The sequence below is a fragment of the Pezoporus flaviventris genome, unplaced genomic scaffold, assembly GCF_033815535.1.
Source record: "Pezoporus flaviventris isolate CSIRO_AGI_PZ_B2104156 unplaced genomic scaffold, CSIRO_AGI_Pfla_v1 ptg000292l, whole genome shotgun sequence".
In the NCBI taxonomy this organism is placed as follows: Eukaryota; Metazoa; Chordata; class Aves; order Psittaciformes; family Psittacidae; genus Pezoporus; species Pezoporus flaviventris.
Window position 1 is genome coordinate 26255 of NW_026892839.1, and position 60948 is coordinate 87202.

Below are 60948 nucleotides of genomic sequence, written 5' to 3' on the forward strand. Positions count from 1 at the left end.
GCCCAGTTTAGCTCAGTCCAGCCATATTTAATACACTCCAGCTCAGTATAATCCAGTCCAGCCTAGTTTATCTTAGTCCAGACGAGTTAAATCCGGTCCATCTTAGTTCAGTCCAGCCCAGCCGAGTTTAACCCAGTCCAGCCCAGTCTGATACAGCCCAGCCCAGTTTAACCCAGTCCAGTCATATTTAATACACTCCATCTCAGTATAATCCAGTCCACCCCAATTTAACCCAGCCCAGCCCAGTTTAACCCAGTCCAGCTCAGTTTCATCCAGCCCAGCCCAGTTCAGTTCACTCTAGCACAGTTTAATCCTGTCCAGTCCAGTTTGATCCAGCCCAGCCCAGTTTAACCCAGTCCAGCCACATTTAATACACTCCACCTCAGTATAATCCAGTCCAGCCTAGTTTAACTTACTCCAGACCAGTTTAATCTGGTCCATCTCAGTTCATTCCACTCCAGGCCAGTTTCACCCTGTCCAGCCCACTTTAAACACAGTCCAGCTCAATTTGATCCAGCCCAGCCCAGTTTAACCTAGTCCAGCTCAGTTTGATCCAGCCCAGCCCAGTTTAACCTAGTCCAGCTCACTTTAATCCTGCCCAGCCCACTTCAGTTCACACTAGCACTGTTTAACACAGTCCAGCCCAAATTAATTCAGTCCAGCTCAGTTCAATCTAGCCCAGCCCAGTTTAACCCAGTCCAGCCATATTTAATACACTCCACCTCAGTATAATCCAGTTCAGCCCAGTTTAATCCAGTCCAGCCCCCTTTAAACACAGTCCAGCTCAGTTTGATCCAGCCCGATTCACTTTAACCCAGTCCAGCTCACTTTAATCCAGCCCAGCCCAGTGCAGTTCACTCTAGCCCAGTTTAACCCTGTCCAGCCCAGTTTGATGCAGCCCAGCCCAGTTTAACCCAGTCCAGACATATTTAATGCACTCGAGCACAGTACAATCCATTCCAGCCCAGTTTAACCCTGTCCAGCCCAGTTTGATCCAGCCCAGCCCAGTTTAACCCAGTCCAGTTCACTTTCATAATGCCCAGCCCACTTCAGTTCACTCTAGCACTGTTTAACCCAGACAAGCCCAGTTTAACCCACTCCAGCTGAGTTTGATCCACCCCAGCCCTGTGCAGCTCACTCTAGCACAGTTTAACCCAGTCCAGCCCAGTTTAACCCAGTACAGCTAAGTTTAAACAGTCCAGCTCAGTTTGATCCAGCCCGGTCCACTTGAACCCAGTCCAGCTCACTTTAATCCAGCCCAGCCCAGTTCAGTTCACTCTAGCACAGTTTAACCCTGTCCAGCGCAGTTTGATCCAGCCCAGCCCAGGTTAACCCAGTCCAGCCCAGTTTAACGCAGGCCAGCCCAGTTTGATACAGCCCAACACAGTTTAACACAGGCTAGCCTAGTTTGATCCAGCCCAGCCCAGTTTAACCCAGTCCAGCCATATTTAATACACTCCAGCCCAGTTTAACACAGGCCAGCCCAGTTTAACCCAGACCAGCCCAGTTTGATACAGCCCAACCCAGTTTAACTCAGTCCAGCCATTTTTAATACACTCCAGCTCAGTATAATCCACTCCAGCCTAGTTTAACTTAGTCCAGACCAGTTTAATACGGTCCATCTCACTTCAATCTAGCCCAGCCCACTTTAAACCAGTCCAACCAAGTCTGATACAGCCCAGCCCAGTTTAACCCAGTCCAACCACATTTAATACACACCAGCTCAGTATAATCCAGTCCACCACACTTTAACACAGCCCAACCCAGTTTAACCCAGTCCAGCTCAGTTTGATCCAGCCCAGCCCAGTTCAGTTCACTCTAGCACAGTTTAACCCTGTCCAGCCCAGTTTAATCCACTCCAGATAAGTTCAATCCATCCCAGCCCAGTTTAACCCAGTCCAGCCGAGTTTAACCCAGTCCAGCCCAGTCTGATACACCCCAGCCCAGTTTAACCCAGTCCAACAATATTTAATACACACCAGCTCAGTATAATCCACTCCAGCCCAGTTTAACCCTGTCCAGCCCAGTTTGATACAGCCCAGCCCAGTTTAACCCAGTCCAGCTCTGTTTAACCCAGGCTAGCCCAGTTTGATACAGCCCAGCCCAGTTTAACCCAGTCCAGCCAAGTTTAACCCAGGCCAGCCCAGTTTAACCCAGTCCAGCCATATTTAATACACTCCAGCTCAGTATAATCCACTCCAGCCCAGTTTAACACTGTCCAGCCCAGTTTGATACAGCCCACCCCAGTTTAACCCAGTCCAGCTCTGTTTAACCCAGGCCAGCCCAGTTTGATACAGCCCAGCCCAGCCCAGTTTAACCCAGGCCAGCCCAGTTTGATACAGCCCAGCCCAGTTTAACCCAGTCCAGCCAAGTTTAACCCAGGCCAGCCCAGTTTAACCCAGTCCAGCCATATTTAATACACTCCAGCTCAGTATAATCCACTCTAGTCCAGTTTAACCCAGCCCAGCCCAATTTGATAAAGCCCACCCCAGTTCAATCCATCCCAGCCCAGTTTAACCCAGTGCAGCCCAGTTTTACCCCAGTCCAGCCCAGTTTAACCCAGGCCAGCCCAGTTTGATACAACCCAGCCCACTTTAACCCAGTCCAGCTCACTTTCATCCTGCCCAGCCCACTTCAGCTCACTCTAGCACTGTATAAACCAGTCAAGCCCACTTTAACCCAGTCCGCCTCAGTTCAATCCAGCCAAGCCCAATTTAACCCAGTCCAGCCCAGTTTAACCCAGTCCAGCTCAATTTAACCCAGTCCAGCCCAGTTTAACCCAGTCCAGTTCAGTTTAATCCAGGCCAGCCCACTTTAGTCCAGTCCAGCCAAGTTTAATACACTCCATCTCAGTTTAATCCAGTCCAGCTCAGCTTCACCCAGTCCAGCTCAGTTTAATCCAGCCCAACTCAGTTTGACACACTCCAGCCCAGTTTAATCCAGCCACGCCCAGTTTAACCTAGTCCAGCTCAGTTTAACCCAGTCCAGCCCAGTTTAATCCAGTCCAGCTAAATTTAAGCAAACCCAGCGCGGTTTAACACAGTCCACCCCAGTTTAGTTCACAGCAGCAGAGTTTAACACAGCCCAGTCATGTTTAAGCCAGTCCGGCTGTGTTTAATCCAGGACAGCTCAGTTTGATCCAGTCCAGATCAATTCAATCAAGCTCAACCCAGTTTAATCCAGTCCAGCTCAATTCAATCCAGCCCAGCCCACTTTAACCAAGTCCAACCCAGTTGGATCCAGCCCAGCCCACTTTAACCCAGTCCAGCCATATTTAATACACCCCCACTCAGTATAATACAATCCACCCCAGTTTAACCCAGCCCAGCCCCGTTTCATCCAGCCCAGCCCAGTTCAGATTACTCTAGCACAGTTTAACACTGTCCAGCCTAGTTTAATCCACTCCAGATCAGTTCAATCCATCCCAGCCCTGTTTAACACACTCCAGCCAAGTTTAACCCAGTCCAGCCACATTTAATACACTCCAGCCCAGTTTAACCCTGTCCAGCCCAGTTTAACCCAGGCCAACCCACTTTGATACAGCCCAGCTCAGTTTGATACTCCCCAGCCCAGTTCAGTTTACTCCAGCACAGTTTAACCCAGTCCAGCTCACTTTGATCCAGCCCAGCCCACTTCAGGTCACTCTAGCACAGTTTAAGCCAGTCCAGCCCAGTTTAACACAGTCCAGCTCAGTTTAAACACAGTCCAGCTCAGTTTGATCGAGCCCAGCCCACTTTATCCCAGTCTAGCTCACTTCCATCCTGCCCAGCCCACTTCAGTTCACTCTAGCACAGTTTAACCCTGTCCAGACGAATTTAATTCAGTCCAGCTCAGTTCAATCCATCCCAGCCCAGTTTAACCCAGGCCCGCCTAGTTTGATACAGCCCAGCCCAGTTTAACCCAGTCCAGCCATGTTTAACCCAGTCCAGCCTCGTTTGTTACAGCCCAGCCCACTTTAACCCAGTCCAGCCATATTTAATACACTCCAGCTCAGTATAATCCAGTCCACCCAAGTTAACCCAGTCTAGCCCAGTTTTCATCCAGCCCAGCCAAGTTTAACACAGTCCAGACCATTCTGATCCAGCCCAGGCCAGTTTAACCCAGTCCAGCCAAGTTTAACCCATTCCAGCCGTATTTAATACACTCCAACTCAGTATAATCCAGTCCAGCCCAGTTTAACCCAGTCCAGCCCTGTTTAACCCGGGACAGCCCAGTCTGATACAGCCCAGCCCAGTTTAACCCAGTCCAGCAATATTTAATACACTCCAGCTCAGTATAATCCACTCCAGCCCAGTTTAACCCTGTCCAGCCCACTTGAAACACTTTCCAGCTCAGTTTGATCCACCCCAGCCCAGTTTAACCCAGAGCAGCTCACTTTGATCCAGCCCAGCCTAGTTCAGTTCACCCTAGCACAGTTTAACCCTGTCCAGCCCAATTTAATCCAGTCCAGCTCAGTTCAATCCAGCCGAGTTCAGTTCACTCCAGCACACTTTAACCCAGTCCAGCTCAGTTTGAGTCAGTCCGGCTCAATTTAACCCAGTCCAACACACTTTAACCCAGTCCAGCCCAGTTTAATCCAGTCCAGCTCAGTTCAATCCAGCCCAGTTCAGTTCACTCCAGCACACTTTAACCCAGTCCAGCCCAGTTTAACCCAGTCCAGCCCAGTTTAACCCAGTCCAGCTCATTTCCATCCAGCCCAGCCCAGTTTCACCCTGTCCAGCCCACTTTAAACACAGTCCAGCTCAGTTTGATCCAGCCTAGCAAAGTTTAACCCAGTCCTGCTCAGTTTCATCTAGCCCACCCCAGTTCAGTTCACTCTAGCACAGTTTAACCCAGTCCAGCCCACTTTAACACAGTCCAGCCGAGTTTAAACACAGTAAAGCTCAGTTTGATCCAGCCCAACCCAGTTTAACCCAGTCCAGCTCACTTTGATCCAGCCCACCCCAGTTCAGTTCACCCCAGCATAGTTTAAACCTGTCCAGCCCAGTTTAATCCAGTTCAGCTCAATTTAACCCAGTCCAGCCCACTTTAACCCTGCCCAGCCCAGTTTATCCCATTCCAGCTCACTTTGGTCCAGCCCAGCCCACTTCAGTTCACTCTGGCACACTTTAACCCTGTCCAGCCTAGTTTAATCCACTCCAGATCAGTTCAATACATCCCAGCCCAGTTTAACCCAGTCCAGCCATATTCAATACACTCCAGGTCAGGATAATCCAGTCCAGCCTAGTTTAACTTAGTCCAGACGAGTTTAATGTGGTCCACCTCAGTTCAATCCAGACAAGCCGTGTTTAACCCAGTCCAGCCCAGTCTGATACAGCCCAGCCCAGTTTAACCCAGTCCAGCCATATTTAATACACACCAGCTCAGTATAATACAGCCCACCCCAGTTTAACACAGCCCAGCCCAGTTTGATCCAGCCCAGCCCAGTTCAGTTCACTCTAACACAGTTTAACCCTGTCCAGCCCAGCTTAATCCACTCCAGATCAGTTCAAACCATATTTATACACAACAGCTCAGTAGAATCCAGTCCACCCCAGTTTAACCCAGTCCAGGCCAGTTTAACCCATTCCAGCTCAGTTTGATCCACTCCAACCCAGTTTAACCCACTCCAGCCATATTTAATACACAACAGCACAGTAGAATCCAGTCCACCCCAGTTTAACACAGTCCAACCCAGTTTAACCCAGTCCAGCTCAGTTTGATCCAGCCCAGCCCGGTTCAGTTCACTCTAGCCCAGTTTAATTCAGTCCAGCTCAGTTCAATCCAGCCCAGACCTGTTTAACCCAGTCCAGCCCAGTTTGATACAGCCCAGCCCAGTTTAACCCAGTCCAGACCTGTTTAATCCAGTTCATCTCAGATCAAATTAGCCCAGCCGAGTTTAGCCCAGTCCAGCCGAGTTTAACCCAGTAAAGCCATATTTAATACACACCAGATCAGTATAATCCAGTACACCCCAGTTTAACCCAGTCCAGACCAGTTTAACCCATTCCAGCTCAGTTGGATCCAGCCCAGCCCAGTTTAACCCAGTCCAGCTCAGTTTAACCCAGTCAAGCCCTGTTTAACCCAGTCCAGCTGAATTTAACCCAGCGCAGCCAAGTTTAACCCAGTCCAGTTCAGTTAAATCCAGGCCAGCGCAGTTTAGTCCAGTCCAGCCCAGCTTCACCCAGTCCAGCTCAGTTTAATCCAGTCCAACTCAGTTTAAACCAGCCCAGCCCAGTTTAATCCAGTCCAGCTAAATTTAATCAAACCCAGCGCAGTTTAACACAGTCCAGGCCAGTTTAGTTTACAGCAGCAGAGTTTAACCCAGCCCAGTCATTTTTAACCCTGTCCAGCCTTGTTTAATCCACTCCAGATCAGTTCAATCCATCTCAGCCCAGTTTAACCCAGTTCAGCCAAGTTTAACCCAGTCCAACCCAGTTTCATCCAGCCCAGTTTAACCCACTCCAGCCATATTTAATACACTCCAGCTCAGTATAATCCACTCCAGCCCAGTTTAACCCAGCCCAGCCCAGTTTAACCCAGTCCAACCCAGTTTAACCCAGTCCAGCCACAATTAATACACACCAGCACAGTTTAACCCAGTCCAGGCAAGTTTAACCCAGTCCAGCCATATTTAATCCACTCCAGCCCAGTTTAACCCAGTCCACCCCAGTTTAACCCAGCCCAGCACAGTTTAACTCAGTCCAGCCATATTTAATACACTCCAGCTCAGTATAATCCATTCCAGCCCAGTTTAACCTATTCCAGCTGAGTTTCATCTAGCCCAGCACAGTTTAGTTCACTCCAGCCCATTTTAACCCAGTCCAGCCAGTTTGATCCACCCCACCCCAGTTTAACCTAGTCCAGCTCAGTTTGATCCAGCCCATCCCAGTTTAACCCAGTCCAGCTCACTTTAATCCTGCCCAGCCCACTTCAGTTCACTCTAGCACTGTTTAACCCAGTCCAGCCCAATTTAATTTAGTCCACCTCAGTTCAATCTAGCCCAGCCCAGTTTAACCCAGTCCAACCATTTTTAATACACTCCAACTCAGAATAACCCAGTCCAGCTCAGTTTGATCCAGCCCAGTACACTTTAACCCAGTCCAGATCACTTTAACCCAGCCCAGCCCAGTTCAGTTCACTCTAGCACATTTTAACCCTGTCCAGCCCTGTTTAACCCAGTCCAGCTCAGTTCAATGCAGCCCAACCCAGTTTAACCCAGTCAAGCCCAGTTTAACCCAGTCCAGCTCAGTTCAATCCAGCCCAGCCCAGTTTAACCCAGTCAAGCCCAATTTAACACAGGCCAGCCCAGTTTAAACACAGTCCAGCTCAGTTTGATCCAGCCCAGCAAAGTTTAACCCAGTCCTGCTCAGTTTCATCTAGCCCACCCCAGTTCAGTTCACTCTAGCACACTTGAACCCTGTCTAGCACAGTTTGATCCAGCCCAGCACAGTTTGATCCAGCCCAGCCGAGTTAAACCCACTCCAGCCATAGTTAATATACTCCAGCCCAGTTTAACCCACTCCAGCCCAGTTTAACCCAGTCCAGCCCAGTTTAAACACAGTCCAGCCCAGTTTGATCCAGCCCAGCCCAGTTTAACCCAGCCCAGCCCAGTTTGATACAGCTCAACCCAGTTCAGTTCACTCTAGCACAGTTTATCCCTGTCCAGCCCAGTTTTATCCACTCCAGATCAATTCAATCCATCCCAGGAAAGTTTAACCCAGCCCAGCCCTGTTTAACCCAGTCCAGCCATATTTAATACACTCCAGCTCAGTATATATCCAGTCCAGCCCAGTTTAACCCAGTCCAGCCCAGTTTAACCCAATCCAGCCATATTTAATATACACCAGCTCAGTATAATGCAGTCCACCCCAGTTTAACCCAGCCAAGCCCAGTTTAACCCAGTCCAGCCATATTTAATACACACCAGCTCAGTATAATCCACTCCATCCCAGTTTAACCCAGTCCAGCCCAGTTTAACCCAGGCCAACCAAGTTTGATACAGCCCAGCCCAGTTTAACCCAGTCCAGCCCAGTTTAACCTAGGCCAGCCAAATTTGATACAGCCCAACCCAGTTTAACCCCGTCCAGCCCAGTTTAACCCAGGCCAACCACACTTAATACACTCCACCTCAGTATAATCCACTCCAGCCTAGTTTAACTTAGTCCAGACCAGTTTAATCCGGTCCATCTCAGTTCAATCCAGCCCAGCCAAGTTTAACCCAGTCCAGCCAACTTTAAACACAGTCCAGCTCAGTTTCATCTAGCCCAGCCCAGTTTAACCCAGTCCAGCTCACTTTGACCCAGCCCAGCCCAGCCCACTTCAGTTCACTCGAGCACAGTTTAACCCAGTCCAGCCCAGTTTAACCCAACCCAGCCCAGCCCACTTTAACTTAGTCCAGCTCACTTTAATCCTGCCCAGCCCACTTCAGTTCACTCTAGCACTGTTTAACCCACTCCAGCCCAATTGAATTCACTCCAGCTCAATTCAATCGAGCCCAGCCCAGTTTAGCCAGTACAGCCATATTTAATACACTCCAACTCAGAATAATCCAGTTCAGACCAGTTTAACCCAGTCCAGCCCCCTTTAAACACAATCCAGCTCAGTTTGATCCAACCCAGCCCAGGTTAACCCAGTCCAGCTCACTTTAATCCAGCCCAGCACAGTTCAGTTCACTCTAGCACAGTTTAACCCTGTCCTGCCCAGTTTGATCCAGCCCAGCCAAGTTTAACCCAGTCCAGCCATATTTAACCCACTCCAGGCCAGTTTAATCCAGCCCAGCCCAGTTCAGTTCACTCTAGCACAGTTTAACCCTGTCCAGCCCAGTTCGATCCAGCCCAGCCAAGTTTAACCCAGTCCAGCCCATTTTAACCCCATCCAGCCCAGTTTAAACCAGTCCAGCCAAGTTTGGTACAGCCCAGCCCAGTTTAGCTCAGTCCAGCCATATTTAATACACTCCAGCTCAGTATAATCCAGTCCAGCCTAGTTTATCTTAGTCCAGACGAGTTAAATCCGGTCCATCTTAGTTCAGTCCAGCCCAGCCGAGTTTAACCCAGTCCAGCCCAGTCTGATACAGCCCAGCCCAGTTTAACCCAGTCCAGTCATATTTAATACACTCCATCTCAGTATAATCCAGTCCACCCCAATTTAACCCAGCCCAGCCCAGTTTAACCCAGTCCAGCTCAGTTTCATCCAGCCCAGCCCAGTTCAGTTCACTCTAGCACAGTTTAATCCTGTCCAGTCCAGTTTGATCCAGCCCAGTTTAACCCAGTCCAGCCATATTTAATACACTCCACATCTGTATAATCCAGTCCAGCCTAGTTTAATTTACTCCAGACCAGTTTAATCCGGTCCATCTCAGTTCATTCCACTCCAAGCCAGTTTCACCCTTTCCAGCCCAGTTTAAACACAGTCCAGCTCAGATTGATCCAGCCCAGCCCAGTTTAACCTAGTCCAGCTCAGTTTGATCCAGCCCAGCCCACTTTAACCCAGTCCAGCTCACTTTAATCCTGCCCAGCCCACTTCAGTTCACACGAGCACTGTTTAACACAGTCCAGCCCAAATTAATTCAGTCCAGCTCAGTTCAATCCAGCCCAGCCCAGCTTAACCCAGTCCAGCCATATTTAATACACTCCACCTCAGTATAATCCAGTTCAGCCCAGTTTAATCCAGTCCAGCCCCCTTTAAACACAGTCCAGCTCAGTTTGATCCAGCCCAATCCACTTTAACCCAGTCCAGCTCACTTGAATCCAGCCCAGCCCAGTGCAGTTCACTCTAGCCCAGTTTAACCCTGTCCAGCCCAGTTTGATCCAGCCCAGCACAGTTTAACCCAGTCCAGCCCAGTTGGATCCAGCCCAGCCCACTTTAACCCAGTCCAGCTCAGTTTAATCCAGCCCAACTCAGTTTGACACAGTCCAGCCCAGTTTAATCCAGCCACGCCCAGTTTAACCCAGGCCAGCCCTGTTTAATCCAGTCCAGACCTGTTTAATCCAGTCCAGCTAAATTTGATCAAACCCAGCGCGGTTTAACACAGTTCAGCCCAGTTTAGTTCACAGCAGCAGAGTTTAACCCAGCCCAGTCATGTTTAACCCAGCCCAGTCATGTTTAATCCAGGACAGCTCAGTTTGATCCAGTCCAGCTCAATGCAATCCAGCTCAACCCAGTTTAATCCAGTCCAGCTCAATTCAATCCAGCCCAGCCCACTTTAACCAAGTCCAACCCAGTTGGATCCAGCCCAGCCCACTTTAACCCAGTCCAGCCATATTTAATACACACCAGCTCAGTATAATACAATCCACCCCAGTTTAACCCAGACCAGCCCCGTTTCATCCAGCCCAGCCCAGTTCAGTTTACTCTAGCACAGTTTAACCCTGTCCAGCCTAGTTTAATCCACTCCAGATCAGTTCAATCCATCCCAGCCCAGTTTAACCCAGTCCAGCTCAATTTAACCCAGCGCAGCCAAGTTTAACCCAGCCCAGTTCAATTTAATCCAGGCCAGCCCAGTTTACTCCAGTCCAGCCGAGTTTAATACACTCCATCTCAGTTTAAACCAGTCCAGCCCAGCTTCACCCAGTCCACCCCAGGTTAACCCAGCCCAGCCCAGTTTAACTCAGTCCAGCCGTATTTAATACACTCCAGCTCAGTATACTTCATTCCAGCCCAGTTTAACCTATTCCAGCTCAGTTTCATCCAGCCCAGCCCAGTTTAACCTAGTCCAGCTCAGTTTGATCCAGCCCAGCCCACTTTAATCCTGCCCAGCCCACTTCAGTTCACTCTAGCACTGTTTAACCCAGTCCAACCCAATTTAACTTAGTCCAGCTCAGTTCAATCTAGCCCAGCCCAGTTTAACCCAGTCCAACCATTTTTAATACACTCCAACTCAGAATAATCCAGTTCAGCCCAGTTTAACCCAGTCCAGCCCCTTTTAAACACAGTCCAGCTCAGTTTGATCCAGCCCAGTACACTTTAACCCAGTCCAGCCCAGTACAGTTCACTCTAGCACAATTTAACCCTGTCCAGCCCTGTTTAACCCAGTCCAGCTCCGTTTAACCCAGTCAAGCCCAGTTTAACCCAGTCCAGCTCAGTTCAATCCAGCCCAGCCCTGTTTAACCCAGTCCAGCTCAGTTTAACCCAGTCAAGCCCAGTTTAACCCAGTCCAGCTCAGTTCAATCCAGCCCAGCCCAGTTTAACCCATTCCAGCTCAGTTCCATCCAGCCCAGCCCAGTTTAACCCAGTCAAGCCCAGTTTCACCCTGTCCAGCCCACTTTAAACACAGTCCAGCTCAGTTTGATCCAGCCCAGCAAAGTTTAACCCAGTCCTGCTCAGTTTCATCTAGCCCACCCCAGTTCAGGTCACTCTAGCACACTCGAACCCTGTCCAGCCCAGTTTGATCCAGCCCAGCCCCGTTTAACCCAGGCCAGCCCAGTTTGATCCAGCCCAGCCGAGTTAAACCCACTCCAGCCATAGTTAATATACTCCAGCCCAGTTTAACTCACTCCAGCCCAGTTTAACCCAGTCCAGCCCACTTTAAACACAGTCCAGCCCAATATGATCCAGCCCAGCCCAGTTTAACCCAGCCCAGCCCAGTTTGATACAGTCCAACCCAGTTCAGTTCACTCTAGCACAGTTTATCCCTGTCCAGCCCAGTTTTATCCACTCCAGATCAATTCAATCCATCCCAGGAAAGTTTAACCCAGTCCAGCCCAGTTTAACCCAGTCCAGCCCGTTTAACCCAGTCCAGCCAAGTCTGATCCAGCCCAGCCCAGTTTAACCCAATCCAGCCATATTTAATACACACCAGCTCAGTATAATACACTCCAGCCCGGTTTAACCCAGCCCAGCCCAGGTTAACCCAGGCCTGCCATATTTAATGCACTCCAGCTCAGTATAATCCAGTCCAGCCCAGTTTAACCCAGTCCAGCCCGTTTAACCCAGTCCAGCCAAGTCTGATCCAGCCCAGCCCAGTTTAACCCAATCCAGCTATATTTAATACACACCAGCTCAGTATAATCCACTCCAGACCAGTTTAACCCAGTCCAGCCCAGGTTAACCCAGGCCAGCCAAGTTTGATACAGCCCAACCCAGTTTAACACTGTCCAGCCCAGTTTAACCCCGTCCAGCCCAGTTTAACCCAGGCCAGCCACATTTAATACACTCCACCTCAGTATAATCCAGTCCAGCCTAGTTTAACTTAGTCCAGACCAGTTTAATCCGGTCCATCTCAGTTCAATCCAGCCCAGCCAAGTTTAACCCAGTCCAGCCAACTTTAAACACAGTCCAGCTCAGTTTCATCCAGCCCAGCCCAGTTTAACCCAGTCCAGCTCACTTTGACCCAGCCCAGCCCACTTCAGTTCACTCGAGCACAGTTTAACCCAGTCCAGCCCAGTTTAATCCAACCCAGCCCACCCCAGTTTAACTTAGTCCAGCTCACTTTAATCCTGCCCAGCCCACTTCAGTTCACTCTAGCACTGTTTAACCCACTCCAGCCCAATTGAATTCACTCCAGCTCAGTTCAATCGAGCCCAGCCTAGCTTAGCCAGTACAGCCATATTTAATACACTCCAACTCAGAATAATCCAGTTCAGACCCATTAAACCCAGTCGAGCCCCCTTTAAACACAATCCAGCTCAGTTTGATCCAACCCAGCCCAGTTTAACCCAGTTCAGCCCCGTTTAACCCAGTCCAGCTCACTTTAATCCAGCCCAGCACAGTTCAGTTCACTCTAGCACAGTTTAAACCTGTCCAGCCCAGTTTGATCCAGCCAAGCCCAGTTTAACCCTGTCCAGCTATATTTAACCCACTCCAGCCCAGTTTAATCCAGCCCAGCACAGTTCAGTTCATTCTAGCACAGTTTAACCCTATCCAGCCCACTTCAATCCAGTCCAGCTCAGTTCAATCCAGCCCAGGCTAGTTTAACCCAGTCCAGCCGAGTTTAACACAGTCCAGCCCAGTTTGATACAGCCCAGCCCAGTTTAACCCTGTCCAGACAACTTTAAACCAGTCCAGCCCACTTTGATCCAGCCCAGCCCAGTTTAATCCAGTCCAGCCATATTTAATACATTCCAGCTCAGTATAATAAACTCCAGCACAGTTTAACCCAGTCCAGCCCAGTTTAATCCAGTCCAGATCAGTTCAATCCAGTCCAGCCCTGTTTAACCCAGTCCTGCCCAGTTTGATACAGCCCTGGCCAGTTTAACCCAGTCCAGACATATTTAATACACTCCAGCTAAGTATAATCCACTCCAGCTCAGTTTAACCCAGGCCAGAGCAGTTTAACCCAGTCCAGCTCAGATTGATCCAACACAGCCCAGTTTAACCTAGTCCATCTCACTTTGATCCTAGTTCACTCTAGCACAGGTTAACCCAGTCCAGCCCAGTTTAATCCAGTCTGGCTCAATTTAACCCAGTCCAGCCCAGTTTAACTCAGTCCAGCCCAGTTTAACCTAGTCCAGCTCACTTTGATCCAGCCCAGCCCCGTTTAATCCAGTCCAGCTCAGTTTAATGCAGCCCAGCCCACTTCAGTTCACTCTAGCACTTTTTACCACAGCCCAGCCCAATTTAATTCAGTCCAGCTCAGTTCAATCCAGCACAGCCGAGTTTAACCTAGTCCAGCCATATTTAATACACTCCAACTCAATATAATCCAGTCCAGCCCAGTTTAACCCAGTCCAGCTCACTTTAATCCTGCCCAGCCCAGTTCAGTTTACTCTAGCACAGTTTAACCCAGTCCAGCCCCGTTTAATCCAGTCCAGCCCAGTTTAATCCCATCCAGCTCAGCTCAGTTCACTCTAGCACAGTTTAACCCTGTCCAGCCCTGTTTAATCCAGTCCAGACCAGTTCAATCCAGCCCAGCCCACTTTAACCCAGTCCAGCCCAGTTTAAACACAGTCCAGCTCAGTTTGATCCAGCCCAGCCCAGTTTAACACAGTCCAGCTCAGTTTAACCCAGTCCAGCCCACATTAACAAAGTCCAGCTCAGTTTGATCCAGCCCAGCCCAGTTTAATCCAGTCCAGCTCACTTCAATCCAGCCCAGCCCTCTTTAACCCAGTCCAGCCCAGTTTGATACAGCCCAGCCCAGTTTAACACAGTCCAGCCATATTTAATACACTCCAGCTCAGTATAATCCCCTCCAGCCCAGCTTAACCCAGTCCAGTCCAGTTTAATCCACTCCGGCTCAATTTAACCCAATCCAGCCCAGTTTAACCCAATCCAGCCCAGTCTGATACAGCCCAGCCCAGTTTAATCCACTCCAGCCATATTTAATACCCCCCAGCTCAGTATAATCTACTCCAGCCCAGTTTAATCCAGGCCAGCCCAGTTTAATCCAGGCCAGCTCTGTTCAATCCAGCCCAGCCCAGTTTAACCCAGTCCAGCCAACTTTAACCCAGTCCAGCCCAGTCTGATACAGCCCAGCCCAATTTAACGCAGTCCAGCCCGTTTTAATCCAGTCCAGCTCACTTCAATCCAGCCCAGACCACTTTAACCAAGTCCAGCCCAGTTTGATACAGCCCAGCCCACTTTAACCCAGTCCAGCCATATTTAATACACACCAGCTCAGTATAATCCAATCCACCCCAGTTTAACCCAGTCCAGCTCAGTTTGATCCAGCCCAGCCCAGTTTAGTTCACTCTAGCACAGTTTAACCCTGTCCAGCCCAGTTTAATCCAGTCCAGCTCTCTTCAATCCAGCCCAGCCCAGTTTAACCCAGTCAAGCCCACTTTAAACACAGTCCAGCTCAGTTTGATCCAGGCCAGCCCACTTCAACGCCTTCCAGCTCAGTTTAATCCAGTCCAGCTCAGTTAGATCCAGCCCAGCGCATTTTAACCCAGTCCAGCTCAGTTTAATGCAGTCCAGCCCAATTTAATCCAGTCCAGCTAAATTTAATCAAGTGCAGCCCTGTTTAATCAAGGGCAGATAAATTTAATCCAGCCCAAGACAGTTTAACCTAGTCCGGCCCAGTTTAATCCAGTCCAGCCTAATTTAACACAGTCCAACCCAGTTTCATCCAGTCCATCTCAGTTTAATTCAGCCCAGTTTAGTTCACTCAAGCCCACTCTAATCCCGTCCGTCTGAGTTTAACCCAGTCCAGTCCAGTTTAACCAGTCCAGCTCAGTTTAATCCAGACAAGGCCAGTTTAACCCAGTCCAGTCCGTTTTAATCCAGTCCAGCTCAGTTAGATCCAGACCAGTGTAGTTCAGTTCACTGTAGCACAGTTTAACATTGTCCAGCCCAGTTCAATCCAGTCCAGCCCAGTTTAATCCAGTCCAGCTAAATTTAATCCAGTCCAGCCCAGTTTAACCCAGTCCAGCTCAGTTTAATCCATCCCAGCCAAGTTTAACACAGTCTGGCTGTTGCAGATTAGCCTAGTGTATTTTAGGGATAAGGATTAGGGAGACTTCTTTGGTGAGGGGTAGTGTTAGGGAGTTAGGTTTAGGATTAGGGTAAAATTTAGGGTCAGATTTTTCTGGGCCGGATTAATCCGGGTCGGATTATCCCAGGTCAGATTTTTCTGGGCCGGATTAATCCGGGTCAGATTATCCCGGGTCAGATTATCCCGGGTCAGATTATCCCGGGTCAGATTATCCCGGGTCAGATTATCCCGGGTCAGATTATCCCGGGTCAGATTATCCCGGGTCAGATTATCCCGGGTCAGATTATCCCGGGTCAGATTAGCTTAGCCGGCTTTAGATTATCCTGGGTTAGACGCCATTGAAACGCTAAATTCTCCATTAAGACACTAAAATACTGCATTGAAACACTAAGTTCTTCAGTGAAACGTTAAGTTCAGAAATGAAACAAGAAATTCTCTATTGAAACACTCAATTTTGTATTGAAATGGTAATTTATCCATCGAAACGCTGAGTTCTGCACTGAAATACTAAATTCTGCATTCAAATGCGAAGTTCCGCATTCAAACGCCAAGATCTGCATTGAAATGCTATGTTCTGCTTTGGAACGCTATGTTCTCCATTGAAACTATAACTTGTCCATCGAAATGCTACCTTCTCCAAGCACACACAAAGTTCTCCAGTTAGACACAGGGTTCTGCAATTAGACACAAGGATCACCAAATAGACACAAGGATCTCCAGTTAGACACAAGGATCTCCACTTAGACACAAGGTTCTCCACTTAGACACAAGGATCACCAATTAGACACTACAATCACCATTTGGACACTAAGTTCTCCTTTGAGACAGTACTTTCTCCAATTAGACACTAATTTCTAAAAACTTTTAAGTTGTAAAAGCATCCAAGTTCTAAAAACATTTTAAATTGACAACCCACGTTCGGTGCAAAGACAAAAGCCCAAAGCCTAGAACTGCCCACACACGCTTGCACGCATCTATATACGCTCACACACATACCAAACGCATTCCCCTGCCGCCGGCCTCACTGCTCCAAAACCCACCTCTGCTCTTCCCTTCCGATGCCTACCCCTGCCTCGCTGAGAATAAATACACGGGCACCGCGCTCATGGGAACATCCTGAAAACCCTGCCTGCCAAAACACCGTCCCTGCACCCAACATTGCTCAAACAGAAGCGTTGACAAATGTCGCCTCGCAGACCAGCCGGGACCGGGGAAAAAATCCCCTGCCGGTAGAGAGAGAAAAACAACACCCCCCATCTGTGACTTTTTGTTTCTAAATATCTCAAAATCCAAAAAGGGAAAACATTTTAAATCGACAACCCACATCCCACCCATACACACAAGCCCTAAACAGACAACAACCCACAAACTAACACTGACATGCATTCTAAAACTAACACCACCATTCAGAGACTAAGACCGACATTCTAACGCTGTCATGCATTCTAAGACTGATATGCACCCTAAGACTAACACCAGCGCTCTAAGACGAACACCAACATTCTGAGACTAAGACATCCATTTTAAGACTAACACCAGCATTCTAGCACTAAGACATTCATTTTAAGGTGAACACCAGCTTTCCAAGCCTAACACCGGCATTCGAAGTCTAACACCAGCATTCGGAGGCCAATACCAATAACATTTACTAATTAACCAAGTTCATGTAAGGTCACATCATACATTTCATTTAAATGCATTTACATACATAAATGACATCATTCACATTTTACAATGCATCCTCAGAAATCCAACAACGCTTTACTACTTACACAAGATGCTAGACAGGTAGCATGCTTGGTCACATAACCATCATCAGACGTCCTTTACACACGGCAATGCAGCCTTCCATTTGACACGGACAGCTTTCCTGCCTCTGAAATCTTCTACATGCTGCCAATCGCCATCCAGAAACAGAAGGAGCTCCTCTGCAATCTACAGGTCCTCTACACACTAACCTGCAGACAAAAATACATTTCTCTCAGTATCATTACAATATGACCTCTAAACATCCTCCCCTCGCTTTATTTTTCTCTATGTCTGCAAAGCTAACTACGTGCACCCAACAGACAACACTCACTGCACCGAAACATACTTAACCACCACCTCCACCCCTATATGAGACAGCGACTTAAGGGCTGCCACACCAACTCTCACATGTTCTTTCCTAATACAAAACAACACCCCCCCAGCCTGGCGTCAGGAATTCTCAGCAACTCAATTCCCTAAAGCCTCAAAATTACCCTGCCTGAAAACCCCGTACCTGCACCGACCGCCGCTCAACCACAGGCAGTGACGAACGTCACCTCGCACACTGGCTGGAAGCACCAAAAAAACCCAACTTGGGGAGGAAAACAAAAAAAAAAAATCCCATGTCTGCGATTTTAGTTTCTAAACATCTAAAGACCTGACAGGAAAAATATTTTAAATCTACAACCCAGGTCCCATGCACACACACAAGCCCTAAGACTACAAAAGCCCATACACGCTTCCACGCATCTACATATGCTCACACGCGTGCCAAATGCAACACCCTGATGCCTTTCCCATGGGCCCAAACTCTGCCTCCGCTCCTCCCTGCCAAGCCTACCTCTGCCTCCCTGAAATAAATCACCGGGAACAGTCTTCCCAGGAACATCCTAAACACCCTGGCTGCCAAAACTACGTCCCTGCACGGACCATTGCTCAAACATAAACGATAAGAAATGTTATCGGTCACACACATGATCAAAGGTAGAAAACTACACTGTGATTATAAAAAGCCACCACAGATGTTCAAAAGTTCAAAAAATCCAGGGGACAGAAAACCAGAGACAAACACGGAACTCTCCACAACCTTAATAATATCAAAAATGATGGAACTAGTAAAGGATAGAGTAAAGGACATTTCTCATGTTTGCTTATCGTACCAAGCCCAAGGACCCTGGGAAGACCATCAGCAAACCAGCTCCGACAGTCGTCATGGCAGTGCGAGGTGGCAGGCCCAAACTCAGCGGGCGTCCCCGCGCAGGCAACGTTCACCTGGCTGGCATGAGCTTCTGCCTCCCTCACACAGCATGAGGCTCGGGCTTTCATACTCACAAAAACGCACGCTCGTTGCTACGCAGGGGGCCAGCCCACGTCGCAAGAAGCGGCCAACCGTATCTAGGAAGGTCTCCCAGGGTCAGGACTTCTTCAGGCACTTCTAAAGCACAACTCTCTGGCTAGGAACCAAAGCTGGACCTCGCCTGAAGCAGCCACAGCACAACTCTCTGCGAGGAGCCAAAGACAACAAACACTACTTTCCCACCCTTGCCTGCTTCACCAAGGACCCTTACCTACTGTCCCTGACACGACACCCCAGACTTAAGCCCCACAAAGGGCACCTTCTCATCCTGGCATTTAACTCTCAGGCACTACCTACGCTGAAACTGACCATTCCCCTCCCAGCCACCTCCAAGCGTCTTCTCAGACATTCTGGATCAAACACTACATTGGAATGATACATCTCAAACACCTTCCTGCCATTCTGACGCTGTCTCCCACCCCCTTGCCTCCTAAAGCGATCCCTCTACTTAGCCTGCATAGTCCCATGCCTCTCGAGGCAACCTCACTGCTCAGAACTCCCACGGCAGACGCCAGCCATGCTGCAGACCTTGACAAGTTCCTCTTCATCATCTGCAGAAACAAACCAAAAACAGGGAACAGCCTGTGGTGGCCCTCATCTCCACCACCCCAGCCATCCCGCCCAGCCTGTTCCTTACCAACCCTCGGGCTCCTCCAAAGCTCCTCAACACTGCCCTCACCTGTCCCAAAGCCATTCCACAGAGTGACCTGGGGCCTCTCCTGCCCTCCGTGCCCTAGGAGTGCAACAGAAGACAATGACCATGGTTCTTGCAAAAGTGACCGACACCACAATCCTTCTCCTTACCTCCCTGACTCACCTCAAGCTCTCATCCTACTCCAAAGATCCAGGGCAAGACCTGCAATGCCAAACACAAATACTAAAAGCACCGAACACCTTCTTCTCAATTCTAAGCTACCACACACGCACACAAACCCCTTACCTCCTCACAGCCCTCCAACATTGGCACCTTCACCTCTCCCAAGATACCTGCAGCACCTGAAACACAAAGGCAAACAGACAAACCCTGAGAGAGGGTTCAAAGTCACACCCTCCCCTCACCAACTCCCCACTCCCTCTCCCGTCACTCTGCTACTCCTCCATTGGACTTTGCACGCCTTCCCTTCTCTTCTTTGATCCTGGGCACCCCCTGCAGAACACAACATGAAAAGCTGGTTTTAATTTCACAAAAACCACAAGACCCTCACTCACTTGCTGCTTCAGTCTGATAAGCAGAACTCACCTAGTCCAAGACAGCTCAGGGGCACCCAGCTCTGCTTCGCACCACGCTCCAAACCTACCAATTTAAAAAAACACAGCAAGTCATAAGCCAGCCAGGAGAATAAGGCATAGCTTCCTTCTGAAACACAAAATTTACCCACCTGGTACCTGCACTCAGCTCAACCCTCCTCCATCAGCCTCTCACACAGGGCTAACCATCTCGCCATCTGCAAGAACAACCTGGCCTTATTCACAGCAACGCCAAGGAAAAGCTTTATCTGCCTCTAAGACTCAGCCTAAGCTCACACTGACACCTGGGTTGTCTGAATAGAAGTCTGTGTATGCCTGTCAATCTCAACACAGACCCTCACACCCTCTGCCTCAGACACTAACTCTACATAGACTATCACACCCACTCCCAAGCAGGCTCTCTGCCTCTGACTCATTAAACCCAAGCTTATTCTCACAGCTCTTCTGTCCATTCACACAGCTCACCAAGAGAAGTGAACTACACTGCGATTATAAAACCCCACCACAGATGTTCCAGAGTTCAAGAATTCCAGGTAAGAGAAAACCAGAGACAAGCAGAAAACTCACAGCTAGCTTATTAATACAGAAAACTATACAGATAGCAAAGCATGCTTCTCCTGGTTCCTTATCTTACCAACCCCAAGTACCCCGGGAAGACCATCAGCAAACCAGCTCCGACAATCATCATGGCAGTGCGAGGTGGCAGGCTCAACCTTAGCGGGCGTCCCCGCGCAGGCAACCTTCACCTGCCTGGGATGAGCTTCTGCCTCCCTCACACAGCATGAGGCTCGGGCTTTCATACTCACAAAAACGCACGCTCGTTGCTACGCAGGGGGCCAGCCCACGTCGCAAGAAGCGGCCAACCGTATCTAGGAAGGTCTCCCAGGGTCAGGACTTCTTCAGGCACTTCTAAAGCACAACTCTCTGGCTAGGAACCAAAGCTGGACCTCGCCTGAAGCAGCCACAGCACAACTCTCTGCGAGGAGCCAAAGACAACAAACACTACTTTCCCACCCTTGCCTGCTTCACCAAGGACCCTTACCTACTGTCCCTGACACGACACCCCAGACTTAAGCCCCACAAAGGGCACCTTCTCATCCTGGCATTTAACTCTCAGGCACTACCTACGCTGAAACTGACCATTCCCCTCCCAGCCACCTCCAAGCGTCTTCTCAGACATTCTGGATCAAACACTACATTGGAATGATACATCTCAAACACCTTCCTGCCATTCTGACGCTGTCTCCCACCCCCTTGCCTCCTAAAGCGATCCCTCTACTTAGCCTGCATAGTCCCATGCCTCTCGAGGCAACCTCACTGCTCAGAACTCCCACGGCAGACGCCAGCCATGCTGCAGACCTTGACAAGTTCCTCTTCATCATCTGCAGAAACAAACCAAAAACAGGGAACAGCCTGTGGTGGCCCTCATCTCCACCACCCCAGCCATCCCGCCCAGCCTGTTCCTTACCAACCCTCGGGCTCCTCCAAAGCTCCTCAACACTGCCCTCACCTGTCCCAAAGCCATTCCACAGAGTGACCTGGGGCCTCTCCTGCCCTCCGTGCCCTAGGAGTGCAACAGAAGACAATGACCATGGTTCTTGCAAAAGTGACCGACACCACAATCCTTCTCCTTACCTCCCTGACTCACCTCAAGCTCTCATCCTACTCCAAAGATCCAGGGCAAGACCTGCAATGCCAAACACAAATACTAAAAGCACCGAACACCTTCTTCTCAATTCTAAGCTACCACACACGCACACAAACCCCTTACCTCCTCACAGCCCTCCAACATTGGCACCTTCACCTCTCCCAAGATACCTGCAGCACCTGAAACACAAAGGCAAACAGACAAACCCTGAGAGAGGGTTCAAAGTCACACCCTCCCCTCACCAACTCCCCACTCCCTCTCCCGTCACTCTGCTACTCCTCCATTGGACTTTGCACGCCTTCCCTTCTCTTCTTTGATCCTGGGCACCCCCTGCAGAACACAACATGAAAAGCTGGTTTTAATTTCACAAAAACCACAAGACCCTCACTCACTTGCTGCTTCAGTCTGATAAGCAGAACTCACCTAGTCCAAGACAGCTCAGGGGCACCCAGCTCTGCTTCGCACCACGCTCCAAACCTACCAATTTAAAAAAACACAGCAAGTCATAAGCCAGCCAGGAGAATAAGGCATAGCTTCCTTCTGAAACACAAAATTTACCCACCTGGTACCTGCACTCAGCTCAACCCTCCTCCATCAGCCTCTCACACAGGGCTAACCATCTCGCCATCTGCAAGAACAACCTGGCCTTATTCACAGCAACGCCAAGGAAAAGCTTTATCTGCCTCTAAGACTCAGCCTAAGCTCACACTGACACCTGGGTTGTCTGAATAGAAGTCTGTGTATGCCTGTCAATCTCAACACAGACCCTCACACCCTCTGCCTCAGACACTAACTCTACATAGACTATCACACCCACTCCCAAGCAGGCTCTCTGCCTCTGACTCATTAAACCCAAGCTTATTCTCACAGCTCTTCTGTCCATTCACACAGCTCACCAAGAGAAGTGAACTACACTGCGATTATAAAACCCCACCACAGATGTTCCAGAGTTCAAGAATTCCAGGTAAGAGAAAACCAGAGACAAGCAGAAAACTCACAGCTAGCTTATTAATACAGAAAACTATACAGATAGCAAAGCATGCTTCTCCTGGTTCCTTATCTTACCAACCCCAAGTACCCCGGGAAGACCATCAGCAAACCAGCTCCGACAATCATCATGGCAGTGCGAGGTGGCAGGCTCAACCTTAGCGGGCGTCCCCGCGCAGGCAACCTTCACCTGCCTGGGATGAGCTTCTGCCTCCCTCACACAGCATGAGGCTCGGGCTTTCATACTCACAAAAACGCACGCTCGTTGCTACGCAGGGGGCCAGCCCACGTCGCAAGAAGCGGCCAACCGTATCTAGGAAGGTCTCCCAGGGTCAGGACTTCTTCAGGCACTTCTAAAGCACAACTCTCTGGCTAGGAACCAAAGCTGGACCTCGCCTGAAGCAGCCACAGCACAACTCTCTGCGAGGAGCCAAAGACAACAAACACTACTTTCCCACCCTTGCCTGCTTCACCAAGGACCCTTACCTACTGTCCCTGACACGACACCCCAGACTTAAGCCCCACAAAGGGCACCTTCTCATCCTGGCATTTAACTCTCAGGCACTACCTACGCTGAAACTGACCATTCCCCTCCCAGCCACCTCCAAGCGTCTTCTCAGACATTCTGGATCAAACACTACATTGGAATGATACATCTCAAACACCTTCCTGCCATTCTGACGCTGTCTCCCACCCCCTTGCCTCCTAAAGCGATCCCTCTACTTAGCCTGCATAGTCCCATGCCTCTCGAGGCAACCTCACTGCTCAGAACTCCCACGGCAGACGCCAGCCATGCTGCAGACCTTGACAAGTTCCTCTTCATCATCTGCAGAAACAAACCAAAAACAGGGAACAGCCTGTGGTGGCCCTCATCTCCACCACCCCAGCCATCCCGCCCAGCCTGTTCCTTACCAACCCTCGGGCTCCTCCAAAGCTCCTCAACACTGCCCTCACCTGTCCCAAAGCCATTCCACAGAGTGACCTGGGGCCTCTCCTGCCCTCCGTGCCCTAGGAGTGCAACAGAAGACAATGACCATGGTTCTTGCAAAAGTGACCGACACCACAATCCTTCTCCTTACCTCCCTGACTCACCTCAAGCTCTCATCCTACTCCAAAGATCCAGGGCAAGACCTGCAATGCCAAACACAAATACTAAAAGCACCGAACACCTTCTTCTCAATTCTAAGCTACCACACACGCACACAAACCCCTTACCTCCTCACAGCCCTCCAACATTGGCACCTTCACCTCTCCCAAGATACCTGCAGCACCTGAAACACAAAGGCAAACAGACAAACCCTGAGAGAGGGTTCAAAGTCACACCCTCCCCTCACCAACTCCCCACTCCCTCTCCCGTCACTCTGCTACTCCTCCATTGGACTTTGCACGCCTTCCCTTCTCTTCTTTGATCCTGGGCACCCCCTGCAGAACACAACATGAAAAGCTGGTTTTAATTTCACAAAAACCACAAGACCCTCACTCACTTGCTGCTTCAGTCTGATAAGCAGAACTCACCTAGTCCAAGACAGCTCAGGGGCACCCAGCTCTGCTTCGCACCACGCTCCAAACCTACCAATTTAAAAAAACACAGCAAGTCATAAGCCAGCCAGGAGAATAAGGCATAGCTTCCTTCTGAAACACAAAATTTACCCACCTGGTACCTGCACTCAGCTCAACCCTCCTCCATCAGCCTCTCACACAGGGCTAACCATCTCGCCATCTGCAAGAACAACCTGGCCTTATTCACAGCAACGCCAAGGAAAAGCTTTATCTGCCTCTAAGACTCAGCCTAAGCTCACACTGACACCTGGGTTGTCTGAATAGAAGTCTGTGTATGCCTGTCAATCTCAACACAGACCCTCACACCCTCTGCCTCAGACACTAACTCTACATAGACTATCACACCCACTCCCAAGCAGGCTCTCTGCCTCTGACTCATTAAACCCAAGCTTATTCTCACAGCTCTTCTGTCCATTCACACAGCTCACCAAGAGAAGTGAACTACACTGCGATTATAAAACCCCACCACAGATGTTCCAGAGTTCAAGAATTCCAGGTAAGAGAAAACCAGAGACAAGCAGAAAACTCACAGCTAGCTTATTAATACAGAAAACTATACAGATAGCAAAGCATGCTTCTCCTGGTTCCTTATCTTACCAACCCCAAGTACCCCGGGAAGACCATCAGCAAACCAGCTCCGACAATCATCATGGCAGTGCGAGGTGGCAGGCTCAACCTTAGCGGGCGTCCCCGCGCAGGCAACCTTCACCTGCCTGGGATGAGCTTCTGCCTCCCTCACACAGCATGAGGCTCGGGCTTTCATACTCACAAAAACGCACGCTCGTTGCTACGCAGGGGGCCAGCCCACGGCGCAAGAAGCGGCCAACCGTATCTAGGAAGGTCTCCCAGGGTCAGGACTTCCCCAGGCAGTTCTAAAGCACAACTCTCGGGCTAGGAACCAAAGCTGGACTTTCCATGAAGCATCAAAAGCACAACTCTCTGTGAAGAGCCCATGACAACAAATACTACTTTCCCACCCTTGCCTGGTTCACCAAGGACCATTACCTATTGCCCATGAAACGATACCCCAGACTTAAGCCCCACAAATGGCACATTTTCATCCTGGCATTTAATTCTCAGGCACTACCTTCACTAGAGCTGACCATTCCCCTCCCAGGCACCTTCAAGCGTGTTCTCGGACATTCAGACATTCTGAATCAAATACTACATCACAACACTACATCTCAAACCCCTTCCTGCCATTCTGATATTGTCCCCCACCCCCTCGCCTCAAAAAGCAGTGCCTCTACTTAGCGTGCATCCTGCCACAGCTCTTCAGGCAGCCTCACTGCTCAGAACTCCCACAGCAGACTCCAGCGATGCTGCAGCCGTTGCCAAGTTCCTCTTCATCATCTGCCAGAAACAAACCAAGAAAGGGGACCACGCTGTGCTGGCCGCTATCACCACCACTCCAGCCAAGCCCAGCGGCCTGTCGCGTCACAGCCATCTGCATCCTCCAAACCTCCTCAACATTGTGCTCACCTTGCCTGTCCCAAAACGATTTGAGAGTCTGATTCCGGGCCTGCCCTGCCCTCCGAGTCCTAGGAGTGCAATAGAGAGAAACGACCAGGGTGTTCGCAAAAGGGACCAAACCCAAAATCCTTCTGCTTACCTCACTGACTCACCTCAAGAACTCATCCCAGTCCAAAGGCAGAGGGCAGGCCCTGCAATACCAAACACAAATACTGAACCCCTTCACCATGTTCTCCTCAACACCCAGCCATCACACACACACACACACACACACACACACACAACCCACTTACCTCTTCACAGCTCCCCACGCTTGGCGCCTTCACCTCTCCCGAGTTGGCTGCGGCACCTGAAAAAGAAACAGAAGCAGACACACTGAGAGAGGGCTCAAAGCTGCACCCTTCCCTCACCAAGTGCCATCTCCCTCTCTCGGTACTTTACCGCTGGCCTGTGCAGATCTTCGGTTCTATGTCTGAGACCAGGTATCGCCTACAAAACACAACACAAGGGATGTTTCAAATTCCACAAAGATTACAAGACACCGAATCTCCTGTTGCTGCAGCCTGCGAAGCATAGCTCACCGGGTTCAAGCCAGCTGAGGGGCAGGTATCTCGCTTGGCTCCTCCCTCCGCACCTCCAAATTAACATATAGCAAGTCAAAAGCCAGCCAGGAGAATAAGGCATAGCTTCCTTCTGTCACCACAGATTGACTCACCTGGTACTGTCACTCAGCTCAACCCTCCTCCATCAGCCTCTCACACGTGGCTAACCATCTCACCATCTGCAAGAACAGCCGGGTCTTATTCACAGCAATGCCAAGCAAAAGCTTGTTCTGCCTCTAAGTCTCAACCCAAGCTCACACCGACACAGGGGTTGAGGGGCATACACAGATTCTGATTCAGACAATCTCAACACAGACCCTCACACGCTCTGGCTCAGACACTAACTCTACATAGACTATCACACCCACTCCCAAGCAGGCTCTCTGCCTCTGACTCATTAAACCCAAGCTTATGCTCACAGCTATTCTGTCCATTCACACAGCTCATCAAGAGGAGAGAACTACACTGTGATTATGAAACCCCACCACATACATTCCAAAGTTCAAGAATTCCAGGTGACAGAAAACCAGAGAAAAGCAGAAAACTCACAGCTAGCTTATTAATACAGAAAACTATACAGATAGCAAAGCATACTTCTCCTGGTTCCTTATCTTACCAACCCCAAGGACCCTGGGAAGACCATCAGCAAACAGCTCCGACAATCATCATGGCAGTGCGAGGTGGCAGGCCCAACCTCAGCGGGCGTCCCCGCGCAGGCAACCTTCACCTGGCTGGCATGAGCTTCTGCCTCCCTCACACAGCATGAGGCTCGGGCTTTCATACTCACAAAAACGCACGCTCGTTGCTACGCAGGGGGCCAGCCCACGGCGCAAGAAGCGGCCAACCGTATCTAGGAAGGTCTCCCAGGCTCAGGACTTCTCCAGGCACTTCTAAAGCACAACTCTCTGGCTAGGAACCAAAGCTGGACCTCGCCTGAAGCAGCCACAGCACAACTCTCGGCGAGGAGCCAAAGGCAACAAACACTACTTTCCCACCCTTGCCTGCTTCACCACGGACCCTTACCTACTGTCCCTGACACGACACCCCAGACTTAAGCCCCACAAAGGGCACCTTCTCATCCTGGCATTTAACTCCCAGGCACTACCTACGCTGAAACTGACCATTCCCCTCCCAGCCACCTCCAAGCGTCTTCTCAGACATTCAGCCTCAAACACTACATTGGAATGATACATCTCAAACACCTTCCTGCCATTCTGACATTGTCTCCCACCCCCTCACCTCCTAAAGCAGTCCCTCTACTTAGCTTGCATAGTTCCATGCGTCTCGAAGCAACCTCACTGCTCAGAACCCCCACGGCAGATGCCAGCCATGCTGCAGACCTTGACAAGTTCCTCTTCATCATCTGCAGAAACAAACCAAAAACAGGGAACAGCCTGTGGTGGCCCTCATCTCCACCACCCCAGCCATCCCGCCCAGCCTGCTCCTTACCAAACCTCGGCCTCCTCCAAAGCTCCTCAACACTGCACTCACCTGTCCCAAAGCCATTCCACAGAGTGACCTGGGGCCTCTCCTGCCCTCCGTGCCCTAGGAGCGCAACAGAAGACAATGACCATGGTTCTTGCAAAAGTGACCGACACCACAATCCTTCTCTTTACCTCCCTGACTCACCTCAAGCTCTCATCCTACTCCAAAGATCCAGGGCAAGACCTGCAATACCAAACACAAATACTAAAAGCACTGAACATGTTCTTCTCAATTCTAAGCTACCGCACACACACACAAACCCCTTACCTCCTCACAGCCCTCCAACATTGGCACCTTCACCTCTCCCAAGATACCTGCAGCACCTGAAACACAAAGGCAAACAGACAAACCCTGAGAGAGGGTTCAAAGTCACACCCTCCCCTCACCAACTCCCCACTCCCTCTCCCGTCACTCTGCTACTCCTCCATTGGACTTTGCACGCCTTCCCTTCTCTTCTTTGATCCTGGGCACCCCCTGCAGAACACAACATGAAAAGCTGGTTTTAATTTCACAAAAACCACAAGACCCTCACTCACTTGCTGCTTCAGTCTGATAAGCAGAACTCACCGAGTCCAAGACAGCTCAGGGGCACCCAGCTCTGCTTCGCACCTCGCTCCGCACCTACCAATTTAAAAAAACACAGCAAGTCATAAGCCAGCCAGGAGAATAAGGCATAGCTTCCTTCTGAAACAAAAAATTTACCCACCTGGTACCTGCACTCAGCTCAACCCTCCTCCATCAGCCTCTCACACAGGGCTAACCATCTCGCCATCTGCAAGAACAACCTGGCCTTATTCACAGCAACGCCAAGGAAAAGCTTTATCTGCCTCTAAGACTCAGCCTAAGCTCACACTGACACCTGGGTTGTCTGAATAGGAGTCTGTGTATGCCTGTCAATCTCAACACAGACCCTCACACCCTCTGCCTCAGACACTAACTCTACATAGACTATCACACCCACTCCCAAGCAGGCTCTCTGCCTCTGACTCATTAAACCCAAGCTTATTCTCACAGCTCTTCTGTCCATTCACACAGCTCACCAAGAGAAGTGAACTACACTGCGATTATAAAACCCCACCACAGATGTTCCAGAGTTCAAGAATTATAGGTAAGAGAAAACCAGAGACAAGCAGAAAACTCACAGCTAGCTTATTAAGACAAAAAAAAAAACTATAGAGATAGCAAAGCATGCTTCTCATGGTTCCTTATCTTACCAACCCCAAGGACCCTGGGAAGACCATCAGCAAACCAGCTCCGACAGTCGTCATGGCAGTGCGAGGTGGCAGGCCCAACCTTAGCGGGCGTCCCCGCGCAGGCAACCTTCACCTGGCTGGCATGAGCTTCTGCCTCCCTCACACAGCATGAGGCTCGGGCTTTCATACTCACAAAAACGCACGCTCGTTGCTACGCAGGGGGCCAGCCCACGGCGCAAGAAGCGGCCAACCGTATCTAGGAAGGTCTCCCAGGCTCAGGACTTCTCCAGGCACTTCTAAAGCACAACTCTCGGGCTAGGAACCAAAGCTGGACCTCGCCTGAAGCAGCCACAGCACAACTCTCGGCGAGGAGCCAAAGACAACAAACACTACTTTCCCACCCTTGCCTGCTTCACCAAGGACCCTTACCTACTGTCCCTGACACGACACCCCAGACTTAAGCCCCACAAAGGGCACCTTCTCATCCTGGCATTTAACTCTCAGGCACTACCTACGCTGAAACTGACCATTCCCCTCCCAGGCACTTCCAAGCGTCTTCTCAGACATTCTGGACCAAACACTACATTGGAATGACACATCTCAAACACCTTCCTGCCATTCTGACATTGTCTCCCACCCCCTCGCCTCCTAAAGCAGTCCCTCTACTTAGCTTGCATAGTTCCACGCGTCTCGAAGCAACCTCACTGCTCAGAACTCCCACGGCAGACGCCAGCCATGCTGCAGACCTTGACAAGTTCCTCTTCATCATCTGCAGAAACAAACCAAAAACAGGGAACAGCCTGTGGTGGCCCTCATCTCCACCACCCCAGCCATCCCGCCCGGCCTGCTCCTTACCAAACCTCGGCCTCCTCCAAAGCTCCTCAACACTGCCCTCACCTGTCCCAAAGCCATTCCACAGAGTGACCTGGGGCCTCTCCTGCCCTCCGTGCCCTAGGAGTGCAACAGAAGACAGTGACCATGGTTCTTGCAAAAGTGACCGACCCCACAATCCTTCTCTTTACCTCCCTGACTCACCTCAAGCTCTCATCCTACTCCAAAGATCCAGGGCAAGACCTGCAATACCAAACACAAATACTAAAAGCACTGAACATGTTCTTCTCAATTCTAAGCTACCGCACACACACACAAACCCCTTACCTCCTCACAGCCCTCCAACATTGGCACCTTCACCTCTCCCGAGTTACCTGCAGCACCTGAAACACAAAGGCAAACAGACAAACCCTGAGAGAGGGTTCAAAGTCACACCCTCCCCTCACCAACTCCCCACTCCCTCTCCCGTCACTCTGCTACTCCTCCATTGGCCTTTGCACGCCTTCCCTTCTCTTCTTTGATCCTGGGCACCCCCTGCAGAACACAACATGAAAAGCTGGTTTTAATTTCACAAAAACCACAAGACCCTCACTCACTTGCTGCTTCAGTCTGATAAGCAGAACTCACCTAGTCCAAGACAGCCCAGGGGCACCCAGCTCTGCTTCGCACCACGCTCCAAACCTACCAATTTAAAAACACAGAGCAAGTCATAAGCCAGCCAGGAGAATAAGGCATAGCTTCCTTCTGAAACACAAAATTTACCCACCTGCTTCCATCACCCAGCTCAACCCTCCTCCATCAGCCTCTCACACAGGGCTAACCATCTCGCCATCTGCAAGAACAACCTGGCCTTATTCACAGCAACGCCAAGGAAAAGCTTTATCTGCCTCTAAGACTCAGCCTAAGCTCACACTGACACCTGGGTTGTCTGAATAGGAGTCTGTGTATGCCTGTCAATCTCAACACAGACCCTCACACCCTCTGCCTCAGACACTAACTCTACATAGACTATCACACCCACTCCCAAGCAGGCTCTCTGCCTCTGACTCATTAAACCCAAGCTTATTCTCACAGCTCTTCTGTCCATTCACACAGCTCACCAAGAGAAGTGAACTACACTGCGATTATAAAACCCCACCACAGATGTTCCAGAGTTCAAGAATTCCAGGTAAGAGAAAACCAGAGACAAGCAGAAAACTCACAGCTAGCTTATTAATACAGAAAACTATACAGATAGCAAAGCATGCTTCTCCTGGTTCCTTATCTTACCAACCCCAAGGACCCTAGGAAGACCATCAGCAAACCAGCTCCGACAATCATCATGGCAGTGCGAGGTGGCAGGCCCAACCTTAGCGGGCGTCCCCGCGCAGGCAACCTTCACCTGGCTGGCATGAGCTTCTGCCTCCCTCACACAGCATGAGGCTCGGGCTTTCATACTCACAAAAACGCACGCTCGTTGCTACGCAGGGGGCCAGCCCACGGCGCAAGAAGCGGCCAGCTGTATCTAGGAAGGTCTCCCAGGGTCAGGACTTCTCCAGGCACTTCTAAAGCACAACTCTCGGGCTAGGAACCAAAGCTGGACCTCGCCTGAAGCAGCCACAGCACAACTCTCGGCGAGGAGCCAAAGGCAACAAACACTACTTTCCCACCCTTGCCTGCTTCACCACGGACCCTTACCTACTGTCCCAGACACGACACCCCAGACTTAAGCCCCACAAATGGCACCTTCTCATCCTGGCATTTAACTCTCAGGCACTACCTACGCTGAAACTGACCATTCCCCTCCCAGCCACCTCCAAGCGTCTTCTCAGACATTCTGGATCAAACACTACATTGGAATGATACATCTCAAACACCTTCCTGCCATTCTGACATTGTCTCCCAACCCCTTGCCTCCTAAAGCAGTCCCTCTACTTAGCTTGCATAGTTCCATGCGTCTCGAAGCAACCTCACTGCTCAGAACTCCCACGGCAGACGCCAGCCATGCTGCAGACCTTGACAAGTTCCTCTTCATCATCTGCAGAAACAAACCAAAAACAGGGAACAGCCTGTGGTGGCCCTCATCTCCACCACCCCAGCCATCCCGCCCGGCCTGTTCCTTACCAACCCTCGGGCTCCTCCAAAGCTCCTCAACACTGCACTCGCCTGTCCCAAAGCCATTCCACAGAGTGACCTGGGGCCTCTCCTGCCCTCCGTGCCCTAGGAGTGCAACAGAAGACAATGACCATGGTTCTTGCAAAAGTGACCGACACCACAATCCTTCTCTTTACCTCCCTTACTCACCTCAAGCTCTCATCCGACTCCAAAGATCCAGGGCAAGACCTGCAATGCCAAACACAAATACTAAAAGCACTGAACATGTTCTTCTCAATTCTAAGCTACCGCACACACACGCAAACCCCTTACCTCCTCACAGCCCTCCAACATTGGCACCTTCACCTCTCCCAAGATACCCGCAGCACCTGAAACACAAAGGCAAACAGACAAACCCTGAGAGAGGGTTCAAAGTCACACCCTCCCCTCACCAACTCCCCACTCCCTCTCCCGTCACTCTGCTACTCCTCCATTGGACTTTGCACGCCTTCCCTTCTCTTCTTTGATCCTGGGCACCCCCTGCAGAACACAACATGAAAAGCTGGTTTTAATTTCACAAAAACCACAAGACCCTCACTCACTTGCTGCTTCAGTCTGATAAGCAGAACTCACCTAGTCCAAGACAGCTCAGGGGCACCCAGCTCTGCTTCGCACCACGCTCCAAACCTATTAATTTAAAAACACAGAGCAAGTCATAAGCCAGCCAGGAGAATAAGGCATAGCTTCCTTCTGAAACACAAAATTTACCCACCTGCTTCCATCACCCAGCTCAACCCTCCTCCATCAGCCTCTCACACAGGGCTAACCATCTCGCCATCTGCAAGAACAACCTGGCCTTATTCACAGCAACGCCAAGGAAAAGCTTTATCTGCCTCTAAGACTCAGCCTAAGCTCACACTGACACCTGGGTTGTCTGAATAGGAGTCTGTGTATGCCTGTCAATCTCAACACAGACCCTCATACCCTCTGCCTCAGACACTAACTCTACATAGACTATCACACCCACTCCCAAGCAGGCTCTCTGGCCCCGACTCATAAACCCAAGCTTATTCGGTCCATTCACACAGCTCACCAACAGGAGGGAACTACACTGTGATTATAAAACCCCACCACAGATGTTCCAGAGTTCAAGAATTCCAGGTAAGAGAAAACCAGAGAAAAGCAGAAAACTCACAGCTAGCTTATTAATACAGAAAACTATACAGATAGCAAAGCATGCTTCTCCTGGTTCCTTATCTTACCAACCCCAAGGACCCCGGGAAGACCATCAGCAAACAGCTCCGACAGTCGTCATGGCAGTGCGAGGTGGCAGGCCCAACCTTAGCGGGCGTCCCCGCGCAGGCAACCTTCACCTGGCTGGCATGAGCTTCTGCCTCCCTCACACAGCACGAGGCTCGGGCTTTCATACTCACAAAAACGCACGCTCGTTGCTACGCAGGGGGCCAGCCCACGTCGCAAGAAGCGGCCAACCGTATCTAGGAAGGTCTCCCAGGCTCAGGACTTCTCCAGGCACTTCTAAAGCACAACTCTCTGGCTAGGAACCAAAGCTGGACCTCGCCTGAAGCAGCCACAGCACAACTCTCTGCGAGGAGCCAAAGGCAACAAACACTACTTTCCCACCCTTGCCTGCTTCACCACGGACCCTTACCTACTGACCCTGACACGACACCCCAGACTTAAGCCCCACAAATGGCACCTTTTCATCCTGGTATTTAACTCCCAGGCACTACCTTCACTAAAACTGACCATTCCCCTCCCAGCCACCTCCAAGCGTCTTCTCAGACATTCTGGATCAAACACTACATTGGAATGATACATCTCAAACGCCTTCCTGCCATTCTGACGCTGTCTCCCACCCCCTTGCCTCCTAAAGCAATCCCTCTACTTAGCTTGCATAGTCCCATGCGTCTCGAGGCAACCTCACTGCTCAGAACTCCCACGGCAGACGCCAGCCATGCTGCAGACCTTGACAAGTTCCTCTTCATCATCTGCAGAAACAAACCAAAAACAGGGAACAGCCTGTGGTGGCCCTCATCTCCACCACCCCAGCCATCCCGCCCGGCCTGTTCCTTACCAAACCTCGGCCTCCTCCAAAGCTCCTCAACACTGCGCTTGCCTGTCCCAAAGCCGTTCCACAGAGTGACCTGGGGTCTCTCCTGCCCTCCGTGCTCTAGGAGTGCAACAGAAGACAATGACCACGGTTCTTGCAAAAGTGACCGACCCCACAATCCTTCTCCTTACCTCCCTCACTCACCTCAAGCTCTCATCCGACTCCAGAGGTCCAGGGCAAGACCTGCAATGGCAAACACAAACACTAAAAGCACTGAACATGTTCTTCTCAATTCTAAGCTACCGCACACACACACAAACCCCTTACCTCCTCACAGCTGGAAAAGCAACCTGGAGCAATGCCCCACAAGACTACTAATGGGTTGACTGCAGGAAAAGCTCTGCTCTGCTTTATGCTTGTAAAGACTGAAAAAAAATGCCTGACACACTTTTAAACAACCAACACAAGCAGTCAGGATATAAAGAACAAGGTCTAAAGAGCAGGCTTAGCACCTTTAGTCCTAGCAGTGATGTGGAAGCACCAACACAGATCACAATCAAATACACTCATTGAGCAGACAAGCTGTACTACCCAACCCACTGTAAGATCGTGCTATAAAATGCCCCACTTTCTTCTTCCCATCCCTATGGCACATTTCAGACCTATTCCTGCTATCCTGATCCTGTTCCCACCCCTGTTCTCACAAAAACTAGTCTTTCTGCTTAATTTTTATAGTGTTTTAAGTCTCAAGCCAAAATTACTGCGCAGATATCCCATACTATGCACCTGGGTGTTTACTGCACCCACCCAATTCATTTCCATCATCTGCAGTAACAGCAGTTAGAAAAAAAAGAACAGAAACCAGAAATCCAGCCACATAACATTTTAGAGGCAAACACCCTGAAATACTAACTACATCAGACTGTAAAGAACCAGCGCCCTCTATACTTTAAAAGTGAGAAATAAACAAGCTAAAAACCACTCTTAAACCTTTCCCTGCCAAAAATCACCATTTCTTTAACAGCTTCTACATCCCAAAACAACATTAATGTTCTGCTTTGGTCTTCTTTAAACCTAAGCATTCAAGTTAGCTTTTATAAGAGCCCAGACCCAAAGGCACCCTTGAAAAATCTCCTAGTCATATAACTAGTATATACATTCAGTAACCACAACCATGACCATCATATGCAAAAACAAACAGAGAGAAAAGAGAAGGAATGAGAACAAAAACAAACCTTGCCATAACTTCTGTGCCTGAGAGCAACCAAAAAAATCTGCTTAGCTCAAAACCACCAATAACAATAGCACCTCAAAGAAAACCACAGCACAAAAGAGTTTACTGGTACATGCACACATAAATACTAAGGTAGCTTAAAATATTTAGCTAGGAAAAAATCATTTCAAAGAGCTCCAAAAACAAAAGCAGAAACAAAGCACAAAGCATGATATCCACAAAACTCCCAAACACCTTACCTTCAAGAGAGCCAAACCCTATAGAAGCTCCTTGTTTGGAAGCTGTACCTTATATACCCCAGGCCCTACCCACAGCCCCTCCCTCACAGCCCTGGCTCAGGGGTGGGTCAAACCAGCAGCTGAGGTAAATACAGCCTGACAAGGTACAGCTGGCTCTTTTGGTTTCTGGCTTTACCTTTTTGGCCTTCTTTTTCTGCCTTACATTTACATTCAGAACTCACAGACTGCACAGCTTCACTTTTATGCAGTTAGGCTCTGAATTATATTTGGTTTCAGACCACACAGGGTTTTTCTGTCTCAGGTTCTGGGGCTCAGACTCACATGGGTTTGCTTCCACACAGACTGGTTCAGTCTCATGTATTTAAACTGCACAGACACTCCAGCTCAGACTTGGGCTCAACCTGGCATTCACTGACTCACACATCCACACAAATCATACATTGAGGCTAACACAGACTCCCTGGCTCAGACTTGCTTTCCCATTTTAAGTGAAAAAAGACATTCAGGTTATTTAGCCAAGGTGAGCCATGCTTAGAACACCCAAGTAACAACTTATTTCTTGGTCTTGTCATTTTCATAAAACTGTATTTTTTCTTTCTTGTTAGTGTTTTCCAAGGGGTGTACACGTTAGAATAAAGGGATGGAAAACCTTTCAAGTTTAGTGGGTGAGTAGTGAAATAACAGGAGAGAGAAATGATAGTTGCTGAGGTCACTTTTTCCAAGCACTGTGGTCATTTGTCTCTATTGTACTCCTAGGACCTGGAGAGAAGGAGAGGCTCAGTGCTGGACTCTACTATGGGATTGGAACAGGAAAACATAATGTTGAGGAGCTTTGAAGGAGGAAGAGGGCTGTTGCAGACTGGGCCAGTATTGGTGGGTGGGGTGGTGGTGATGATGGTGGCCTTCAGTTCAGACCAATACAGCCCAACACAGCACAGTTTGGACCAGTTTAGCCCAGTATACTCCAGTTTAGCCCAGCGCAGCCCACTTTAGCCCAATTCAGACCAGTTTAGCCCTGTTCAGACCAGTTTAGCCCTGTTCAGCCCAGTTTAGCCCAGCCCAGTTTAGCCCTGTTCAGCCCAGTTTAGCCCAGCCCAGTTTAGCTCAGCCCAGCCCAGTTTAGCTCAGCCCAGCCCAGTTCAGCCCAGTTCAGCCCAGTTCAGCCCATTGGGATGAAATTCCCTCTTTCCCAGTACTTTCTAAGGCAAAAGTGAGGGAACCGAAGTGGCTCTGAGGGGGTCCCAGAGCAGCTGACACCTCCCATTGCCCCCCTATTGCCTTCCATTATCCCCCGGTCCCCCCTGAGCCCGTCTATGGGGAATTACAGGGGTTCTGGCGGTCTGGGTCCCCCACCCCACTGAGGACCTGGAATGCCCCCCCAGTGGGGTGGGGGGGGGAGGCTATGGGGTTTATGCTATGGGGCAGGGCTATGGGTGCTCTGCTATGGGGCTGGGCTGTGGGTGCTCTACTATGGGTCAGGGCTATTGTCTCTATGCTGTGTGGCAGGGCTATGGGTACCCTGCTATGGGGCAGGGCTATGGGCGCTCTGCTATGGGGCAAGGCTGTGGGGTTTATTCTATGAGGCAGGTTTATGGGGTTTATGCTATGGGGCAGGGTTATGGAGTGTATGCTGTGGGGCAGGGCTATGGGTGCTCTGCTGTGGGGCAAGGCTATGATGCTGGGTTACGCTCATTGGTTCAGGTGTGAGGGGGTGGGGAGGGTCTCATGTGGGGCAGGGTGAGGCGCTGCCCCTCCCTCCACCCCTGCTATGGGCGGTGACTCACCTGGGGGGTGACTCACCCAGCTCTGGGCTGGGCTGTGGGGTGTGGCTGTGGGGCAGAGCTATGGGGCAGGGCTATGGGAATGGCCACAGGGCAGAAATGTGGGGTGGGGTTATGGGGCAGCGCTATGGGGCAGGGATGTGGGTGCTCTGGTATGAGGCAGAGCTATGGGGCAGAGCTACGGGCAAAAGATCCCCTGTGCTGCCACGGGGCTGTGCAATGGGGCAAGGAGCTCTTCTATAGGGCACGAGCTGCACTGTGGGGCAGCAGCTGTGCTATAGGGCAGCAGTTGTACTATGGGGTGTGGCGACAGGCCATGGGGAAGGTGCTGCTCTATGGGGCAGGGAGCCACTCTGTGATGTGGGATCTTCTCTGTGGGGCATTATGGAGCGGGAGCCCATCTATGGGGCGGGCACAGAGCTATGGGGCGTGGAGCCCCGGGGCTCCCCCACCCCAGCCCCACCTCTTCCTCGCTGCCATAAATGAGGACAGCTCATCCCCATGGCACGGGTCAGGCCAAGATGTGGGGCTGGGCTACAGGGGGGACCCCTCTGCTGTTACTGCTGCTGCCAGGTAATAAGGGGGGCAGGCTCAGCCATGACACTTAAGGGGGAGAAGGGGGCACTTGGGGGGCAGGAGCTGTGGTGGGGGGTGTCAGGACTCAGGTATGTGGGGCTGAGGGTATGGGGCAGAGGGGTGTCATGGGGGCTGTGAAGCAGGGGGGTTTCAGGGCACAGGGCTATGGGGCTGAGCTGCTATGGGGCAGTAGCAGAGGCTGTCAGGTGGCTGTGGGGCTGGATCTGTGGGGCAGGGAGGTTCTCAAAGTTAAAGTCTATGGGGGGGCTGAGCTGCTATGGGGCAGGAAGGGAGGGGTGTCAGGGGGCTATGGGGCAGGAGCTATGGGGTGGGGGGGTGGTCTGGATTCAGGGCTATGGGGGTGAGCTGCTATGAGGCAGGAACAAAGCAGTGTTAGGGGCAATGGGGCAGAGACTATGGGGAAGGGGCTGTCAGGCCTCAGAGCTGTGGGGCAGAGGTGTGCTGGAGGGCTGTGGGGCAGGTTCTATGGGGCAGGGGCTGTGCTGTGGGTCGGGCAGGGACAGGCTGGGACAGGTCAAGCGTCGCCCGAGACGCATCCCCAGGGGCAGGGTGAGGCCTGTGAGCACCCGCCCCACACACACACACACACGTGTGGGGCAGGCGCTGTGGGGCTGCAGTGCCTGAGCTGTGGGGCAGAGGATGGGACCTGCCATGCGGCCATCAACATCACCTGCCCCCCGGAGAGCAACGTCTGCGCTGAGGCCTTGGCCAGTGTCACATGGAGTGAGTGGGGAGATGTGGGCCAGGGGGTAGGCTATGGGGAGATGTGGGGCTGGTGCTCTATGGGGCAATGCGGGGTTGGGAAGCCTGGCTTTGCTCTATGGGGAGATGTGGGGCTGGAACCCCTTGCTTTGATCTAAGGGGCAATGTGGGGCTAGAACCTCTGCCTTTGCTCTATGCAGCGATGTGGGGCAGGGGGTGGGCTATGGGGAGATATGGGGCTGGAACCCCTGGCTTTGCTCTATGGGGCAATATGGGGCAGGGGGTGGGCTATGTGGAGATGTGGGGCTCGAACCCTTGGCTTTGCTCTGTGGGGCGATGTGGGGCAGGGGGTGGGCTATGGGGAGATGTGGGGCTCGAACCCTTGGCTTTGCTCTGTGGGGCGATGTGGGGCAAGGGGTGGGCTATGTGGAGACGTGGGGCTGGAACCCCTGGCTTTGCTCTATGGGGCAATATGGGGCAGAGGGTGGGCTATGGGGAGATGTGGGGCTGGAACCCTTGGCTTTGCCCTGTGGGGCGATGTGGGGCAGGGCTGAGCTATGGGGAGATGTGGGGCTGGAACCCTTGGCTTTGCCCTGTGGGGCGATGTGGGGCAGGGCTGAGCTATGGGGAGATGTGGGGCTGGAAGCCGAGGCCCGCGCTCACCGGCAGGGGGCGCTGTTCCCCGCAGGCCACGGGCGGCTGGCGCTGGGGGGGCGGGGCTGTGGGCGGGGCCAGCCCGGGTCCCTGGCGCGCGCCCTCGAGCTCCCGGGGGTCGTGGTCTTCGTGCGGAGGCGCCAGTGCCGGGGGGGGGCCGAGGCCTGCAACGGGGCCCTGCCCATGGGAACAGAGAGCGCCCTGCCCCTGCCCGGTAACGGGGGGCAACGGGGGGGCAACGGGGTGAATGGGGGCAATGGGGGCAATGGGGTGAATGGGGGCAATGGGGTGAATGGGGTGAATGGGGGCAACGGGGTGAATGGGGGCAATGGGGGCAACGGGGTGAATGGGGGCAATGGGGGCAACGGGGTGAATGGGGGTAATGGGGGCAATGGGGTGAATGGGGGCAATGGGGTGAATGGGGTGAATGGGGGCAACGGGGGCAACGGGGTGAATGGGGTGAATGGGGGTAATGGGGTGAATGGGGGTGAATGGGGTGAATGGGGGTAATGGCGTGAATGGGGTGAATGGGGGCAACAGGGTGAATGGGGGCAATGGGGTGAATGGGGTGAATGGGGGCAATGGGGTGAATGGGGGCAACGGGGTGAATGGGGGTGAATGGGGGTAATGGGGTGAATGGGGTGAATGGGGGTGAATGGGGGTAATGGGGTGAATGGGGGCAATGGGGGCAACGGGGTGAATGGGGTGAATGGGGGTAAAGGGGGTAATGGGGTGAATGGGGGTAAAGGGGGTAATGGGGTAATGGGGGTAATGGTAAGGGGGGTAATGGGGTGAATGGGGGTAATGGGGTAGGGGGGGTAATGGGGGGTAAAGAGGGCAATGGGGGAATGGGGGGTAACGGGGGGAATGGGGGTAATGGGGGTAATGGAGGTAATGCAGTCAATGGGGATAATGGGGTCAATGGGGATAATAGGGGTAATGGGGGGCAATGGGAGTAACGGTGGTAATGGGGGCAATGGGGGGCAATGGGGGTGAGAATTGTTGGTATAAGGAGCATCCCTGGCCCCGCCCCCCCAGACAACGTCACGGCCCAGGCACCCAATGGGCTGCGCTGCTTTGGTTGCCCTGACGACGGGCCCTGCTCCGCCCCCACCATCGTGGAGTGCTATGGCGACCTCCGCGGCTGTTTCCATGGCAACGTCACCGTGACGCTGGGTGAGAGCCAATGGGAGAGCGGGGGGGGGGTAAGGCATCATTGGTCACCATGGTGACCACATAGCGCCCTATAGGTCCCTTATGGGGCCTGGTGGCTGTAACACCTCCCCTATGGGGCAGCTATGGGGCTGACGTCCGCTATCGCCCCCCTTGGCAGGTGGGTCCCGGCGGTGGCGGGAGGTGCGGGGCTGCGTGCGGGACCCGACCTGCACCCCGGAGCCCCGAGGGGACGACGCCGTGGGGCTGGAGGGCTCCTGCTGCGCCGGGGACCTCTGCAACGGCCCCGTAGGGAACCGCAGCCTCTTCGCCCCCGACCTGCCCCGGCTCGAGCTCCTCCCGCAGCCCCACGGCCCCACGGCCGGGCCCAACAAAGGCAATGGGAGCACTGGGGGGGACAAGGCCACCACCAAGATGGCCACCTCCACGGGCAACGCGTCTGCTGCCAAAACCAAGATGGCCGCCTCCACGGGCAACGCGTCTGCTGCCAAAACCAAGATGGCCGCCTCCACGGGCAATATGGCGCCCACTGTAGCCAACGTGGCGGCCACCAAAGGCAATGTGGCTGCCTCCAGAGGCAGCATGGTGCCTACCGTAGCCAATGGGGCTGCTACCAAATCCAGTATGGCGGCCACCAAAAGTCTCATGGCGGCCACCATGGCCAATATGGCGGCCACCACAGGCGATATGGCAGCCGTGGCTGCTGTTGACCACCACGGAGCTGCCATTGATGCCAGCACAGCCGCCGGACGCGCGGGGCACCCCCTGGAGCGCAAAGATGGCGTCAAGGGCCCTGTGGGGCAGAGCCACCCTCTGGGGGCGGGGTTGTGGCCCCTCCCCTTCCTCTTGCTCCTCCTCCTCTAAGGCCTCTATGGGGCGCCCCATAAGTGGGGCACTGCATGGGACAGGTGCCCCGTAAGTGGCACCTCCCCACCCCACAGATTGCCCCATCAGTGCCCCTCCTGCCCCCTTCCGTTCAATGGGGCATCCCCAAGTAAAAGTGGCACTTATAGGGTGCCTCATAAGTGACCCCCCCACCAACCCATAAGCTGCCCCATAAGTGCACGTTCCAGGCCTCCTTTTAGACTGTGGGGCACTTATGGGGCACCCCACATCCTTCCCCCCACATCTGCCGCTATGGGGCAATAAAGGGCTGCGGTGGAACAAGGGGGGGACTGGTCTTTTACTGGGGGGCGGCGCTTATCCCTGGGGGCGGGGCTTAGCCAGAGGGGGCGGGGCTAAACAGGCTCATCCTGGATCCCGCAGCGGAGATTGGCTGGAACAGCCTCGTCTGGAGGAGGGGGGGAGAGCCGTCAGAGCCCCGCTCCCTTCCCTTTAGCCCCTCCCCCTCCCCTTCAGCCCCGCCCCTTTTACCCATGCGTCGGGGGCGGGGCAGCTGCAGCCCCTCCATGAGGGCAACGAAGGCGTCGGGGCTCAGCGTGAGGCGGGGGTTCAGGCGCCGCTCCTCCCCCACCGTGGACACCGTGTGCCCTATGGGGAGGCGTGACCCATAAGTGACCCACGAGTGACCCACAAGTGACTCTCGAGTGACCCATGAGTGACTGATAAGTGACCCACGAGTGACCCTCGAGTGACCCTCGAGTGACCCACAAGTGACTCTCGAGTGACCCATGAGTGACCGATAAGTGACCCACAAGTGACCCTCGAGTGACCCACGAGTGACCCTCAAGTGACCGAGTGACCCATGAGTGACCGATAAGTGACCCACAAGTGACCAAGTGACCCACGAGTGACCCCCAAGTGCCCCACAAGCCACCCACAAGTTACCCATGAGTGACCCCCAAGTGACCCAGAAGTAACCCGCAGGTGACCCATGTGTGACCCACAAGTGACCCGCAGGTGACCCATGTGTGACCCACAAGTGCCCCCACCATTGTAGTCGTGCGCGGGGTAGACCAGGCACTCATCGGGGAGGGTGAAGATCTTCTCATGCACGGAGCGGTACAGGGTGCGGGCACAGCCTGGGGGGGGGGGGGGGGGGGGGGCAGGGGTGTCACCATGGCAACAAGCTCCTCCCAGTGCCCCCCAATCCCTTCCCACTCTATCCCAGTCCATCCCAATCCCTTTCCACTCTATCCCAGTCCATCCCCATCCCCTCCCACTCTACCCCAGTCCATCCCCATCCCCTCCCACTCTATCCCAGTCCATCCCCATCCCCTCCCACTCTATCCCAGGCCATCCCAATCCCTTCCCACTCTATCCCAGTCCATCCCCTCCCACTCTATCCCAGTCCATCCCAATCCCTTTCCACTCTATCCCAGTCCATCCCCAATCCCTCCCACTCTATCCCAGTCCATCCCCATCCCCTCCCACTCTATCCCAGTCCATCCCAATCCCTTCCCACTCTATCCCAGTCCATCCCCTCCCACTCTATCCCAATCCATCCCCATCCCCTCCCACTCTATCCCAATCCATCCCCATCCCCTCCCACTCTATCCCAATCCATCCCCATCCCCTCCCACTCTATCCCAGTCCATCCCCATCCCTTCCCACTCTATCCCAATCCATCCCCATCCCTTCCCACTCTATCCCAGTCCATCCCCTCCCACTCTATCCCAGTCCATCCCCATCCCCTCCCACTCTATCCCAATCCATCCCCATCCCCTCCCACTCTATCCCAATCCATCCCCATCCCCTCCCACTCTATCCCAGTCCATCCCCATCCCCTCCCACTCTACCCCAGTCCATCCCCATCCCTTCCCACTCTATCCCAATCCATCCCCATCCCTTCCCACTCTATCCCAGTCCATCCCCATCCCCTCCCACTCTACCCCAGTCCATCCCAATCCCTTTCCACTCTATCCCAGTCCATCCCCATCCCTCCCACTCTATCCCAGTCCATCCCCATCCCCTCCCACTCTATCCCAGTCCATCCCCATCCCCTCCCACTCTATCCCAGTCCATCCCCATCCCCTCCCACTCTATCCCAGTCCATCCCCATCCCCTCCCACTCTATCCCAGTCCATGTCCATCCCCATCCCCATCCCAGTGCCTGCCCTGCTGGAAGTCGGTGCGGCCGCAGCCCCGGATGAGCAGCGCGTCCCCGGTGAACGCCATGGATTCATCGTCCAGCACCAGCGTCAAGCACCCGGCCGTGTGCCCGGGGCTGGCACGTGCCTGCAGCGCCTGCAGGGGGGGGGGGGAGGCGTGGCCTAAGAAGGCTCCGCCCGCACCACAGCCCCCCCATAGGGTTCAATGTGGGCCCCCCCATAGGATTCAATGAGGAGTGTCCTTGCTAGGGCTCAGTGGGTTCCCACAGGTGTCAATGGCCCCCCCAAAGGGATCAATGGGTGTCTCCCCACATAGGGTTCAATGGGGCATCTGCCTATGGGTCTTTATGGCTCTCTATGGTCACTATGGGTCTCTATAGGGTCCCTATGGGTGCTATGGTCTCTATGGGTCTCGGGTCTCTGTGGGGTCTCTATGGATCTCTATGGGTCTCTACGGGTCTCTACAGGATGTCTATGGGTTCTATATGGTTCTCTATGGGTCTCCATGGGTCCCTATGGGTCTCTATTGGTCCCTATGGGGTCTTTATGGGGTTCTATGGGTCCCTATGCGTCTCTATGGGTCCCTATGGGTCTCTATGGGGTCTCTATGGGGTTCTATGGGTCCCTATGGGTCTCTATGGGTGCCTATGGGTCTCTATGGGGTCTCTATGGGTGCCTATGGGTCTCTATGGGGTTCTATGGGTCCCTATGGGTCTCTATGGGGTCTCTATGGGTGCCTATGGGTCTCTATGGGGTTCTATGGGTCCCTATGGGTCTCTATGGGGTCTCTATGGGTGCCTATGGGTCTCTATGGGGTCTCTATGGGTGCCTATGGGTCTCTATGGGTGCCTATGGGTCCCTATGGGTCTCTATGGTCCCTATGAGTCTCTATGGGTCTCTATGGGTGCCTATGGGTCTCTATGGGGTCTCTATGGGTGCCTATGGGTCTCTATGGGTGCCTATGGGTCCCTATGGGTCTCTATGGGTCTCTATGGGTGCCTATGGGTCTCTATGGGTGCCTATGGGTCCCTATAGGTCTCTATGGGGCTCACGAAGGCTCCGAAGCGCAGCTCGTCCCCATCGCGCAGGAGCACGTCCGCGCTTGCGCCGCTCTCCCGCGAAATGGCGCTGCGGCACCCCAGCGCCGCGCGCAGCGCACCAGACCCGGTCACGTGATCCGCGTGGCAGTGGGTGTTCACTGCGGGAGGGAAAAGGGGGCGGGGTCAGCACCGGGAGAGACCAACGGGGGCTCAGCGGTGGGGGGGCCAGGCCGGGACCAAGGCCTCTATAAGGTTAATGGGGAGTCCAAGCCCCCATACAGGGCACAGGGAGGGGTCCGAAGCCCCCTTAGAGTGGGTTTAGGGGCAGGGTCGAGACTATGGGGTGTCTATGGGGGTCTATGGTTTGTCTGTGGCTGTCTATGGGGCTCTATGGGGTGCTATAGGATATGGATAGGGTGTCTATGGGGTGCTATGGGGTGTCTACGCAGTGTCTGTGGGAGGCTATGAGTATCTATGGCTGTCTGTGGGGCACTATGGGTGTCTACGCAGTGTCTGTGGGGTGCTACGTGTGTCTATGCAGTGTCTATGGGCACCTGTGGGGGTCTATGGGTGTCTGTGGGTGTCTATGAGGTTCTATGGGTGTCTCTGGGTGTCTTGTCTATGGGGTGTTACGTGGTGTCTATAGGGGTCTGTGGGTGTCTATGGAGCGTTACATGGTGTCTATGGGTGTCTATGGGGATCTATGGGTGTCTATGGGTGTCTCTGGGGTTCTATGAGAGCCTATGGGTGTCTCTGGGTGTCTGTCTATGGGTGTCTATTGGTGTCTATGGGGTTCCATGGGTGTCCATGGGTATTAGTGTCCATGGGTATCTATGAGGTTCTATGGGTGTTTATGGCAGTCTATGGGGGTCTATGGGTGTCTATGACGTTCTATGGATGTCTATTGGTGTCTATGGGGTTCTATGGGTGTCTACTGGTGTCTATGGGGTTGTACGGGTGTCTACCTATGACTGTCTCTGGGTGTCTATTGGTGTCTATGGGTGTCTGTGGGAGTCTGTGGGTGTCTATGGGGTTCTATGGGACTACTGTCTATAGGTCTATGGAGTATGGGTGTCTCTGGGGGTCCATGGGGTCCCTCACCTGCGTAGCGCAGGCTGAGCCCCAGCTCCCGCAGCAGCCGCGTGTCCCTGGGCACCGTCTCCAGCACGGGGTCGATGATGACAGCGTCACCCGAGCCCGCGTCCGCCAGCACATACGTGAAGGAGGAGGAGGAGAAGGCTCGAAGAGCTGCGGGAACACAGGAACGACATGGGAACAACACGGAATAACATGGGAATGACAGAGGAATAACACGGGAATGACACAGGAACAACATGGGAACAACATGGAATAACGTGGGAATGACAGAGGAATAACATGGGAACGACATGGGAACAACACGGAGTAACGTGGGAACAACAGAAGAATAACATGGGAACGACACAGGAACATCATGGGAACAACAGGGGAAAACACAGCACTCCAATGCTAACGTCATATGATCCCCATATAATAATGTGACACCCCCCTTATGACCCCCCGGTGACCCCTAGTATGCCCCCCCCAGCCCCCCCCCCCCCATCACATGACTTTTATCCAACCCCTACTTCCGGGTCACCCCCCCGCCCCCGAACCCCGTCCACGGCCACCCCCCCCAGGGCCCCCCACGGGACCCCCTTCCCCCCGGGACCTGCCGCAGCAGCAGCCGCCTCCCCGCGGTGCCGTAGCCCCGAAGGGCCGCGATGGCGGCGGGGACGCGGTGCAACCACATGACGGGGGGGGCGGAAGTGGAGAGAGACGCGGCGCCTTTAATTGGGGCCGAGAGCGGAGGGGAGGAGCCTTAAAGGGGCAACGGCTTAAAGGAACAATGCGCTTAAAGGGGCAATGGCTTAAAAGGACAATAACCTTAAAGGCGCAACGGCTTAAAGGAACAATGCGCTTAAAGGGGCAATGGCTTAAAAGGACAATAACCTTAAAGGCGCAACGGCTTAAAGGAACAATGCGCTTAAAGGGGCAATGGCTTAAAAGGACAATAACCTTAAAGGCGCAACGGCTTAAAGGAACAATGCGCTTAAAGGGGCAATGGCTTAAAAGGACAATAACCTTAAAGGCGCAACGGCTTAAAGGAACAATGCGCTTAAAGGGGCAATGGCTTAAAAGGACAATAACCTTAAAGGCGCAACGGCTTAAAGGAACAATGCGCTTAAAGGGGCAATGGCTTAAAAGGACAATAACCTTAAAGGCGCAACGGCTTAAAGGAACAATGCGCTTAAAGGGGCAATGGCTTAAAAGGACAATAACCTTAAAGGCGCAACGGCTTAAAGGAACAATGCGCTTAAAGGGGCAATGGCTTAAAAGGACAATAACCTTAAAGGCGCAACGGCTTAAAGGGGCAATGGCTAAAAGGGGCAATAGCCTTAAAGGGGCAATGGCTTAAAGGGGCAGTAGCCTTAAAGGAGCAACGGCTTAAAGGGGCAATGGCCTTAAAGGGGCAATGGCTTAAAGGGGCAACGCGCTTAAAGGGGCAATGGCTAAAAGGGGCAATAGCCTTAAAGGGGCAATGGCTTAAAGGGGCAGTAGCCTTAAAGGAGCAATGGCCTTAAAGGGGCAATGGCTTAAAGGGGCAACACGCTTAAAGGGGCAATGGCTAAAAGGGGCAATAGCTTTAAAGGAGCAATGGCTTAAAGGGGCAATGGCCTTAAAGGGGCAACTTTAAGGGCCATTGCACCTTAAAGGGCAACTCCTGACTCCCAAGTGACCCTTAGTTGCCCCTTGTGCCCCCCAAGTCCGCCCCCATTCCTTAATCCCCCCCGATTGACCACTCCAGGCTTTAACGTGAGGGTCCACCGCCTTTATTAAGGGGGCGTGGCTCAGCAAAGGGGGCATGTCCAATGGGTGCAAATTCCCCCCCCCCCACGTGGTTCCATAGGGAATGTGTGGCTCCATACGGGACGTAGCTCCACTGGGGCTTGGTTCCATAGGGGCTATTGCCGCTCGTAGATGAGGCGCAGCAGCCTCAGGCTGGGCCCATAGCGCTGCTGCTGCCGCTGCCCCGCCTCCCGCCACCTGTGGACACGGCCCCTTTAACGTTAGCCACGCCCCCTTCCATTAGCCCCCCCCCCCGTTAAGCCCCGCCCTTCGTTGAGCCCCGCCCCTCACCGCTGCCTCACACGCTTCCACCGCTCCATGTTCTTGTAGATGAGAGATGAAATCGGGGGGGCGGGGTCAGGCAGCTGCGGGTCAGGTGGGGGGACGTGTGATGTCAGGGGATGACATCACCACGACGACGTCATCCAGGGATGGGGGGGTGCCTCTTTACCTGGTCTGGGGGGGGCGCCCCCTCCTCAGGCCCCAGGGGGGAGGGGATCCGGGGGGGCCCCGGGGGGGCGGGAGGGGGCAGCTCGTAGATGTCCTGCCCCTTTCCAACATTCCCTGCAGCTGCCTGGGGTGGGGGGGGACCACAAAGGATATGGGGGTCAGGGGGGCCCTGCACCCCCTCTGCCCCATAGCGAGACATTGGGGTGCCCCCAAGCCCCATAGAAGGCTGCTGGGCTCTGACCTGCGGTCGCGGGCCTGAAGCGGTGTGTGGGGCTGGAGCCGTGTGGGGGGCAGGATGTGGGGCAGGAGCTGTGGGGCAGTTCCGCATCCAGGCACGACACACGGGGTACAGGGGGGTCCCCTCAGGGAACTGCCCCAGCTCAACGCTGCGGTCGAAGAGCTTGATCACGTATGTGTCTATGGGGCAGCCCCACAGCAAGGTGTGGGGCAAAGCCATAGGAAATGGGGGAAAGAAAGGAAGAAACAAAGTTAGATACAGAGAAGAACCCATAGTGACACTCTCAACCACATAGAACACCCCCCACAGGAACACCCTCAGCCCCACAGAGACACACTCTGCCCCATAGAACCCATCCCTGAGCTACAGAGACCCTCCCAGACCCATATCGATGTGTGGGGCACCCCCTGCCCCATCGAGACCTTCTCATCCCCATAGAACGCTGGCGGAGAGTGTCTCCAGCCCCACAGAGACCCTCCCAGCCCCATAGCAGCTACAGGTCAGTCCCATAGCCAATGTGTGTCACCCCATTGAGCTATGAGGCAGCCCCATAGCCATTAGCTTTCACCAACATCACCCCCACACTGCTATAGGGCAACCCCGTAGCATGTCCATGGCACCTGTAGCTCTATGGGGCAGCCCAATAGTCCCCCCCATGCACTCACTGGGGCGCTGCACAGGGTCCGGGCCCTCCTCCGCCTCCCGGCGCTTCTTCCTGCGCTGCTGCGAGAAGCGGCCCGAGGGCCTTGGGGGGGGGGCACGGCTCAGGCCGCGCCCCTTCCCCTAAGCCCCCCCCTTTAATCCCCACCCCCTTTAAGCCCCGCCCCTCACCTCTTCCCGGGGGCGCTGGGCGATGCTTCCCTGCAGTGAAACAAGGGGTTAATGGGGGGGGGAGGAAGCAATTGGGGGGTCCTGACCCCCCCCATGGGGCACAATGGGGGGTGCTGCCTCCCATAGAGCCCTTATAGGACCCCAAAAGGGGGTGAACCCCCCATAAGGGACCCCAAAAGTGGGGTGAACCCCCAGGCCCCCCCTTACTTGGTTATTGCATCTCCAGGTGCTTTTCCCGTCTCTTCCTCCATGGCTTCGCTGCACCCCAAAACCAATACGGGTTCAAGGGGGGGGCCCCAAAGGACTTACCCCCCCCCCCATTTTGGGGTCCCCCCCTCACCGTGGCCCCCGGCTCCGCTCCATCAGCTCCTGCAGCACCGAATCCAAGCGGCTCCGGGCAGCCGCAGCCTCCAGCTCTATCGGGGGGGGGTGGGGGGTGTGTGTGTGTGTGATATTATGGGATGGCTGAGGGAGACCCCAATAGAGGGGTTTAGGGGGGGTAACGGGGGACAATGGGGGCAAATGGGGTCCCTAAAGGGGGCTTTGGTGGGTTATAGGGGGGTAATGGGGGGGATGTGGGGGGGGGCATTATGGGGTCCCTAAAGGTGTTGCGGGGGGGGAAATAGTGGGGTAATGGGGGGGATATGGGGTGGTTAAAGGGGCAGTAATAGGCGTAAATGGGGGGGGCGCATTATGGAGTCCCTAAAAGGGGTTTGGGGGGGGGGATTAGGGGGATATGGGGTGGTTAAAGGGGGGGTAATGGGGGACAATGGGGTGGGGTGGCATTATGGGGTCCCTAAAGGGGTTTGGGGGGGATTAGGGGGATATGGGGTGGTTAAAGGGGGGGTAATGGGGGACAATGGGGTGGGACGGGCATTATGGGGTGCCTAAATGGGGTTTGAGGGGTAATAAGGGAGTAATGGAAGGAACTGGGGGTAATGGGGATTATTGGGGTTCCCATAGGGGGCTCTGGGGGGCTATGGGGCACGCACGCACTCACCTGGCTTCTCCACCTTCACCTTCACGGCCAACATGGCGCAGGAAGAGGGGGGGACCGCAACTTGTGGTGCCCTATGGGGGGCCTATATGGGTCTATGGGGCTCTATGGGGCCCTATGGGTCCCCCCTTTCCCGCCGCTCACAGCTCCGCTCCCCTCAGCCGCCGCCGCCGCTCCTCGGCGTCTGATTGGCCGCCAGCCCAGGCCATCTCCTCTAGCAACCAATCAGGGGCGGGAGGGCGGTGTCCAGGTCGTAACGCATGACGGGAGTTGTAGTCGCTGCTCCTCCTCCTATTGGCAGCCGTTCCCGCCTGTCTTCCCCTGGAACCAATCAGCGCCCGCGATGCCGCGCAAAGCACGACGGGAGTCGTAGTCCTGCGGTCGCCGCCGCCGCCATGCTGCGGAGTGGGCGGTGCCGGGTAAACCGGAAGCGCCGTTGCCTGGCAACGAGAGACCGGAGGTTGCCGGGAAGGAGCGTTGGGGCCTGCGCGTCCCATGGAGCGGGTGAGGCCTCGGCGGGACCCATAAGTGTGGGGCTGGGGGGACGGTGACGTCACTCCAGCGTCACTGCCACGTCACGCCGTACCCCCCCCCCCTTCCCCCATCATTGAGCAGGAACTGGGCTTGGAGGAGCGCACGGATTGGCTGCTGCGGAGGAGGTAAGGGAGGGGTGACCCCAACGTGAGCCTCAAGAGGGCTCTCCATTGGTCAGCAGTGGCACAGGGGGTGAGGCCAGAGCGAGGCCCCGCTCCCTTCCTCACCCCACCCCTTCCCCCCCAGCACCGCCCTCCTCCGACGAGGCCCCGCCCCCCGCGCAGGCTCCGCCCCCTGTCCTAACCCCGCCCCTTCCGCTGACCCCGCCCCCACCGGGGACCCCCTCGTTCAATGGCGGCTGCGGAGGAGGGCGGAGGCCGCAGAGGAGCTCTCACGTGTGCAGCCATGTTGGACGTCACATGACCCCTGGGAGGCTGCAGGGCCCCTGCGGTGGACACCCTCTTTGTGGTCACGTGATGCGGAGCAGGCCTCGCAGCCAATGAAGGATGGCTCACATGACGCTCTGCAGCGGCCTTGCTGGAGGTCAGGTGATCCTTTTAGTGCAGCACAGCCAATCAGGAGAGGCACCCAGGAGCTGCCGTGGGGGCAGCCATGTCGGACATCATGTGACCCCTGCGAGGCATCAATGCCTATGGAGTGCTGCTCCCATGATGCTTTGCAGCCTACGAGGGAGGCCTCCCGTGAGCATCTGCCGCAGGAGCCACCTTCGAGATCACGTGGCCCCTGTGAGGCCCCACAGCCAATCAGGAGCAGCTCCCAGGAGCCATTGTGGGGGCAGCCATGTTGGACATCACCTGACTCCAGTGAGCCCTCAAGGCCTAAAGAGGGCAACTCCCATGAGTTTTTGCAGCAGGTGCCACGTGTGAAGTCACATGACCCCCATGAGACCTCACAGCCAATCAGAAACTGCTCCCAGGATACTTTGCACCAGGGGTTGCCATTGGAGGACCACAGCCCTATGCGGGAAGAGCCATCTTTGATGTCACGTGACCCTGAGGAAACCCCGCAGCCAATCAGCAGCAGCTCCCAGGGTGCTTTGCGGCCCCTGAAGGACAACAGCCCAGGTCTGTGGGTCACTTATGGGTCTTAGAGATCAATTATGGGTCTGGGCATCACTTATGGGTCCCATACATCCCTTCCTGCCCCACAGCCGCTCCGGTCGATCCCATCCTGCGGCTGCTCCGGCGCCGGCGCCGCCTCCTGTGGCAGAGCCTGAGGTGAGGCCTTGCCCCTCAAACCCTTAAGCCCCGCCCATGCCCTTCAAGCCCCACCCCTTACACTCATCCTTCCCCCCCCCCTCCCCCCCCAGGGCTGTGGACTCCGCCCTGGCCGCCCTCCCGCACCAGAGCCATTGATGGGGAACTAAGATGGCGCCTGCCAGACTACAACTCCCATCATGCACTGCACCCCCCTCCATAGCGCTCCATTGTGAGAGTCGTGCCTGGACTACACCTCCCATCATGCCTTGTGGGTCAATAAAGTGCCATTGTCAGTGCGCTTCGGGTGCTACAAGTCCCATCATGCACAGTTCTACTGTCGGGCGCCTAACTGGGTTGGGTGTACGCTAAGTAGATGTAAATGCAGTAACAGTTACATCAACTATATGCAAATAGCACCGCTGTTAAGCTAATTGTATTCAAAACAGATCGAAGCTATGTTAATGGTATGTAAACAAACCTAATTTATGGTAATTCTATTCAAATGAGGACCAAACACCCCTTCCAACACCAAAACCTTTAATACGCCGGCACAGGCTCTGCCTCGTCTTGCCCAAACCCCACCCACCTCGGGCTGAGGCCACACCCCCCGAGCGCTGACATCATCATCTGAGGCCCAGCTTCTTCTTCTCACGCTGCTTCCGACGCACGACCTCCAGGTTCCGGTCCTTCCACATGCTCTTCCGGAGCTTGATGGGCCGTGAGCCCACGTACTTCCCTGCGGGAGAGGCCAGGGGTCACTTATGGGTCTGGGGAGAGTCACTTATGGGTCCCAAACCCCAACCCACCGTCCCCTGCGGTACCGTTCATCTCCCTCATGGCCCTCACGTAGTCGTTGGGATCCTTGAAGGACACGAATCCGTATCCTTTGGTCTTCCCGGTGCGCTTGTCCCGGATCACTTTGGCCTTCAGGAAGGACGGATACCGCCCGAAGGCCCGGGCCAGGATGTCGTCGTTCACCTCATTGCCCAGGTCCCCGCAGAAGATTCGGAAGTCATCTGGTGACGTGGGACACAGCATATGGGACATGGAAAGCCGGCAACTGGGGCTGTGGGGCTATGGGGTGAGGGCTCCATACCCGCATCCCACTCCAGCAGGCTCGGGTCCTCCCAGCTGCTCCCGGCCGCCGTGCGGATGCAGCGCTTCAGCCGCTCCCCCCGCCCCTTCTTCTTGTCCTCCGGAGATGGCTCCGCCCCCACCTGCGCAGGGGGAGGGGCTTAGGCACAGGCCTCAGCCCCTCCTCCTCTGAAGCCCCCTCCCCAATGGCCTTTGAGCCGCCCACATTGGCCAGGCCCCGCCCCAATCGCCACGACCCCACCCCCTTCTGCGTTAAGCCACGCCCCCAAGGAAGCCCCGCCCACAGCCGTACCTCGAATCAGACACTCCACTGCCTCATAAGGCCAAACAAGCCCCGCCCACAACCCCAAGGCCTCGCCCCGACCCAATGAAATTCAGCCCTCACATAAGCCCCAAACCCCATTATAGCGACACCCCCTTCCCCATAGCCACGCCCACTCCCCAATAGGGTTCGTCCCCCCCCCTTACATCCGGGGTCAGGAAGGGCGTCTCGGGGGGGCGTGTTCTCCGCGGGGGGCGGGGCGCCGGGTGGGCGGGGCGCGGCTCCACGGTGGGCGCGGCCACTGGGTGGGCGTGGCCGGAGGGCAGGCAGGGCCCAATGTCCGCCATGGGGGGGGGAGGCAGCGCCCGCGTTGGGGGAGGCAGCGGCTCCTCCTATTGGGTGAATGGAAGAAACGGGGTTAAGCACAAGCCACGCCCCCTCCCCTCCCCACACCCCACCCGGAAGGGAGATCCCACCTGGCTCTTGCGCGCGGGGGGGTACACGGTCGGCGCCGCCTGGATCACGGTGGGGGTCAGCTTGGGGGGGGGGGCAGCGACCGGAACCCCCAAAGAGGAGGAGGAGGAGGAGGAAGGGGGGGGAGGGGCTGTGGAAGGGGAGGGGGAAGGGGTGGGAGGGGGGGGGCGGGGCCCGGCCACCAACGGAGTCAGCGGGGTCACGGGGGGGGCACTTCCTACCTGTTGGGGGGGGACAAAACAGGGTTATAAATGGACAGATCCCCTCCAGACCCATAGAGTCCTTCTTTGGACCCCCATAACCCCTCATTCACCCCCCGACACGCCCTTAAGCCTCCCATTTACCTCCACGGACCCCCCAGTTCCCCCCCAACCCCCCTTTTAACCCCATTTCACTCCAACCCCACCTTAACCCCCCCATCAAGTCCCACTGAACCCCAATACCCTCCAAATTGCCCCAAAACCCCCCATAAACCCCCAAAATCCCCTCATCCCCCACCTCAACCCCCCATATCCCTCCCATTAATCTCCACTGTTAGCATCCCATTTGCCCCACAACCCTCCCCCATGGCCCCCCATTGACCTCCCCCACTCACAGGGGCAGGGCCCCGCAAAGGGGTCCCCAGCGGAGGGAGCGGCGCGGGGGGGGGGCGCTGCAGCGGTGGGGCCATCAGCAGTGGAGGGGCAGGGGGGGCCCCCAGGGGGGTGCCCACGATGGCCCCAGGAGGGGGGCGTAGGGAAAGAGATCGGGGGGCACCTGCAAGAGAGGAAACAAGGGGTAGGGGTCAGTCCCTCCATTGACCCCCAATGAGTCCCCCATTTTCTTCCCATTGATCTCCCCCCCACTGAGCCTCCATTGAGCCCCCCGTGTCCTCCCCATTGATCCCCCCATCTTCTTCCCATTGATCCCCCCATCTCCCCCCCATTGAGCCCCCCGTGTCCTCCCCATTGATCCCCCCCATCTGCGCCCATTGAGCCCCCCACGTCCTCCCCATTGAGCCCCACCGTCTCCCCCCATTGACCCTGCATCTCCTCCTCACCCGAGCGCTGCAGCACATGGGGCACAAACGCCGGTCTCAGCACTGGGGGCCTCTGTGGGGACACAGCTGGGGTGGACACACACATAAGAGGCGGGTTGAATACCTTGGGGTCACCCCAAAGGCACTGGGGGGGAACACTTGGGGGGGGGGGGGGTGATGACACTGACCTGGACCCACAAATGGCACTGGGGGGGCTCCAATGGGGGGGCCGGTGGCGGCAGCGGCAGCACGAGCCTCAAGGCTCTGTTGGACCTGAAAGGATGGAAAAGGACATGGGGCTATGGGGCAGTAAGGGGGCTATGGGGCCATATGGAGACTATGGAGCCACAGGGGGGCTATAAAACCATGGGAGGGCTACAGAAGTATGGGGAGCCTATGGGGCCATGGTGCGTCACCTGCTGGTAGGTGTTGGTGGCAATGATGGGCCGCAGGACGGGGGTCACGGGGGGCACGGCCATGGCGGATGCGGGGTCCCCACTACTTGGGGGTGCAGCCGGGGTGGGGGCTCCCAGCACCTCCTGCTCGAACCTGGGCGGGGACAGAACGGGTCAGGGGGGTGCCCATCGCCCCCCGTTACCCCCGATGGAACCTTCCACACCCCCCCAAAGCGCTCCCTGTAGCCCCGCCCTCTCCCTCAAGCCCCGCCCACTCCGCGTTGCCATGGCGACACCCCTCTTTCCCCGTCTCCGCCCCCGTTGCCATGGCAGCCCCGCCCCTCGGCCCCTCACAGCGCCATCTCGGCCTCCATCTCCTTCAGCCGCTCCTCGCCGCTCTTGGCCGGCCCCGCTCCCGCCGCCGCCGCCGCCGCCGCCCCGCTCCCGCCGGCTCCGTTCCCGCTCACGGCCGAGGCGGCAGCTCCGGGACCAGGCCCGGGCCCTGCCGCTGGAGCCGCGACCGCTGCCGAAGCCGCCGCGGCCGCCATGATGGCAAAGGAGGGAGGGGGGGGGGGGGTGAGGACCCACTTCCGGCGCGCGGCGATGACGTCAAGAGCACGCAGCGCGCTCCACCCCCTCGACACGGAAATGGGGCGGAAAAGAGCAAATTGAGGCAAAAAAAAAAGGAGGTTTATTGGGGGGAAGCAACCGGGTCCCGTCGGTGGGGGACGAGGAGAGGGCGGGGCTATCGCCTGAGCTCGCTGTAGACGTCCCCACGTGCGCCCTGGAGCTCCTGCAGAGGGGTAGAGGTGGAGTCAGCCCCGTCGTATATGGGCAAAGCTCCGCCCACTTCCCCTTCCCACCCCTCACTGGTCTTACCTGATAGGTCGGCTCCACCTCGGGGGGGCGTGGCTTGACCTCATCTGGGATGGAAAGGAGGAGGGTTCAGGGTGGGGAAGCTCCGCCCACCTGGTGAGTGGTCACGCCCCCTGCACAGGCCCCACATATTCCGATTGACCCCGCCCACTCTCCCCTCAAGCCCCGCCCATCCCGTTCGTCCTTCCCCGCCCACTTTCTCTCAAGCCACGCCCCCACCTCTCCGGCCCCGCCCCCCTAGGCAGTAGGCCCCTCCCGCGATGAGCAGCGTCATGATGATGTCAGCGGCCACCAGCGCTGCGATTGGTCCCGGGCCCGGCAGGCAGGAGCTGCAATCTGATTGGATACATGGGAAAAGATGTTGACCACCCCCCCAACACACGTGACCTCACGGAAGGGGGTGGGGGGTTGAGGGAGGTGGGCCTCACCTCCCTCTGCAGCAGCCAATCCTGGAGGAACAAACGGAAGTGGTCACGTGACAACTGTGAAAGCTCCGCCCCTCCTTCCCTATTTGCTCCTCCCACCCCAATTGTTCCCTCCTACCCCTTTAGCCCCTCCCACCCCATTGGCTCCTCCCCTATTGTTTCCTCCTATTCCCTTGGCCCCTCCCAACCCTTTAACCCCTCCCACCGCATTGGCTCCTCCCTCCCCATTGGCCCCTCCCACCCCTTTTCCCCCTCCCACCGCATTGGCTCCTCCCACCCTATTGGCTCCTCCCACCCCATTGGCTCCTTTTGCCCCGGGTGGGTGGGGCCAAGGGGGTGGGGGGCAGTAGGAGGAGCCTAATTGAGGGGGCGTGGTCTATGAAAGGGGGCGTGGCCTCACCCAGCAGCAGGAGCAGCAGAGCCGGGAGGGGACTCATGGCGCTGGACGCACGGGCACGGCCCTGGTAGACAATGGGGAAGTGGGAGGGGCAATGGGGTCACGTGGACTAAACTCCGCCCCCCCCTTTCCCCCCTTAGTTCCCTTTTTGGAGAGGCCCCGCCCCCTGACGGGAAGCTCCGCCCCTTGCGTTGTGTTCATTACCGCATAGGAGCCTTAATTAACCCTTGGGACTAACAGCTTAGAACTATTAATTGCTCTTTGTCGGCTATTAACTACCCCATTGGGCTACTAATTACCCCTTGGTGCTGTCAATTACCGCTTTGAGGCCTTTATTTATCCTCCAAGGGAGATTAGTTATCCTAAGGGGACATTAATTGCATCAGTGGAGGCTGTTAGTTACCTCTTTAGGGCTATAGCTTGTCCCTTGGGGCTATTAGTTACCCTTTGAGGGCATTAGTTACCCTTAGGGGCCATTAATTACCCCATGGGGGCTATTTGTTACCGATTTATGGCTATTCATTACTCTTAGGGGCCATTAATTACCCTATGGGAGGCTATTCATTACTCCTTTAGGGCTATTCATTACCCTTAGGGGTCATTCATTATCCCATGAGGACTCTTTGTTACCCTTAGAGACCATTAATTGCCCCATGACAGCTATTAATTATTCTTATGGGCCATTAGTTACCCCTAGAAGCCATCGATTACCTTAGGAAGGCTATTAATTACCCTTAGAGCGCACTGATTAACCAATGGGGCCATTAATTCCCACTCTACGGCTATTATTGACCCCATCCCTATTAATTATCCGGCCCCACCCATGCGGGATCCGCCCTTCGCGCTCTGATTGGCAGCCGAGTTCCCTGGTGGGCGTGGCCATGCCCCTCCGCAGCGCGGTGCACGCCGGGAAGGCTCCAGCGGCGCATGCGGAGGCTCCGCGGCTCCGGCGGACGGGACCATTACCGGTAACGGCGGGGGGGGGACGGAGGGGACGGGACACGGGTAATGGGGGGGGGCAGGCGTTGGAAGAGCCCATTTATGAGGCGGGAGGGGGTTGGGGGGGGTTGGGGCTAGGAGATACCATTGCGGGGGGGGGGGGTGTTGGGGTGTGAGAGACTATTGCGGCCATGGGGGGAGGGGGGGGAGGCACCATTGCGGCCATGTGGGGGGGAAGGGAAGGGACCATTGCGGCCATGGGGAGAGGGAAGAGACCATTGCGGCCATGTGGGGGGGAAGGGAAGGGACCATTGCGGCCATGGGGAGAGGGAAGAGACCATTGCGGCCATGGGGGGGGGGGTGGGAAGGGACCATTGCGGCCATGGGGAGAGGGAAGAGACCATTGCGGCCATGGTGGGGGGGTGGGAAGGGACCATTACGGCCATGGGGGGGGGGGCGGGGAGAGACCTTACGGCCATTGTGGGGGGGCTGGGAGGGACCATTGGTGCCATTGGGGGGGTGGGAGGCACCATTGCCAGCAGTAGGGGGGGGGGTGGGGTGCCAAATGCACCTTTATTGCCCCCCCATCACCCCTTTAACGCTGTGTCCCCCCTGTTCCTGTTGCAGGCGATGCCTCCTCCTCGCTGCCAGCTGTGTCCCCTCCCCGCCGCCCTGCTCCGTCCCCGCTGCGGGACCCCGCTTTGCCGCGACTGCTTCGTGCTCCGCTTCGAGGCTGAGTTCCTGGGCTCCATCACCCCCGTGCCCGGCTCCCGCGTCCCCGTCCCCGCGCCCGGCTCCACCGTGGCCGTGGCCGCGTCCGGCGGCAAGGACTCCACGGTGCTGAGCCACCTCCTGCAGCGCTTCGGGCTGCGCCTGGGGCTGCGCCTGGCGCTGGTGTCCGTGGACGAGGGCATCGCCGGGTACCGGGAGGCGGCGCTGGCCGCGGTGCGGGAGGGCCGGGGGGGGGCCCCGCTGCTGGTGCTGTCGCACCGGGATGTGTTCGGGTGGAGCGTGGACGAGCTGGGAGCGGCGCTGGGGGCCGGCTCCCGCTGCACCTTCTGCGGGGTGCTGAGGAGGCAGGCGCTGGAGAGGGCGGCGCGGCTGCTGGGGGCTGACTGGATCGCGACTGGTGAGGAGCGGGACGGGGAGGGGCACTGGGATGGACTGAGAAGGGAGGGAGGGGACGGGAATGGGATGGAGTTGGTTGTAACTCGTTCTAACTGGGGCTAATCGGGATGGAACTGGTTGTAACTGGGTCTAACTGGGATGGAACTTTTTAACTGGGTCTAACTGGTTGCAGTTGGGTCTAACTGGGATGAAACGGTTGTCACTGGGTCTAACAGGGATGGAACTGGTTGTAACTGGGTCTAACTGGGATGGAACTGGTTGTAACTGGGTCTAACTGGTTGCGATTGGGTCAAACTTGGATGGAACTGGTTATAACTGGTCATAACTGGTTGCAGTTGGGTCTAACTGGGATGGAACTGGTTGTAACTGGGTCTAACTGGGATGGAACTGGTTGTAACTGGGTCTAACTGGTTGCGATTGGGTCAAACTTGGATGGAACTGGTTATAACTGGTCATAACTGGTTGCAGTTGGGTCTAACTGGGATGGAACTGGTTGTCACTGGGTCTAACCAGGATGGAACTGGTTGTAATTGGGTCTAACTGGGATGGAACTGGTTATAACTGGTCATAACTGGTTGCAGTTGGGTCTAACTGGGATGGAACTGGTTGTCACTGGGTCTAACCAGGATGGAACTGGTTGTAATTGGGTCTAACTGGGATGGAACCAGTTGTAACTGGATCTAACTGGGATGGAACCGGCCCCGCAGGGCACAACGCTGACGACATCGCCGAGACTTTGCTGATGAATTTTCTGCGTGGGGACGTGGCGCGGCTGCGGAGAACAGCCTCGGAGGGCGGCGCTGGCCCCACGGAGAGCCCCCCAGAGACCTCCAGGAGCACCAAGAGCCCCATGGATACCACCAAGGACCCCACTGACACCGCCAAGCACCCCATGAAGACCTCCAAGGACCCCATGAAGACCTCCAAGGGCCCCACAGACACCCCCAAGGACCCCATGAAGACCTCCAAGGACCCCACAGACACCCCTAAGGACCCCATGAAGACCTCCAAGGACCCCATAGACACCCCCAAGGCCCCCATAGGCACCCCCAAGGACCCCACAGACACCTCCAAGGACCCCATAGACACCCCCAAGGACCCCATAGACACTCTGCTGAGCTTCATGGGCTTCCTAAGCAGCCCAGACCCCATAAAAACCACCTCAGGCCCCATAGAAACCACCCCAGGCCCTATAGAGACCAGCTCAGGCCCCACAGACGCCACCCCAGGCCCCATAGAGACCAGGTCAGGCCCCACAGACGCCACCCCAGGCCCCACAGACGCCACCCCAGGCCCTATAGAGACCAGCTCAGGCCCCACAGACGCCACCCCAGGCCCCATAGAGACCAGCTCAGGCCCTATAGAGACCAGCTCAGGCCCCACAGAGGCCACCCCAGGCCCCATAGAGACCACCCCAGGCCCTATAGAGACCAGCTCAGGCCCCACAGACGCCACCCCAGGCCCTAAAGAGACCAGCTCAGGCCCCACAGAGGCCACCCCAGGCCCCATAGAGACCAGCTCAGGCCCCACAGACGCCACCCCAGGCCCCATAGAGACCAGCTCAGGCCCTATAGAGACCAGCTCAGGCCCCACAGAGGCCACCCCAGGCCCCATAGAGACCACCCCAGGCCCTATAGAGACCAGCTCAGGCCCCACAGACGCCACCCCAGGCCCTATAGAGACCAGCTCAGGCCCCATAGAGACCAGGTCAGGCCCCCCCCGGAAGGCCCCCCCGGTGCCCGCGCCGTGGCCGCCGGTGCCCCGGTGCAAGCCGCTGCGGCACGCGTGCGAGAAGGAGATCGTGCTGTACGCGCACTTCCGGCGCCTGCGCTACGTCAGCACCGAGTGCGCGTACGCGGCGCGCGCCTTCCGCGGGCACGCGCGGGCGCTGCTCAAGGGCCTGGAGGCGGCGCGCGCGGCCGCCGTTCCCGCGCTCGGGCACTCGGGGCGGCGCCTGCCGGTGGCGGGGGACGCGCGCGCCCCCCGGCGGCCGCTCTGCGCGTGCGCGCGGTGCGGGTTCGCGTCCAGCCAGGGGCTGTGCAAGGCGTGCGTCCTGCAGGGGGCGCTGCAGAGCGGGCGGCCGAGGGTGGCGCTGGGCAAGAGGGCGATGGAGGAGGTGATGGGGCGGGCGTGGGGCCCTGGGGATGGGGCTGGGGGGGGCTGTGGTTGTGGGGCTGGGGGCCGTAAAGGCTGTGGGGATGGGGGCCATAAAGGCTGTGGGGATGGGGGCCATAGGGGTGACGGTTATGGGGACCATAAAGGTTATGGGGATGGGGGCTGTGGGGATGGGGGCCATAGGGGTGACGGTTATGGGGACCATAAAGGTTATGGGGATGGGGGCTGTGGGGATGGGGGCCGTAGGGGTGACGGTTATGGGGACCATAAAGGTTATGGGGATGGGGGCTGTGGGGATGGGGGCCATAGGGGTGATGGTTATGGGGGCCATAAAGGCTATGGGGATGGCGGCTATGGGGATGGTATTCATAGGGGTAATGAGCATAAGGATGGGGGCTGTAGTTGTAGGGCTGGTGGCCATAAGGTCGATGGTTACGCGGCCGGGGACCATAAAGGTGATGGTTATGGGGCTGTTGGCCATGGCGGCCGTGGGGGCAATGGGGAGTGCGCTTGCAGGGCCCGTGGCCATGGGGCCGGGGTGCGTGAGGCTGTGGACCCCCGGGCAGGGGTGGAGGTGGAGGTGGTGGGGGCCGGGGGCCGGAGCGTGCGCAAGAGGGTCGTGGGGCTGG

At 55.0% G+C, this 60948-nt stretch overlaps 4 protein-coding genes and 2 long non-coding RNA genes across 6 annotated transcripts; 2 read left to right on the forward strand and 4 right to left on the reverse strand.

The window, feature by feature from the left end:
* Positions 1-37974: 37974 nt before the first annotated feature.
* Positions 37975-40870, forward strand: LOC133263365 (ly6/PLAUR domain-containing protein 3-like; the record flags this gene model as incomplete). Its single annotated transcript, XM_061443113.1, has 4 exons — positions 37975-38200; positions 38868-39047; positions 39872-40009; positions 40167-40870. Coding segments are annotated over 4 exons (1248 nt in total), but the record flags the coding sequence as incomplete, so codon positions are not given.
* A 364-nt stretch (positions 40871-41234) lies between these two features.
* ETHE1 (ETHE1 persulfide dioxygenase) lies at positions 41235-45833 on the reverse strand. Its single transcript, XM_061443097.1, is given in 8 exon segments — positions 41235-41297; positions 41381-41497; positions 41899-41988; positions 43024-43153; positions 44070-44215; positions 45159-45291; positions 45294-45305; positions 45748-45833. Coding segments are annotated over 8 exon segments (762 nt in total). The 5' UTR covers positions 45829-45833; the 3' UTR covers positions 41235-41244.
* A 1208-nt stretch (positions 45834-47041) lies between these two features.
* LIN37 (lin-37 DREAM MuvB core complex component) lies at positions 47042-49544 on the reverse strand. The gene is made up of 9 exons (XM_061443114.1): positions 49445-49544; positions 48785-48860; positions 48652-48702; positions 48445-48474; positions 48279-48376; positions 47617-47792; positions 47377-47499; positions 47217-47290; positions 47042-47123 (listed from the first exon to the last, which is right to left on the reverse strand). The coding sequence occupies exons 1-9, from the start codon at positions 49476-49478 to the stop codon at positions 47042-47044; spliced, it is 744 nt and encodes a 247-aa protein (XP_061299098.1). The 5' UTR covers positions 49479-49544.
* A 510-nt stretch (positions 49545-50054) lies between these two features.
* Positions 50055-51411, forward strand: LOC133263358 (uncharacterized). Its single transcript, XR_009741477.1, has 3 exons — positions 50055-50100; positions 51147-51213; positions 51306-51411. It is a non-coding gene; the product is annotated as an uncharacterized LOC133263358 (long non-coding RNA).
* A 366-nt stretch (positions 51412-51777) lies between these two features.
* Positions 51778-54987, reverse strand: RBM42 (RNA binding motif protein 42). The gene is made up of 10 exons (XM_061443120.1): positions 54794-54987; positions 54461-54593; positions 54233-54317; positions 54066-54131; positions 53622-53782; positions 53029-53247; positions 52759-52944; positions 52292-52412; positions 52017-52211; positions 51778-51931 (listed from the first exon to the last, which is right to left on the reverse strand). The coding sequence occupies exons 1-10, from the start codon at positions 54985-54987 to the stop codon at positions 51819-51821; spliced, it is 1473 nt and encodes a 490-aa protein (XP_061299104.1). The 3' UTR covers positions 51778-51818.
* Positions 54988-55153: 166 nt separating this feature from the next.
* LOC133263371 (uncharacterized) lies at positions 55154-55663 on the reverse strand. Its single transcript, XR_009741479.1, has 3 exons — positions 55535-55663; positions 55319-55362; positions 55154-55232 (listed from the first exon to the last, which is right to left on the reverse strand). It is a non-coding gene; the product is annotated as an uncharacterized LOC133263371 (long non-coding RNA).
* Between the last annotated feature and the right edge of the window lie 5285 nt (positions 55664-60948).

Coding starts and splice junctions, on each gene's coding strand:
- RBM42 (XM_061443120.1), bottom strand. CDS start 54,987: ATGGCGGCCGCGGCGGCTTCGGCAGCGGTCGCGGCTCCAGCGGCAGGG. Junction 54,318..54,460: donor CCACCAACACCTACCAGCAG/GTGACGCACCAT, acceptor CCATCCTTTCAG/GTCCAACAGAGCCTTGAGGC. Junction 52,945..53,028: donor CCCCCGCGCGCAAGAGCCAG/GTGGGATCTCCC, acceptor TTCACCCAATAG/GAGGAGCCGCTGCCTCCCCC.
- LIN37 (XM_061443114.1), bottom strand. CDS start 49,478: ATGTTGGCCGTGAAGGTGAAGGTGGAGAAGCCAG. Junction 48,861..49,444: donor GGTGAAGGTGGAGAAGCCAG/GTGAGTGCGTGC, acceptor CCCCCCCGATAG/AGCTGGAGGCTGCGGCTGCC. Junction 48,475..48,651: donor CCTGGAGATGCAATAACCAA/GTAAGGGGGGGC, acceptor GTTTCACTGCAG/GGAAGCATCGCCCAGCGCCC.